The 72,089-nt window shown below is 38.6% G+C and overlaps 1 protein-coding gene across 2 annotated transcripts; it reads right to left on the reverse strand.

Moving 5' to 3' along the window:
• Positions 1-20,736: 20,736 nt before the first annotated feature.
• On the reverse strand, positions 20,737-51,193 carry wnt7aa (wingless-type MMTV integration site family, member 7Aa). Of its 2 annotated transcripts, none has more exons than XM_048548144.2 (4): positions 50,465-51,193; positions 48,665-48,891; positions 45,610-45,881; positions 20,737-28,079 (listed from the first exon to the last, which is right to left on the reverse strand). In XM_048548144.2, the coding sequence occupies exons 1-4, from the start codon at positions 50,533-50,535 to the stop codon at positions 27,600-27,602; spliced, it is 1,050 nt and encodes a 349-aa protein (XP_048404101.1). In that variant the 5' UTR covers positions 50,536-51,193; the 3' UTR covers positions 20,737-27,599. The 2 variants fall into 2 exon arrangements, with proteins under 2 accessions (XP_048404101.1, XP_048404102.1); XM_048548145.2 differs by lacking the exon at positions 50,465-51,193 and adding an exon at positions 49,513-49,624.
• Positions 51,194-72,089: the final 20,896 nt, after the last annotated feature.

The raw sequence follows: 72,089 nt of genomic DNA on the forward strand, positions 1-72,089 counted from the left end.
CAGTCTTCTGGCACCTCACCTATGACTATCGATGATAAAAATATCTCAGCAAGGGGCCAAGCAATCTCTTCCCTTGCTTCCCACAAAGTTCTGGGATACAACAATTTATTTTCACAAGTTCTCTATCATTCATATCTTTCTCCACAGTAAATACCAAATCAAAATAGTGATTTATGTATCTCACCTATCTCCTGTGGTTCCCCATATAGATGGCCTTGTTGGTCTTTAAAGGGTCCTATTCTCTTCCAAGTTACTCTCTTTCCATTTATGTATTTGTAGAATCTCTTTGGATTTTCCTTAAATTTATTTGCCAAAGCTATCTCATGTCCCCTTTGTGCCCTCCTGATTTCCCTCTTAAATATACACCTCCTGCCCTTATACTGCTCTAGAGATTCACTCAATCTCAGCTGTCCATACCTGACATATGTCACATGGTGGGCAATGGAGGGCTTCGCATTTTAGCCAATTTGGAAAGACAGTAGTGTATCTATTCTGGAACAGACCCTGAACTATATCTAAAAGCTGCTTTTGAGCAGAAGAGTACAGAGAGAACAATGAATTTCTGAAAACAAGAACTGGAACTTCATGTTGGTTTCTCTCATTACTGTGGAAAACAACACTGGTATAAAAGTATCCTGAGACAATAACAATTCACCAGGAATTCAAAAGGCATCTACAGATTTTGCTGCTGCATATAAGGATTAACAAATAACCAGCTGTGGACTGACATTTAATATTAAACACTTTAAAAATTCTAAGGACATTCATTTGAACCTTAGCCTTACTTTTCCTTGTCTGTGCCAATCTCTTTTTCTAAACTTATTGCCTGTTTTTGTTGTGTGCTTGGTGATGTATTTTTATTTTTCTTCTCAAGCTCAGTCCATAGTAGAATTCCTGTTTCTTTCACTCAAGAAAACTTTGGTAATTGCCTTCCTCATTTTCCAGAGAAGCACATTTTAATTAGAGTCTGAAAAGCTGCACGATAAAAAGAATTAAAACTATTTGTTGTGACAAACTGAGAGGGGTTGACAAAGAGGGCAGCCAATTCACCTTCCTCACGTACACATAACTAAGTGTAAAAAAGACAATTGATTTGTTCCCACTAGATGGGAACATTTGAAATTGACTTTTTGAAGTCTTATAATTTTGTGTATTGATATGACAAGAGCTATATCCTAAATCAACATCATTGCACAGTTTACGCAACATAAAATTGACCCTTGCAACTAAAAGAGCACTGAGATCTGACCAGTTGTCATTTTTATTCGCCTCTCCATTTCAGTCAATAGAATGTATTTTGTTCAGATTTGACTTCCAGTTTTGAATGTACCCAATTAGAGAGGCTATGTATTTTTATCGATAGGAGGTTGCAGCTTTGTTGAGCTGTGAAAGACAACTTTAATATTCACTGTTCAGTTTCAGTCAACCACAACTGAAATTAGTTGACAGCATCATTTATGTTTTCAGGGAATGAGAAAGTGATCAAGTCCCATTATGTCTTGGGTAATAAGGTGTGGAGCTGGTTGAACACAGCAGGCCAAGCAGCATCAGAGGAGCAGGAAAGTTTCGGGTCAAGACCCTTCTTCAGAAAGGAGGGGAAGGGGATTCTGAAATAAATAGGGAGAGGGGGAGGTGGATAGAAGATGGATAAAGGAGGAGATAGATGGAGAGGAGACAGACAGGTCAAAAAGGCAGGCTTGGAGCCAGTAAAGTTGAGTGTAGGTGGGGAGTCAAGGAGGATGGGCAGGTCAAGGAGGCGGGATGAGTCTAGTAGGTAGGAGATGGGGGTGGGGCTTGAGGTGGGAGGAATGGATAGGTGGGAGGATAGGTTAGGAAGGCAGGGACATGCTGGGCTGACTTCGGGATGCGGTTGGGGGAGGGAGGATTTTGAAACTTGTGAAATCCACATTGATACCATTGGGCTGCAGGGTTCCCAAGCGAAATATGGGATGCTGTTCCTGCAACCTTCGGGTAGCATCGTGGTGCCATAATGTCTTAGTTTATTTATCCAATAAGCAACTCAAAAATATGTTGTAGAAAGACTTGTGATTCCGTGCTAAATTATATAATCTCAGTCAGGCCAGCGAATAGTTTGCTACAAATGGCTACATTGACACACAAATACAAATGTACACATTCACACACACACACACACACACACACACACACACACACACACACACACACACACACACACACACACACACACACACACACAAACACACACACACATTTTTTTCTTCAGACAATAGCTGATGTACTTATAAGTCTATTTTGGGGTTTGCTGAATCTTCCACATGGGAGTAAGTTGGTAGGTGAAGGATTGGGTAAATGAGATTTTTGGAGGTTTGTGGGGTTTTTGGACCCCAAATCTTCACAATGTGAATTCCTAATAAACTCTCATAATCCATTTGGTCCCTTCCTGATGATCCTTCTCCATTTTATTCAGTCACAGATCAGGGGACTCCAAGGAGTCAGCAAGGACATTTTGCCACTTCAGGGATGTTTTGAGGAAACCCCTAAAACATTTCCAATGTTTTCCTAGGAATATCCTGCCTTGGTTGAGTACAGCAGTTGCTTCAGGAGTTTGATGTCAGGCAAATGAACAATATCTGAAGAAATGTCACATCAGATTCAAAACACGAACTTGGTTTTTTTCTCCGAAGATGCGGCCAGACCTGTCAAATTTCTCAAGCACTTTTTGATTTTAGTTCAGATTCCGAGCATCCACGTTATTTTTCTTGTGTACAAACCATGTAGCCTGCTCTGCAGAGGTGATTTTCAGTTATGAGCATGTTGACGGTTGGGTCAGGACTTTGCTGTTGGTCTGTTTCTTTTGTCGCTGCATTTGGCAAATGCTGAATAGCCACCAATGATGTTCCTTTGAAATTACAGCTGTAAGTTTGTCCAAGTGTCCAAAACATATACAAGCACGAGGATCCCTGTTGTTTGGTGAATCGTGGCCGTAGCCTTGATGCTTGAGACTATTGTCTCAAAAATTATTCCCTTCAGTTATTCAACGGCTATGCCTGTCTTCAGCTGGACGAGGCACCCAAGTTAAGGAAAATTTCCAGAATTTTATTGCTGATCTTGGTGATGGAAGCTGGGTTAGCATTATGTCATCAAAGTCAGCTGGAAATGGACCTTAACTTTCTCGATGTTTAACAAAAGGCCTGAATGCCTCAGAGAAGGAGTCAGTTATTCGCTCCACACCTGTAGATGCTCTTTACCACTCAGCCAAGATTCACCCCGCTTAAGATCACTTGAGAGAAATGCCGAGAGCTCCCAGTACTTTTTAACTGTACCTCAAAAAATCAGTCAATATGTTCAAGATGGTAGGAAGACATTTCAGGGAAAAATGTTTCATGCTGAGGTAGTTTAGCCTTTCCTCTGAATTGGTGTCTGCTTTTTGTCTCCTTTGACAGGCACACTGCTGGGATCATAGAAGGCTCTGAGCAACATGGGTTACAGTGAGATACGTGGCAGAATGAAATGAGAAGGCCAAAAATGCACAGCCCTCCTGAGCAGCTACACAATTTATGGGCATGTAGCTTTGCACAAGCCTTACTTATCATGGCAGTCAACAGGCTGCAGTTAAATCAAGGGGATTGTCCTTGCTCAGGGGGCCCTGGCACACTACGTCAAAGTCAGTCAGCCACTCACAGCAGTCAGAGTCAGGATACTTTACGCAAACGTCCACTCCCTCCATTGCCATTGCTCAGTAGCAGCAGTGTGTACTATCTACAAGATGCACTGCAAATATTCACCAAAGATCCTTAAACAGCATCTTCCAAACCCACCACCACATCTATTTGGAAGGGCAACACAGTAGATACATGGGAACATCACCATCTGCAAATTGCCCTCCAAGCCACTCTTTATCTTGAGTTGAAAATATGTAATTGTTCCTTCACCGTCATTAGGTTAAAATCCCGGAATACCCTCCCTAATGGTACTGTGGATCAACCTACAGCAGGTGGACTGCAGCAGCTGAAGAAGGCAGCTCACCACCACCTTCTCAAGGGCAACTAGGGATGGACACGAAATGCTGGCCACCCAGCGCCGCCCACATCCCACAAATGAGTAAAAAAAGTGAAGGGTCAAGAATCAATGTCAGGCAGCCCACCACCCAGCTTGAATCTTTCTGCCCTATATGAGTTTGTTTTGCTCCTGAAATGTGCAAGGCGGGTGTTAAGGGAGATTAACATGGGTTTTATTTACTTTTACTTTTGGTGCAAGTAGGGAAGTGTTCCAAGCAAGTGAATGGCAGCACAGTCGGCAGGCCGAGCTGCAGGTGGCAGGGGGTGGGGTGTGTGAGAGCAAGTGACAGAAGATGATAACAGTGAGAGTGGTAGAGCGCCGGCCCTAGCAGGTATGTCAGCAGAGATAGATTGAGTGTGAGGTATCAGAAAGAATATTGTGACACTTATGCTGTGGGACTAGGGAAGGACACAGAATTTCCTTTTACAGAATTGTCCATTCATTCAGACGGCTGAGGCTGCCCTGACCCTGGTGGTAACCATGGGCCAGGCTGGCAAGGTCTGTGCTGAGCCAAGGCTAAGCCTTGCTTCTAAGCAAGAAGCTTGCCTCTGCATCCCAAGTTCATGCCTACAAAGCAGGGCATTGATTTCTCCCTATCTGCTTTGCCCAGGGCAAAAGTCAGGGACATACAGGGTAGGTCCAGACTGACAGCATTTGTACACGCACAAGAAGCTTTTAAAGATAGCACGGCACAAGGGATGCCTGTGAGTTCCGGGATATCTGCTAAGTGACAGGTTGTCTCAGGAACAGTGCATGTTCAGATAAGGGTGGAATTGGAGATGAGGGACACCAGAGGAATGTGGAGGTTGTTAATGAGGTTTGTTTGGAAAACAAACCTCGCTAGACCTTATGGCAGAAATCTTGCTAAAAATGTGATACAACTGAAACTTTGCCAGAATATTACAAGATTCAGGCCAATTTTCTTATGGAAATTACCAGGTTATTTTCTTACGCCAAATTACACAACTTACCTTTGAGCATTTTGAGTCACACAGGCAAAGTAAGAATTTATTGAAGCAATAGGCTTGAATGACACTTGTGTTTTCACGTTACAGCAAAGTAGCAGTCATTGGTAAGCATGTGGGAGAAAACTTCTAAATGCCTATGACAAAGTATAAAGCATGGACTTATTCTAGATCTACCCAGTTGTTGAACAGTAAAATGTGAAATTGTAAAATCATGTTTATAAACATGGACCCATCAAACAAATCTGAACAGGAATGCTAGATTCAAACATGAGTTGCATTAACAACTTCTGTTGCAAGAGCAGTGAAGAAAATTTAATAATGTAACTGTAATTAGTGGGTTGGTTTTGATCTTTAATTTGCTTATACAGTGTAATTTTCTCTTCAACCACACAATTGAGCATTGTGTTTTACTCACCGTTTCAGGGAAAATGTTAATTCAGCAATTTCATTTAATTAAAAAAACATGCTACCTTCACTCTTTCTTTGAGGAACTTTGTTGTAAAGAGTGCTTTCTAAATAATTATAGAAATTGTCCTTTGGGGTGAATTAAACACAACATAGTAACTGGGTTTTTATTGCATTGAGCAATTTTAGTGCCCCCCACCAAAAGATCCCAACTGAACACCAGTCATTGTAAAACATAAGCAACTTGATCTCTTTACACAAAGGTAATGAAAAATATAAATATGGGCTTATTGACTACCTATTTTACAAGCCTAGCAGGTTAATCAATGGTAGTTGCTTTGGCCTGAAACATCATCGTATCTAAAAATACCTAGGCAAAATTCACAAAATTTTTCTGCCTTTTCTCCTCAAAGGGAAGTACAAATATGATTAACTTGTATCTTCTACTAATGTTCATATGATAGCATGGATCCATTCCTGATTGAGGACAATCAATCTACTAAATGTGACGGCCTGGGCTTCCTGGACAATTGTGCCTGACTTCAGGTAGTATAGGGGTGATATGAGAAAAGGAACTGACTTAGCAAAAAACACACATCAAAATAAAAATTACCATCAGAATTTCACTCTAACTGCAGCAGCCAATTTTCCAGCACACCGTGATATTCCTGCAGAAAGGCAAGCAAGTTATAGCAAACCATTGTTAAACTTTAATTCAACCTCAACTGGAGTAATGTGTCTAATTGTGTGTAATCTAAGTTTGGGACGGATGCCTTTAACAGGTCCCTGTCCCAATGATTTCCTTTAGATTCCACCCAGTTCCACCTTCATAAAACACATATAAAATGGTTCCAATGGGATCCAGAGATGGAAATACTTCTCATTTGCATGATAGGCTGAAAAGCCTGGAAGCAATTGCCAACATCCATTGAACAATAAGATTTTCATTTTTGTTACAGGGTAAGCTGCACAGAAACAGAAGAAAATATTGCCCAATCTTCCCGTTCTTGGTTTAGGCATTGTAGGGGAGTGGCAAGTTGGGGATTCTAGGAAGACAGTGCCTTTTGTGGAGGTCAATGGGTGGAAAGCCAACCTCAGGACTCTTGCAAGGTGTAGAAAGTTTAAAAATAAAAATTAATAGATAAAGCTTCTCTCCAGCCTTCACCCACTTCGTCACCACACAATCCCAATAATCCCATCCATGCTAATCCATGCCTAACTAAGCCCCTATACCTACCCACATTGTATCCCACACCTTCACACCTTTCATACCAGCCCCTGGTCCCCCCTTACTGCCCATAACAGCCAATGCCCTATTCCCATCCCCCAGATCCTTATAGCTATAATGCCAAATATGTGCCAATACAAGCCAACTCATGTTGTCCCACTTATCATTTTTTGCCCTTTCACTTACTATGCTAGCTCACTTTATTACTCACCACTTGCTGGCCTTTGGACAAATACTCAGATGAAAATTAAATAAATTGCATCGTGGAGTTCACTATATTACTGAAAACAAAGCATATAATGCGTGGCGCAGTGACTCAGTAGTTAACACTGTTGCCTCACAGTGCCAGGGACCCAGGTTTGATTCCAGGCTTGGGCGACTGTCTGTGTGGAGCTTGTATGTTCTCCTCATGTCTGCGTGGGTTTCCTCTGGGTGCTCCGGCTTCGTCCCGCAGTCCGAAGATATGCAGATTAGGTGAATGGCCATTGTGGGTTGTCTGCAATGCCCAGGGATGGGCAGGCTAGGTGGCTCGCCATGGTATATGCAAGGTTGCAAGGACAAGGATGGGTGACTGTGTCTGGATCTCAGTGGGATGCTCTTTGAATCATTTGTGCTGACTCTATAGACTGAAAGGTCTCTTTCCATACTGTACAGGTTCTATGGTACTCATAGAATACATGTAAATATAAATTCCTTCACCTCAACAAAACCTAAGAAAGCAAGCTTTTCAATCAAATGTAACAAACATTGGAATTTGAAGTCTCAACTCAAAGAGTCTAAAGCCACGTAGCTGCAGGGTCCAGAATCACTTGTAGCTGTCAATAAAACAGTAAAATGGAAAGCACCCCTTTGTGAACATGGATCTCTGTACAATCAGTCATGCAGCATTAATCTAAAGATGGAAATCCTCAGGCTTATGTCAACAGATAGAGTAAAATAGAAAGCAATTTTAAAATATTGTCCAAATCTCTTTTACAACAATTAAAAGGGACAGAGTTTTAAATGTCTTATCAACCTTGACTAGTCATCCTGACAATCAAGATAAGTCTCTTTAACAGTATACCATGATCTTTTTGACAGCTTTGAAAGATCTTTGACAGCTTAACTATACATTATGTTTATGCACAAGCTTGTCTACTTGTGCCAATGCCAAAGGAATAACTTTCTTCTCTCAATGGACAGATTCTCTTTCCGAAGGTGGCCTGGCACCAGATGCAAAGTATTTCTCCAAAAGGGTACTCAGACTACCTAAATGAATATCAAGGTTCAGGCCTACTTTCACTTACCTAATCTATTCACTTCATATTGACACCAAAATCACACAGGAGTAAAGGGAGTTAGTGTTTTCAATAGTCAGCTGCATAAACACACATGTACTAATCTCGAGGTGGCTTCTTCCTGCCCTTGTTAAAAATAGGAAGTTTCGTACACAAGGGCAGTAGGTATGAATTCCAGCCACTTTTACCATATTTTCCATGATACACAGGCTCTCTGTCTGGGTAAAAATCTGAGCCTAAGATTAGTTGTTGATTATTACGAAGAACCGAAAAAGCATAGTTAAATGGGACAGTCTTGTATATACTTTGTGGAATGAAGAAGAAAAACATGAAGAGTATATTTTAATTCTGCAGTGCCAATGGGAATGGACCTTCAAAGCCCACTAGGTTAAGAAGTATAAAGGAAGAGAACATCAAACCAAAGGTTCCAAGGAAATGGAAGAGGATACACTGGAACACTACAGTAGCCAACAACTGTTTCAATTAGTAAGGCTGTACTCCACATACAGAGTCTATACTGTTTTTGAAAAATCTTTTGTAATGTTCACACCGAAACATAGTTCAAATCAACAATATTATTTCACATCTTTTCAGGGAAAGACGTTTACAAACCTCAGACAGGTCCCTCCCAAAAACCTTTTAATCAGATAATTAGTACTTTAATTTCATACCAGACTGCCTTTTTTGTAACTAATGCCTTCATGGAAGAAACTGGATACCTTAGGTACAGTATGTTGTCTTTCACTTAGTCAAACACATGATAAATCTGTTCAGTTTGAATATAAATGCTGAATGAAGAAACATGATTTGCCAAAATTTCACTGTTCCAAATGAACTTGTCCCACTGTACAAAATTGACCTCAGTTTGATACACTTGTAAAAGGGCAGTAATTTCAGCTGGTGTAGTTGGTGACAATGTTCACATCTGAAGTCACTGGCCATGGTCAGAACATGGGTAAACAGTAATCTTCAAATGCTGTATTCCCACTGAAACTGTGGGTTTACAGCTCAAGCCAGAGACTTGAGCTGATGTTTCTAGACCAACATTTTCAATTGCATATTCATAGCAATGTCCTTCATTGAAAACAAGAAGACAAAAGCTGATGTATTTAAAATCCATATTTTGTCACATTCATAATTGCCACCAGTTGTACAGAAAAGGCAAGTGATTAAAATGTCTTCTTATGTCATTCATTTCCTTGGGAATAATTCAGCTACTATAACTATATCAACTGCATCACATTTTTCAAGTACATTCAACTTCCTATTTCCTTCTAATATAATCTTGTAGTGCATTGCATTCTATTACTTCTTTTCCTTTACACATTAATTTTACCCCAACATCTTGATTATCAAGCACAAAATGGTATTATTGACTAATAATATTGACAAATCTATGGATGTTTATGTATTACCAATTAGTTATCTTACCTATTTAATACACTATACCTCCTTCAGTTCAAGTACTGGTGATAATTACAGTTTGTAAACTAATGATCAAAATGCTTGGGTTAAACCTACCTTTTTTTTCTTTATTGATTAATTGGATGTAGACATCGCTGGCTAGGCAGCAATAATGGTACATCCCTAATTGCCCAGAGGGCAGTTAAAAGTCAATCACATTGCTGTGGATCTTAAGTCACATGTAGTCCAGATCAGGTAAGGGTGGCAGTTTCCTTCTCTAAAGGATATTAATGAATCAGATGGGTTTTTCCGAAAATCAACGATGCATTCACGGTCATCATTAGATTCTTAATTCCAGATTTTTTTTTAATTGAAATCAAATTCCACCATCTGCCATGGTGGGATTCAAACCCGAGTCCCCAGAACATTTTCTGGGTTTCTGGATTCACAGTGCAGCGATAATACCATTAGGCAACTGCCTCCCTCTGTCCATAGGAGGAGTCTCTTGAAATGATGAAATTAATTATTTGAGGATACATATCAATTTAGTAATAATTAGCACAAAGTTTAAATGTTCTTCTTTGAAGAATATAAAAAGGAAGATGGCTTTATATATTTTGTATTAGCAAATGTTTATTTATCTTACTACTGATATTCAGTTCAATGGCACCTGCAGTCTGACATAATTACAAATAATTAAATTCTCCTCTGTGTCCAAGTGCACATTTGGACAGCGTCAGAGAGCTAATCGGCAGGAGTTGTTTATGCAGCTAAGTAGAAACTATTGAATTATTCAGTTATTGAAACCTTGGAAACCACTCTAAATATTTTATGAGATCTTCCTCTGTTTTAATTAATATGCAAAGACATTAGCAAGAGATTTGAGTAACTTCTTACCGTTAATGAAGTAACCTTTTCACCCTAGTGTTCTGCATTATTATGCTGTTACATCCATTTTATAAAATTGGCTTATTTGATGTATTTATGGTTTGTGTAATGAATAAAAGCAAGAACTTTAGGATCTTTGAAGCAGTTAAATACTATATAATTCACCTCTTAATTTTCCTGCAGCTAATTTTTCTTCATTGATATAATTCACATTTGGAAACATTAGGTTATATAGCTTAGCAGCAAACAGCTGGCTGTGTCAGTTAAGGAGAAGATAATAAGAGTAGACAAAAACGAGAATAAATGTATGAGATTTAAGACAGAGCTCAGGAAAACACTGTACAGAAATAATTTTGAGGTTACAGAATAAAGTGAGTGAAGTAAGTGAATGAGTGAAACAGATTGCATGAGGGAAAAAAATTGGTCCCCATTGTATACATTTTCGGGTTGTAGAGCATCAATTTCCAGGCATGATATTGTACATCCAATAGTAGACATGAATGACAAGGACCCCCTTTCTGTGGCAATTGTTGAATGATGCATTGTAATGGACAGATTTGCTACCAGCACAGTGGAGGTGGAGATAGTGTTGTGGGAGGGAGTGTAGATGGGTCCGATAATGTAAAGGAACTGTGACAGTATGTTAAATACGCCTGTCAGCAGTTTTTAAAAATATATAAATAACCACTATTTTAACATATAATTTCCGGGCTGTTACAACCAGTCAAGGATTGGCTCCTTCCTCACAAATCTCCCCAGATGGTCATAACAAAGATTTAGGTTCTATTTAGCAAGCGGCGACACATCTCTCCAACTAAAATAGTTAATTAAATTCTACTTCAGCAGTAAGGATTTTTCTTTAGAGTAAAAAAGCAAATGCATTACCTGCTAAGCTCAAGAGAAATAATAAAGATGCAACATTGAGTATATAACCTTTGGACCGCCACAGACACAGTCACACATGCAGACAAAAACACTACTCAGTGGGAAATGGGATAATATTCAGTATGAAAAACTGTTTTGAGTATTTTGGGTGTCATCGAGGCCGTCGCAGAGAGATTTGTCCCGCCTACTTCAGATAGGTTGATTGGTTTCTTTGCCTTTGGAATAAAATACTCAATTTAGCTCAGACCATCAGTTGTTTATTCCATGATAATAAAATGTGAGGCTGGATGAACACAGCAGGCCAAGCAGCATCTCAGGAGCACAAATGCTGACGTTTCGGGCCTAGACCCTTCATCAGAGAGGGGGATGGGGAGAGGGAACTGGAATAAATAGGGAGAGAGGGGGAGGTGGACCGAAGATGGAGAGTAAAGAAGATAGGTGGAGAGAGTATAGGTGGGGAGGTAGGGAGGGGATAGGTCAGTCCAGGGAAGACGGACAGGTCAAGGAGGTGGGATGAGGTTAGTAGGTAGCTGGGGGTGCGGCTTGGGGTGGGAGGAAGGGATGAGTGAGAGGAAGAACCGGTTAGGGAGGCAGAGACAGGTTGGACTGGTTTTGGGATGCAGTGGGTGGAGGAGAAGAGCTGGGCTGGTTGTGTAGTGCAGTGGGGGGAGGGGACGAACCAGGCTGGTTTAGGGATGCAGTAGGGGAAGGGGAGATTTTGAAACTGGTGAAGTCCACATTGATACCATATGGCTGCATGGTTCCCAGGCGGAATATGAGTTGCTGTTCCTGCAACCTTCGGGTGGCATCATTGTGGCAGTGCAGGAGGCACTGTTTATGCAGGTTTATTCCATCTTGGTTTCATGAAACTTAACTAACCTGTCAGGTCATTTTTAAGTCAACATTTTGGTTCATTTTTAATACCCATCTCAGTTCTTGAAAATCCCAGGTATTAAATCAGGTAAGTTAATTTAACAAATCAATCGTTCTATTTTGTGACATCATTACAGCCTTCCCAAAAAAAAGTCAGCAAACATGACAATAACACATGGTTCAACTCCATTGTTAAAGGCCCACATCAAACAGGAAAGTTGACTTAGTTGAAGGAGGATAGGGCAGAGAAAGAAATATTACCACGCAGGAGGGAAAAGGCTACACTTTGCTGCAGAGAAGCTTTCTTTGATGTGCTGTTGGGGACTAAAAAGGGCCATAGAGAGATATGGTTCCCAAGGAGGAGTGGAAGTGACAGAATGTGGTCATGGCAAGCTGCATCAAGTATCTGATGCAATTCAGGAATGAGTTTTGTTCTTTAGCAGAGAGGAGACATCTGATGGTCATACATCATCCATTTCTCCTGAGCCTTATTGTTTCAAATTCCAAGAAGTAGCATCAGTTACGGAATGATGGTAGGAGCCATGAGGAAGCCCTTGTCTTTGAGCAGCCAATCAGTGACTATGTTTTCAGACACAAGGAGATCCTGCAAGGTCGATGTTTGCAGGAATATTGTGCATGCCTGCATGAAGTTGTTTTTGCACTTTTCCACCAGCATCTCCTGGCTTCCCCAAAGTAGGGGAGTCATCAATAATCATATTGTCATTCAGCCCTTTATGACTATATGAACCAAAAGAAAATTTATTCCTTTAGTGTCCAGCTCAAATGTGATCACCAAAAAAAGAACTGTTCCAGGAAACTCTTCAGTACTTCCATGTTAAACCATTGTATACACTATCCTTGCTTAAAGGGAGATCAGGGTTAATCTCTGTAGCTTATCACAACACACTTCCACACAAAAAGCAAACTGAAGTAAACAGCAGGTTGAATGATTGAATGGCTTTCAAACATAAATGTGGGATCTTTAAACTGAGTTTCAAATGTTCTGGAGTGTTTGATTAAGCTTGTCTGATCACACATCCTTGTATAGTGTTTGATTGCTTCAGCCTGTGGGTAGAACTAATGGTTTAAGTAATTGTCCCATGGCTTGGAGAGAAAATTCGAGAGAGATGTGCTGGCCAAAACAATATATATATTGAATGTTTTATAAAGTTCTAAGGTGTTTTGGGCTATGTATGTAAATAAACTGTTTAAATTTGGATCTTAAAGTGAAAGCCCACACCCATGTGAGAGCTAAGCAGACTTTTCAGAATCCCCAGAATGAAAGAAATTGTTATGGCCAAGCATTGCTTATTTCTCTTAAGCAATCAACTCCTTGACTCAGGTGTCATGGATCATTGAACCAATGTTTGATGTAGATAACTCTGAGGCTAGACATAGTGCCCAAGGCTTGTGCTAGGGCCTGACCTGCACACATCATTCCATACTTATGCCCATCTTGTAAACAACAGTGCAGAATCAACGATGATTCCACTCATCTCTGGAGAGAAATGCTCATTCTAGGTTTATGGATGACTAGACATCTTTTCAGCATTAGAAAATGTCAGTGGCCACCAAAATAGTAACAAAAAATAAAGTCCATGTCTTTTAGACTAAGCAAGACTGATTGCCATGTTACCAACAGAGACTCAACAACTAAATAAAGTCCAAACTCAGCTCATTCATCTTGCAAGAAGGTTTCAACGGGGTTCTATCTGGCCCAATGCATTCACTAAGCATTGCTCTGTCATGCTGCCCTGCTTGAGAATCCTCATATATGATCTCATCTTCATTCCCAGAAAATCGCTGTTTATCCCTGATTTCTCTGTGTCCAGGACATTGCCCCATGTCACCTCTAGTTGTGAAGAGAACAGCATGCCACAGTTACGCAGGAGATCCTCCCTGACCTATACACACACTGGAGCATTCAGGCATAAAAGTTACATCTTTAAGGAGGTTTATGATCTTCACCAGTCCAGGAATTGCAAAAAGGAATCAGTAGTCATGCTTGGAAGAAGCAGATCTTCCCATCCAGCAGCCAATGTGATTTGATGACCTTGGAAGGAAGCAAGAACCTCTGACATGTCTAGTATGAAAGATCTTGACAGGTGCCATGGTACTTTGCACGGACCATCAAGATTTGGCATTAATAGTCATAAGTAAGTTCAACATCAATGAAGCAGAAGACCTTTCTGTTGATGAACTCTACAGGATGGTGATAGGGTGCTCTCAAAGCAATGTGAGTGCAATTGATAGCACTCTGTACCTGGAGGTAGCTGGTGAACCCTACTCTCAGAGCTGCTTGCTGCTCCTCATCCCTGAGACAGGATACAGTTCTGAGGAAGGGTCACCAGACCTGAAACATTAACTCTGATCTTTTCCTTCACGAATGCTGCCAGACCTGCTGGGTTTTTACCGCAACTTCTGTTTTTGTTGCTGATTTGCAGCATCCATAGTTCTTTCAGATTTTATAATGTGCTGAAAATGGAATCAGTAATGTCCAGATGCTTTTATCTGTGGAGGCTTTGGAGAGGCCACAAAGGGCCTCAATTGTGCCTTGAAACAAGCTACTGACTATCTTATACAGTTTATTCTTGATCCAAGTTGGCAAAATGTCAATTTTATATTCTTGTGCGTCAGTTCTGGATTGTATCTCAGATGCAGGATGGTCCCCCAAACTTCATGCTCCCTTTTATATTACTGTCCACTTCTTTCCAATGATCTTTCAGTTTCCTCCCATTTCTGTTGAGCCACATAATGTCACCACTTTAACCCTACAGCCCCACAGCTTTGTTGGCCAAATGTTATTCCCATGGAGAGTCTAGAGTGGCCAGGACACATGGCAAACCATCATCCCTCACCCTCCCAACTCCCTCTGCCTCCTGCCACCAGAACTCACAATCCCCTCCTACGTTCTATGAAATTCCATTCTTTTTCTCTTGAATTGCCCCATAACTGTAATTATTCCCTCACAAACCCAGTCCAATGTCCCTAACCCTAACCCAGACTTGAGTTTCCCACCTTGTGCAGAACTCCCAGGACTGCTTTCAACAAGATTATTAGTATCCAATTCTCCAGGACTGCCTGTGACCCTCATCCCAGACTGACATAGCAGGACAGCCCTAACTTAGCATGATCCAAATCTGCACTGATGTCTCTACATGCCTGATTGACCAACACTAATCCCTGAATTTCTTGCACGTGACTTGCAGGACTGACCGTGATCTAAAAGCCAGTTGCAGGAACACAGATCCCTGGACGGTGATGGCACTGGGGCCAACGCCATGAACTGGAATCAAGCCAGCCCTTTGACTGAGTACAAGTGTGCCCCTGACTGCCCATTGCTCCCCGTGACCCTGTAAAGGACTGATCCCTTTTGATTTTCGGAAATGTTGATTTGCTTGAAGTACGTGAGGTATGTTTTCCAAATTACCTACTGGCACAATCTGCAGGTATAACAATAGCGATAGCAGTACGGCGATATTTCCAACTCCTTGACTCTCTACTACCATGTGCAACTCTATATGCAAGAAAAACTAATGCAAGCCATTGAGACAGGTAACTTCCAAGTTAGCGCAAAGTGAATGATTGATTGATTTTTTTATTGTCACATGTATTTAAATGCAGTGAAAAGCTTTGTTTGCAAGTGGTTCAAGCAGATCACAGCAAAGGATGTTTAGATCAAAAAGACTTAAAAGCATACAGGTTACATTGCAGGTTACATTACTTGAGGCTAGAGTGCATTCAACAGTCTGAAAATGGCCAGAAAGATGCTGTTCCTGAACCTGCTTGTGCGTGTGTTCAGGCTTCTGTATCTTCTGCTGACAGAAGAGGTTGTAGGAGATCATTCTCAGGGTGCAATGGATCTTTGATGATGTTGGCAGCCTTTCCACCCTTGAGAGTTGTGTAAATAGAGTTAAATAGATGGAAGGTTGGCTTCCGTGATGGTCTGGGCTGGGCACACCACCTTCTGTAGTTTCTTACAGTCATAATTAGTGCAGTTGCCATACTAGGTTGTTATGCACCTGGGCAGTATGCTTTCAATGGTGAAACTGTAGAAGTTGGTGACAGACCTTACGGCCGTGTGAAATTTTCTGAGCTGCCTGAGGAAGAAGAACACACTACAGCCAGAGAAGTCCCTGTCCAAAGTGAATTGGCAGAAACAGATGTCCTTGAGCTTCAAAGTCAAGAGTTGACATGCTGAAGGAGTGTGAGAGTTGGTCTGGGAGCAACCATGATTACGAAGTGAGGCTGATGGTTTGCTGATAGTGACTTACGTGAACAACAGATCTGCAGAGGGTGGTGCCCATGGAGCACAGAGGGCTATTACACTGTAGACACAGTAGGATGGTAATGGTACAAGTATTCAGCCACCAATTAATCTCTCTAACTTTCATCTTCATAATTTATATTGGCTAATTCCTTGTGGAATGAGAAAAAAAATTGGCAGTGGTGTAGGAATAAGGTAATTTGCGTCAATAAGATGCAAATTCATGTATCTCACTGATATTCTGAAATCGCTATTGAAAACTTAAGGGGGAAATCACAAAACATTTTCTCGATGTCAAGATTTTGATCTTTTCATGCTCAGTGTATTTTCCCAACTTTCTTATCATTGGCCACAAGAAACTAGGAAGAGGAAAATTTTGGCCTTTATTTTCACCTTCTCTTGAGGAATACCAATAAAAGAATCAGGAGAAAAGAGGAGAGGGCAAACTAAAACAATTAATGAGAATAACATGAATGACAAGTAATTGAATGCAATTGTAGAATACAATGTAAAATAACTACAAAAAGCAACAAAAGAAGATAAACAAATAAAATCTCTTGAAGCAAAGTCCCAAGTATTCAAAGCAAAATAGGTGACCTGCAGAAAGTGATTTGTAATGAGGACACAGATACAGTAAAAAGAGTAGCTAACTGAAATATAGATGTATAGAGAACAGAATTCAAAATTCAATGTCACCAGATATAACACATTTAGGATAGGAAGAGAAGGATGGAGGGAAGTGAAGCATCTGTTCTTGTTAAAGTTAACACAAATGCAATTAGAAGAACAGTAATCCATATGGGCTAAGTTTAAAGATTAGAAAGGGTCCATCACCATAATGGTAAAAGTAAGCAGGAGTAGTGCTAACCACTGAGCCACTGTACAGCCACCGAGGTGTATATGGATCAATCATTTTAACGGTAGTGACAGGAAAAGATTCAAAGCTATATTAAAAGAATAACAGTGTTTCTGTGGGCAGAAAATATATGCACCAATAGTCAGCATGGATTGCAAAAGCTTAAATTATGCTTAAATTAACCTGATAGAATGGTTTGACAAGGTAATAGAAAGACCAGGTTATGTAAGAGATATCATATATCAGGCTGAGTCTCTTTTCTCTAGAAAAGATTAAGCTCGGGGATGACTTAATGGAGGTCTTTAAAATTATGAAAGGTTTGATAGAGCAGACAAAGCTGAAACTTAATGCTCTTCCCTGTGGCAAGTTTACTAACAATGGAACATTTAATTGGTCTGAAGGGTTGCAACTGGGGACTCCACCTCCTTTTTGCCTCTTCCCCAAGTAATTCCCACTTAAGGGGCTTATTCCCCAGTTAGTGTTTACTCAGTGGTAAGTGGTGACATCATGATGTGAGAAGCCTAGGAGGCAAACTGTGTTGGGGTTGCTTGTAGGGTTCGCCAGTACAATGCATAAAGCAAGCCTGATTGAGGGATCCAGCTTGTGTAAGGGGGCCCATTGGGAACTACACTCTTGACCTTGCTGCGCTAATACCTGATTGGCACTTTATAAAATGAGTCTTCCTGAAAAAAGGTGACATGGTGCTCTCAACAGCTCTCCAGCCAGTAGGGGAGATCCCTATGACCTACACTCAATTCAAACACAAAGGGTGAGTTTGCATTTGTGGGAAGAATCAAATCTTGAGGCCACCAACATCTAATAGTGACCAAGAAATCAAATAGATCGTTCAAGAGAAACATCTTTAAACAGAGAACAGTGAGTTTCATAAGAAGTAATTGAGACAAGTAGAGTGATGTAGTTAAGCAGAGGCTAGTCAAACATATGAAAGAAAGAAGGGGGTTGTGTTAAGAGAATGCAAGAAGTAGGAACAATGTAACATCTTCAGTCAGTTCTGCCACTCAGTATGACCATGGCTAATATTTTTCTCTTAAAATCCATTTTCCAACCCATCTCCATATCTTTTTCATTTTCCAGGAGACAAAATTCTGCCCTGAATGTATCTTTAACAAGAGAGGCTTCACAATTCTCGGAGTGGAGAATTCCAAAGATATCAGCCTCTGAGTGAAGCACTTTCACCTTATCTCTGTTCTAAATGGTTGACCTTGCATCCTCAGACTGTGCCTTCTGCGTGTTTTACATCCCTAAACAGAAGTAGCAACTTCTCAGCATTTACCACGTCAAGCCCCTTCAGAATCCTGTACATTTCAATGTCACATTTTTCTAAACTCCAGAGAATATACGCGCAATAGACTCAGCCTTTCATTGTAGGCCAAACTTGTTATTGGTGAATTTTTGGTGAATTTCATCAGGAAAGGTGGCAGAGGTGGGTTGAAGGGTTTTTTTTAAGCTTTTTATTCTACCTAATTACATGTATGGAGAGTTTTTTTTTCAAGCAAGTAGCATTACATTTCTGAAGGTCTGACTCTTTTCTGTTATGTTTCCAATTCCTGTAGGACATACACATTACTCCATGTATTGCTTGGTCTCTCCTCAGATACTTTATGGTTGTGATCAGCAGGCGAAAGCATGCCTAATACTCCCAGAAAATGTACATTCCATTCCTTGCATCTTTCTATTCGAAGTTTTGTAGTGTTGTCAATAAAATTGCTAATTCCTCACTATGTAATGTTCATTCTTCAACCACATTGCTCAATGGACAACTGTTCTCTCCATCATCTCCATCATCCTGCTCTTTAAACAGCTGATAATTTCATGTTGTGACTGATTGTTGGAATTCTTACTTATGATACTAAATTAGATTGCCAACAGAATGGGAATAAAGCACACTTTTTATTACAGACATTTCTCAAAAGATGAAATATATTCCACATCTGCAGAACCTAGTAATGTCCTTAAAAAAAACTGTCATGCTCAGTTAACTTTACAATAAACTATAATCTTAAATTGGCATGCTGTTTTGTACAAACTAATGCAATCTCCTCTTTTCAGGTTGTGGCTTACAGAATTTAAGTTTCTCCACACATGTGGCCAGCTATATCAATTAAAGTTTAATATTGAATTCCACAAGATATTATTAAATATGGTCTTTATTAAATTAAAAATTGATGCATAACTTCCTCACATTGTACAACAAAAGAATCTTTGGACAACAATAGAATTTTTAGATCAAGACTGCACTCAATTTTACTTTAAAGCTTTGCCCCAAAATTTCTGTGATTAAGCTTTTGCAAATTGTTATGTAAAAATATGTGCAGATAATTGTTGATTTTTTTGAAACGTAAGTCACACTGAAAGTTTCACAAAGTTTCATCAGTTATGATATTCTAATTTTAATAGGGCATAACTATTTAAACAAAATTCATGATGAGATCTTTAAATAGTATCAAATTGTATATAAAGACTTCCACATCAAGAGTTCTTATCAGACCAGCCAAACCTTTATGAGACTGCTAGGATCCTGTATGGGATTTCATTAGCTAGATCATATCATTGTTCTTGTTCTCTTAAAACAAAATACCGATTAAGCAATAAGGTGTTGAAAGTAAAAATTGGGCCTCACTGTACCCAATTTTACAGGTAATAGAAGACAGACATAGACACAAATGTCCTGTTCTCCAAAATCAATCGAACAATACTTGACCCAGTGCTAGGGTAGGCCATTTTCAGCACTCATTTGTAGATATTAAAAAAGCTGTTGGACTCCTTACATTTGTAACCGAAGGACCACAGATCTATTTTAGGTCTCTTTGAAGAAATTGCATTCCAATAAGTTTTCTTCAATAGCCGATGAAATGTGAGTAGCAGCTACCAACAAAAAGGTTTTTTTCTAGGAAAATATTAAAATAAGATGTTGCCGTGAAAGCAGAAGGAATAGGAATTCTCCATTTTCCTTGTTTCACAATCAAACCTTACCAACTGCCAAGGCTTCACGTTGTATTATTATTAGTGATGCTAATCTGTGTAAAGTGGATGAGCTGCTTGTGTAGTCATCACTTGCACTGGCAAGTCACCCAAATAACATAAAAGAGGCCCAAGGCCTAATGCCAGCTTGAAGCATGGCATGTGCTAATACTCGGCCATAGGTTACACACCTTAATGCAGGATATAATCAATTCTTAGACCCAAGTGTTTTGGATAACAGGAGCTGAAATATCAATCATGAGAAAATGGCAATTTTGGTCTGAAAGAGATTAAGATATTTGTACTGTCAACCAGAGATTAGTTAGGGGCCTGATTTATTCAGGATGAGGGTGATCTTATTGTTGAACTACAAATAAATGCAAAAATGCAAATCTTTGAAAGCATCAATAGGAAAAGGAATTTCTTCCAAGAGAAGAAATGTGGCATACCTTAGGGTGCAATGACAGACAAAGAGGTTGAAGAGCTAATTGAGTTGATGAGTTGGGTTTATTCAATTTATAGTAAGTTTTTGATAATGGATATCCTGGTTATAATGGATATTCAATTGTATTTCTATACTTACAATGCTTTTGCAGTTTTTTGTATTAAAAGAATTGAGAAATAATAATTGCATGTAGGATTTGATGAAAAGAAGTTATATGGAATATTAATATTATATAGTTAATAGAGTAAATTGAAAATCATTAAAGAATTTCAGCTTGATTCTGTGGTAAATTGGATCGATTGTTCTGAAGCAGAATTATAACAGACACTGGGATATGGCATACCTCCAGCAAAGCAGTACCTGAGCGTTCACCATAAATCACATATACTGCCTCAGTCCAGGTGTACGCAGGTGCTATAAGAAGTGTGATAAAATTTATGTTTGTAACTACAACTCCATCAAAAAACTAACTGCTTCAGGTTATTTTACAGGAGTCCGAAAATCAGATTTGATTCAGATGTTTTGTTCGATCAAACTAAAAATCTGGGGGTAGAAATTCTAATTCTGTACTCACCTGCCTATGATTTTCCATCTATTACCCTTTAAGACAATACCCAAATTTGAAAATAACTTTATTTAGAAATTAATGAAATACACATTTAGCACTTACACAAAGCACATTTGTTTTTTGTTGTTCCACTGTGAGTCAAAAGTTTATGAGTTCAAGTCCTGCCTGGGAGACTTGAGCACATAATCTAGGCTGATGTTATGATGCAACACTAAGACCCTGTTGCTTTCCAAAAGATGTAGGCTTTTGGGTGAAGTATTAAACTGAAGGCCCCATTTGTCTCCTGAATTGGAAGTAAAGATCCCATAATAACATTGTACAGAAGGACAGAGAGAGTACTTGTCAACATTTATTCTTCATCTAATGTCTAAAGGCAGATGCATAGCAACTATTTTGATGTTTTTCGTGATTTTGCAGCATGCAGAATTGGCTGCTGTGGATCTGCTATCACAATAGTGACTACACTCCAAACGTACCTGAAATGTTTTAGATTACCTTGTTATCAAGAAAGCCACTAAATGAATTCAGATCATTATTTTCTTTTTCCTTTGCTTTTACTATATCCCATTTTCATTGTGCATTTTTGATAGTCTTCGGTTTTATCAAATCAATATTCTATTTGCTACTTCCTGCTCTTGTAATGCATTAATAGCACTACTGTTCTAGAAGCAAAGGCAATTGTATGGGAGCTAGGACAATGCAATTCCCCATTTTTTCAGAATAATCCATTAAGCCAAGTCTGCATAGCCACATCTTCCAATAATCAGATTGGCGCCAAAAGTTAAGAGATAATATACGGCTACCTGGTTGTAATAAAGTCAGATTATTCAATTATGCTCAGAGAATTGAGCAAAGCAGCCTTTGTTTACAACCACACTGGTGGATTCAACCTAGTGGGATAGGATGAGAGATCTTGCTAAATCAGAAAGAGCTTAGGATTTTCAAGTTCAGGATTGCATTTTTTGCTGAAAGCGTGGTTTAATATATAGGCATGGCGTAGTGTTTTTGGTTCTGATAAGAGGTTAAAATGGAATACCTTTTCTGTAGTTTAATGTATTTGTTACCTAGTAACATTTAGTCATTGTTGATTTTTGTGAGATTGCTATAGTAAAAGTTTTAAAAGAGAAAATCTTGGCCTGGACTCCTTTCTGAGGGTCACAGAGAAATTCATGACTTTTAAAGCAATAAGTTATCAGTGGCTAAGGAGATTGTAATGTGCATATTCTGGTGTACCAGCCCTTAAAATGAGTGAAAGGTACGGCTGGTGCATTTCACTTGCGTAATCTGATCAAATAATCACAAGAGGAGTAGCATCTAACAGGGATCTCTGTTACAACAAGTAAATGGACATGGGAATTTTTGGGAATATTAAGGATAATATAATTCATTATCACACAAGAGCCTGTGCTGCATATGCTGATGTTGTAGTTTATTCACCATCATTTTTTACCTCCTGTTCAATATGGTTTTTAGTCTAAGTGAATAAAGTAATAACAACGTTTAAAATGATATAAGAGGAAATGAAAGGTATGGGGGCTTGTAGAATTCATCATGGCCATCAGTCAGGCATTCAAATTTGAAGTTATCTCGCTATCGACAACTGGCAAATTGGGTTACATGTTTTATTTATTCAGGGGATGTGAGCATCACTGGCCTGGCCCACAATTGCCCTGTGGGAAGTTAAGATATTGTTGTGGGCATAGAGTGATTTGAAGACCAGACCAGGTAAGAAAAGCAGACTTCCTTCCCTAATGGATTTGAGTGAATTTGATGAAAGATAGTAAAACAGTTATTATTGAATGTTAGATAACAAAGTGTGAAGCTGGATGAACACAGCAGGCCAAGCAGTGTCTCAGGAGGACAAAAGCTGACGTTTCGGGCCTAGACCCTTCATCAGAGAGATTGAATGTTAATTGTAGATTCATACAGGAATAAAAAATGGATAATGTTTTTGAACCATTACTCATAAACAGAGAGAGAGAGATAGTGTTTCAAAAAATTAAACTTTTATCTTTAGGGTGTAGGCAAGAAGTCAAATTTCAATAATTCTCCATGTGATTATACACCAGTCTTTATCAAAATACATGTCCTAAAGTGACCGTGTTACTTTCAATTTTAAAAATTTATATGAATTTTCATATATCCACTTACTCATTTTTAAGTTTGTTACAAAATGAATTTGATTTTAATTAGACCTTAAATCATAAATATAATTATTGGGGTGTTTACAAGTTGATCCATTGATAGAAATGATGCTACAGCACTACATGTTTTTTTGAGTTTCTAGTGCCACATAGTAAAGAAAATCCTTGGTAGTTTTCTTCACTTTTAACAATAATGTTTAATATGATTTGTGATAGCATTTTTAAATGTAAACATTTGCTGTATGGCTTGTATGATTTTTTTTCCCACCGATCATAAGTACAGGTCTCTGGAATAAAACTGATATTCACACTCTTTCTAGAGATGTACTTGTCAGAATAGGATGAACATCTGCATAGGCTGGGATTAAACTCTTTCCGCATCAATTATATCCTCCTGAACTAAAGTAGGGATAGAAATTAATATGTCATCTGTGTATTATACCATTCAAACCCTTGGATTCAGGAGTCTCATTTAAATGTTGCAATTACAGAGAAGAAAACATAACCAAAATTCTCTTTTTTCCTCCATCAATTGCATGATTTTGAAATATTAGTAATTGATGAACCAGAATTTTTTGTGTGACTTGAATGATTTTGATATGTGACAAGTCGTGGTGAAATGTTGAAAACTACTGTCAGTCCATACACATAGAAATCTGATCATGTGTTCAGTTTGATATTCAGCACATTTTTATTTCAGAATATGTGTTTGTTAGCTACTGTTGGCTGCACTTGGGAATTGTAAAATTAAAAATGACTTTGGTTTTGGATTCAACAATTTTCAGTAATTTGTGGAACATGTGACTCTGAGAAGTTTGGGAATGTGGTCTGTGAAATTTCAATTGAAGTGCTAATGTTTTCTTGGAAGATAAACGAAGTGACAAATTTGAGGAAATAATGTTACTATTGTGCAGTACTAAAAGCATCCTGCAATACATTAAACCAAATTTACAACAAAAATGTGCATTGCAGAGATGATCTGGTTAGGGGAGGTTGTACTTCAGATACAGAAGCTCTGCTTTTTGTCTGTTTATGATTTATACAGTTTGATTTTAAGAACAAGATAATTGTGAATCAAATAGTTTCACTACTTCTTTGCTTTTGTTTTCTTTTGAAGACAGCAAAAGCCTAGAGCAGGGATGTAACAATCATTTGCTATATCTTCTTTCCGTCAACCCCATACCAATCGTTACATTACTTTTGGATAAAGGGCTACCAAATGCTACTTGGTTTTGCATAGCTAACATTTCAGTAATGGGTAGTCAAGATTCTCTCAGCAACAATTCAGCATTTTCTAAAGCAATTTGGCGTTGTTGTAGCAACTTGTGGTAGAGCTCTGAATAAAACAGATGTCACTGTGGCAGACTAATGCAAGAACAATCTATCACTACTTTGTTACCACTCCTCCTGTCCAAGCAAGTCATCAGAATGGCAGTTTTAGCTGCATAATTATTAACATAAGATGTTGTCTATGTCTTCATTCATCCTGTTATTAAAAGGTGAAATGTTACATTAGTCTTCATGGCTGCTTGGTTGAGGAGCTAATGAATGAATGAGGCATTGACCATTTACTACCTATTGTTCAGATTTTTCCTCCTTAAATTGAGGCCAAAATACCTCTCCTTCTTAAACACATTGTGTATCTTGTCTATTCTTAGGTTATCAGTTAGAGATTATATCTTTGTGGGATATAGATTTCATCAATTGACTCTGAGTATTTTATTTGTAAATTATTAAGAAACTATGTCAATAAGCTTAGATTGTTGAGAAGTTAAAAATGTGCAGATGGCTATGCTTTGATATGGTCATGAAGATAACAATTCTTGCATGAATAAATTAAAGATAAAATGGACATAAAATAAGTTACAACCTTTTTTTACATGCAGTTTATGCTAATTATTTAATTTGGGGTTCTGCAAAGTACTGCAGTTTATGATACATGGACATGTATACCATGTGTGGAGGCCTTTAAAACTATTTAATGCTGCAGTATGCATTTTATGAAACAATCTTTTTCATATCAATTATGTCTAAGATGTACATGTAAGCCTAGACAAGAACTTTTAGCAATTATCATGGTCCAATCCACGAGATAGATTATACTTGTTGCAGGACACTGGTGTGTATTTTTTACACATGTCTAAACAAATGGACTATAGATTTGAGAAGTTTGTTTTTAATTATTAATGTTTTCAATGACATCTGGCATAGGATTTTTCTTCCTTGGCAGGAAAACAACTCTCAGAAGTGGATGTTCAGCTTTAGTGAGATGATTACATATCATATATGCCAAAAGCAAACACTCTGGGAAACAGCGTCAAAATTAAGTATCAAGAATATTTTCAGAGGATCGAAAAATCAGAATGGGCATGCAGTTTGAACTACATTTTAGACCATGAATATTAATTATTTTAACTAAGTGCCATTATCTTAACCAGATAAGACCTTCAAAATCTGATATTTTCATTTGTATGTCTTGGAACCAGCTTAAAAAATTGCATTCTCTTGATCGTATATAATCTGGTAGAAGCTTAAAGTTCCATGTTTGTGGAACTTGAAAATTAAAAAATATGCAAGATGTACCTGCACTGTAAATGCTAAACAGTGAATGTGTTCTTGAATTCTCAGCATTCTTTATGAAAGAAATAGACCACTTTTCATTGTTATTATAGATAACAGCTCTGTCTGTTATCTGTGTGAATCAGACAGTGTGTATAGTGCTAGTTTGTACAGTCACAGTCTAAAGCATAGCAATGACGAAATCAATCTGACACATTCACAATATGGAGCTTTATCTCAAAGCACACACAGCAGATTTGCTAGTCATAACCCCACATTTTAATGACTGATGCATGCGGGAAGCAATTTCATTTTTTTTCTGAAAGGGATAAGTGAGTATCCAGTTAATACCAATCATGAATTCAAGCCAACTAACAAAATTGATGCTACATACCCTGTTCTTGTTTTGCATATTCTGCAGTTTGAAATGCAATAATGAGCCAGTTTGAACACACACATCCAGATACAGCTAATCTAAGAAAGTTCACTGTGCATTTTTGACGCATCTACTAGATGAATCTGAATTTATCCAGCTTGCCTCTGTTCTGTCCTTAAACTAATCAGTCTTAAGTCTGTTAAATTCCCTCAGATCTATTACAAATAATCACAGCTTTTATGCATGTTTTAAGAAAAGTACTAGTTAAAGAGTTATACAAGCAGAAACAGTATAAATAAAATATTCATATAAAAATAGTCTCTTACAAAATATATTCTCTCAACCTATGGTTCCTTTTTCCACATGATGGAATTTGTCTGGAGTATCAAATTTGATAATCTTTAGCTCAAATGACTTATAATTAGTTGACATTTCAAAGTGAAAAATAATCAAGTTTTTTTTAACAGTAGTTTAAAGGATCACAACCAGTTTGATTTTCCAGACAACTAGCAGCAAAACAGCAGAAGATTTACAAAAGATGCCTGCTTTTGTCAGTAAAAAGCCTGATGCTGCAGGATATAGAATATTCCTGCAAATACAGCCGTTAGAAATATCTGAGCAAAACCTAATATATACAGCCAAACAAATTCAATTTTTGCTGTATCTAAAGAAATTTTCCACAAAGAATATAAAACTCTTTCTTTGTAGAAGTATCCCAAGTTCTTTTTAAATAAATTAATATTAGTTTCTTTTTCTCTAAATATATTGTTAAATATTGTCGTTACTATTTACTTAATGTTGCTGGTATAGTCAGTCATTATGTCCAAGTGCCCCAGTCCACCATGGTTTTCTTAATGGCCGTGAAAAAATGTGGCAGAAAAGAAAAAGCTGATAAGTCAGTGTCTATGGGAAACTGAAAACAGTAATACTTGCTGTAGCCAATCCTGTGAGATCCAGACAGGCAAGACAAGCAGAAGCTTTTCACAAATGCAGAAACCTAAATCTGCATAATCCACACTCAAAGCAGAAATTCTCACAAGGGCATTATCAACCCTGTCCTGTTTATAGTCCATATTTAAAGGGTATTATTTTCAAGCCAAGTTACTGCTGATTTCACTATGGCTTTTTCAACCTTGTGCCATTTTCTGTTCAGACCTGGATTTATTTCAATGCACTAATTGAAAAAGGCTTTATGAATTTAAAATCTGTGTGGTTATATTTATGGAGATGGCAACAGGTGCTATATTCTCTTTGCAATCCAGCTGGGCTCATCAATCTGGCAACATTATCAGACAGGGATCCTCAAGCTTTTGCACTCTATAGGAAAGCGAGACATTATTTGCAAACTCACAGCCACTAGATTGAGATCATGTGCAAATTTAGGAGTATTTTCTTTGGAGGATTTGACTGTCCTCCCTATAAAGGATTTAATTTCATTTACATGTATAAACTTCTGTTCTTTCACTGCAGGTGTTGCATTTGACATAGCAACACCAGTGGAATTTGCAGTTGCACTGCCAGACCCTGGAATACTGGTGAGTGTTGTATCCTCGTCCACAACACATCAAATCACAACTGTTATTTTGCGAGGATGTCTTGTTACACATTCTTCCTTGTGTCCCAACGCTCCCTGTGATTGGGTCTTCCTCGCAGTAGTTAGGGGATTTCTCAATGTAGACTAAGTCTGTAACCATAGGTTTACGATATGAAAGTGGCTTTTTAATCTTCAAGAAGACTGGTCGCTTGTTTCGATGCGTCCTTACTGGTTCAACTTGAACTGCTTCATTGTATTTTTCTTTCAGAATGTAGCCCAGTTCTCTGAATTTGGGAAGCATTGTCCAACATGTTTTAGTGGTACATGATCCTGACACTCCATGACATTTGCATTCCAGTTTCATATTTTCTCCAAGGATCTAGATTAAAGTAAATGAAATACATGTAAGCAAACCCACAATAACACTACTGATCTTCTCTTTATTTACAGCAGATTATGAGATCCTTAAACACATCAAACTACAGTCTGACTGCCTACCAACAAGTTAAAAAAGTAGTAAAGGTTAATGAGGTTCAGCAAACCAGACATTAGAATCTGTGAAGTGGTGTTAAAACTGTATCAGAGATAATAGGAACTGCAGATGCTGGAGAATCCAAGATAACAAGGTGTAGAGCTGGATGAACACAGCAGGCCGAGCAGTATCTTAGGAGTAAGAAGGCTGACGTTTCGAGCCTAGACCTTCCTGCTCCTATGATGCTGCTTGGCCTGCTGCGTTCATCCAGCTCTAAACCTTGTTATCTCAGAGTCTGTGAAGTGCCAGTTTTACAATTAACATTCTTTAATACTGTTTCAATAGACTGCATCATTTCAGATGTTTTCTAGAATTCCTTTTTACTTAATGGCCATTGCAGATAAGCTGAAATTTCAAAACAAGTAGCAGCTGACACACAGTCCAAGGTGAAGCTTATTCATTTTAGGTAACTTTCATCTTTGGGATCTGAGTTTAAACACTGCCCAGAGAAGATGGAAGTTTCTTCCTTCTGCATTACACAAAAAATGGACAGTTTCATTTGAAAGAAGCTAAATGTGGTAAATGGAGCAGTTTTTGGCATAGTTGTAAATGCCGCTGGACAAGGTATGGACTAATTTTCTGGTAATATGGGTTTGAATCACACCATAGGAAATACAAATTGAGTATAAATTTAAAATTCAAAAATGATGGTGACTATGTAACCTTCTGCCAACCTTCCCTCTATTATAGAGTCAGAAGTGGGAATGTTTGCCAATGATTGAATAATGTTCATCACCATTCGCAACTCCTCAGATATTAACGCAGTCCATACTTAAATACAACCAGATCTGGACAATATCCAAGCATGGGCTGATGAGTGTAAAGTAACATTTGTGCCACACAAATGCTAGGCAATGGCCATCTCTAAAAGAGACATTCTGAACACCACCCTTTGACATTCAATGGTGCTGCCAGCACTGAATCCCCTACTATCACGTCCTGGGGGTTACTACTGACCAGACACTCAACTGGACTTGCCACATAAACACAGTGGATACAAGAGCAGGTTAGAGGCAAGGGAAATTGCAGCGAGGAAGTCACCTTCTGACTCTCCAAAGCCTGAGTACCGTCTACAAGGCACAAGTCAGGACTGTGATGGTATACTCCCCACTTACTTAGCCGGGTGTAGTTCAAACAACTCTCAAGCAGTCTGGCACTGTCCATGACAAAGCAGCCCACTTGATTGGCGCCATATTCACAAACATCCACTCCCTCCACCACCAATGCTCAGTATAGCGGTATGTACTATCTACAGGATGCAATGTCGAAACTCACCAAAGATCCTCAGACGGCATGTTATAAACCCACAAACATTTCCATCTAGAAGGACAAGGACTGCAGATACTTGGGTGTATCACTACCTGAAAATTCCCCTCCAAGCCACTCACCATACTGACTTGGAAATATATTGCTGTTCCTTCATTGTTGCTGGATCAAAATCCTGAAATTCCCTCCCTAAGGACATTGTGGGTCAATTTATAGTGTGTGGGCTGCAGTGGTTCAAGAAGGCAGCTCACCACCACCTTCTCAAGCACTACAGACAGGCTATAACTGCTGGCCAGAATCAACACCCAGACTCCATGAATGAATTTTTAAAAATTGTCTGAAATTTGCCAGCCTTACCCCATCTGGCATACATGTGATTCCACATGTCCAATCTCATTGATTCTTAACTACCCTCTGAAATGGGCTATGAAGACACTCAGTTCAAGAGCACTTAGGAACGGACAATAAGTGCTGGCCTAGTGATGGATAAATCACTAGGATAAATAATCCCATGGATGAATAATTCAAAAATATGCCTTAGTAGAGGTTTGAGATGGGTCTGTTATGTTACAGGAATAAAATACAGGGTGTTTTGCTCTGGATCGTATTAGATTAGATTCCCTACAGTGTGGAAACAGACCCTTTGGCCCAACAAGTCCACACCGCCGCTTGGAGCATCCCACCCAGGCCCATACCCATCCCCCTATATCCCACACACCCCTGAACACTATGGGCAATTTAGCATGGCCGATCCACCTAGCCTGCACATCTTTGGACTTTGGGAAGAAACCAGAGCACCTGGAGGAAACCTACGAAAACACAGGGAGAACGTGCAAACTCCACACAGACAGTTACCCGAGGCTTGAATTGAACTGGGGTCCCTGGCGCTGAGAGGCTGCAGTGCTAACCACTGAGCCACCATGTTGACCGTGGTCTAAGAATGGTCAATACTAATTATGATTGCACAAAATGAATAATGTGTCCATCACTAATGGCTCGCTGAACCGAAAATCACAATATCTGTATTTGTACATTTTCCCCACTGTTTTCAAGACGTCTGTAGGTAATTCCCGCCATTCTTTACACTTCCTTAAAACTACTCACATATTACCCGTTTACCCTCATGAAGCCTTTTCTCTCCACTTGAGCAATGTTGTTATCCCTTTCCGAATTTCCCTCTTCTTTCTGAAGATCTCATAGGAATCTTTAGTTCTCAGGTATGCCCAGCTTGTAACCAGGTTTCTGTATTAACCTTCAAAATGAATTTGTGTTCATGGCTGTCTATTTTTAGTTTAGTGCTACATACATTTGTGTACCAAAACGCAGGAGATAACTACCCCAATGCTGTCCATAAGTCGTAATGGTGTATTTCTCACATTTGTTGATGTGTGGCACATTGCTAGAAAAGCAATTCAAAGTATATTTCAGCACTTATGCCTTACTTATACGTTATTTTACTCTCACTTACTGCAAAATGTCTTCGTTCCCTAGTTATTTCAATGATCTGTATTCCCTTTTGTACTTTTTATCATCTCTGTATTTTGTCTATGTGCTGTCATTCTTGCCATCCAGAACTTCTTTACTGGAATAAATTTTCTTCACAGTCCATTTAGCTTTCTACTATGACTCTAAACTCAGTCTGACTCATACCAGCAGTCTAATGCACTCCTGGTCAAGTACTAATGCAAGTGTCCCATTAAAAGGAAGCCCTCGTTTACACACAAGTGTTTTAGTAACACATTATTTACCACTGATCGGTTTATCACTGTGCTAATCAGCATGTAGTTCAGACAATATTCTGAAGATACCATCTTGAGACCTTGCTTTTAATTTTGTACCTACTTAATTTCTTTAACTTTTTAAAAGCTTTGTTCTCAAGAGTGCCAGCATTTATTGTGCATCCCCAGTTACCGTACATGCCAAAGAACTTCAAAGGCAAAAACGTTGGTTTGAGACATATATTACATATATTCCAAATTTGGTAAGAACAACATGTTGTCATTCCCTAAAGAACATAGGGCTTTTATGACTTCATGGTCACGTTTACTGGTAGCAGTTTTCCATTTCCAGACTTGTTTTGCATTTGAACTCAAATATTCAAGCTCCCATGGTGCGATTTGAACTCGCATTCCCAGGACTATGAGTCGAGATGTTTGGATTGTAAAACCACAAACATAACTACAATGCCATTGTCTCTGACCCCCTTAGCTATCTCAGCATGGTCCCCTCCCTGTTCTTTCCTATAGGCTGCTTCCAATATGGATTACAACAGCTGGAGTTCCTCCTCCATTGCCAAGTTTCCTTCGGGCTAGTTAGAGATGTTCCTCAGTAGGCAATGCAAACTTTTGACTGAAAGGAAGAGAGCTTTGATTTGAGTCAAGTCAATCCTTAAAACAATCATTCTACTGGGCTTTAGTGGAGCATTTTTTGTCTTATATTCATTTTATATAGACCACAATAGCTTCTCATCTTAAAATCAATATTTGAGAACCTCGTAAATATCAGTGAATCATTGACCAGAAACTCAGTTGGACCAGCACATAAATACTATGGATAAAAGAGCAGGCGAAACTTTTGGGTATTATGCAGTGAGTGAGAGCTAACAGCCTCATAGTGTTACCACTAGACTATTAATCCAGAGACCTAGGTAATGTTCTGAGAACCTGGGTTTGAATCCCTCCATGATAGTTTAAATTCAATAAAAATCTGGAATTAAGAGTCCAATGATGACAATGAATCCATTGTTGATTGTTGGAAAAAAAACTCATCTTTTTCACTAATGCCATTTAGGGAAGAAAACTGCCATCCTTACCTGGTCTGGCCTACATGTGACTTCAGACCCACAGCAATGTGGTTGACTCTTAACTGCCCTCTGGGCAATTAGGGATGGGCAATAAATGCTGATCTAGCCAGCAATGCCCAGCAAACAAATAAATGCTGGTCTGGCCAGCAAACAAAAACCTCTTGACTTTCTCCAAAAGCCTCTCCATCATACACATGGTACAATGAGGAATGTTGTGAAATACTGTCCACTTGCAAGATCCCTAGTTTTGTGTTCATTTGTGTGACAGATTCACAAGAGCTCTGGATCATAAAAGAATGTAGTAACAAATTGAATCTGCACTTTCCATTGCTATGTCATTAAAAAAACACTAGTAAATATTACGCTTTATCATCATACCTATTGATCACTTGCATACTGTGGTACATAAATGAAAACAATTTTAAGTTATGGCAATATAATTTCTTCTTTGGGACTGGCAGTTCAGAGACTAATTAAAAATACATTGTTACAGAGGAATGGAGAGAACATTACTCTGTGACTAGCCCACTAGCCCTTCTATAAAAGGCTAGACTCAGAAACAGGAAACTTTAGTTTCAATTTCATTTATATTCAAATTCCCACAAAGATCAAAGAGAATATTCTTCAGTTAGTACACATGAACATATTGAATTGCTTGATCAAAGTATGAAAGAATGCATGACTAATAAGACCACACTTCGATTTTTTAAATGCATTTCACTTTGTGGACAGTTGATCAATGGGGATATGTTAAGAATGAAACAGTGACTGATCATTCTTGCTCATTCTCCCTCTCTGTTCTATGTCTTATCAGAGCAACAGAAAACCATTCGCACAATCCCTTACTGCATTACTGAAGAAAGAATTTGCAATACTTTGAATGTATTCATGTATTGTTTCACATCATGGTCTACTCATGATTAAAGTTAAATGCATATGTATATAAGAAATTGGAGCATGTGTATTTTTGTTAGTTGTTCATGAGATATGGGTGCCATTAGCTAGACTGTCATTTATTGCCTATCCTTCATTACCCCAGCAAAGGTAGTGGTGGGCTCTCTTCTTCAACATTATAGTCCTTAGGGTGTAGGGGCACCCAAAATGCTGTCAGGAATGATTTTGACCCGGTGACAGGCGAGGAATAGTGATAACTCCAAATCAGGGTGGTATGTGAATTTGTGTTGGTGTTGTTGCCCATCATCTGCTACCTTTGTCCTTCTATGTTGTAGTATTCATAGGTTTGTAGATGGTTCAGACTGCTGACACTGTGCACCAGGAATGGTTAGGAATGAATGTTAACAATGTTAGATGGAGTGCCAGTCAAGAAGGCTGCTTTGTCCTAATGGTGTCGAACGTTGTGAACCTTATGGGTGCCTCAAATCTGCTCCACCTTTGAAAAAAATCACTGTCGATCCTTCATCTTGACTCCAATTCCTTCTTAATATTAATTGCATCAATTTGAAGTGCAGGTGACAGCAAATGAAAAATATTCCATTTCATCACTTAAATATTACTCTTCAAAAAGTTGATTCATGCTCTTTCATATTATGAAAAGTAGATTGTCAGCCAATAAATTTTTGATTGATATTCTAGCAGCTACTAATACTTGGCCAACAAAATCATGTCAGATGAATTACACAAATTCAAAATGTTCTTACATCTGTATCACCTTCCAGGTGAAAGAAACACAACAATTATGTAATAACACAACCTTCAGGAACTTAGCAGTGTGCACGTATAAAATATATTTTAAAATTTCATGTAAGCACACTTTCTGTGATTACTTTTTCCAACAAAATATTAAGGAAGTAGTAGCTGGACATTTAGAATATTATAAAACAGTAAGACAGAATCAACATGATTTTTTAAATGGGAAATCTTGCTTAACAAATTTTTTAGAGTTCTTTGAGGATGTTACAAGAAGGGAGGATATCGGCCTGCCAAATGTGGTGTCTTTTGCATTAAGTACCACATAAAAGATTACTGAACAAGGTGAGACCTTGTGATGTTAGGGGTGATATATTTGCAACAAAAAACGACTGGTTAACCAATAGAAAATAGGGACTCAAGATAAATGGATGATCTTCAAAATGGCAACTGTAACTAAAAGATCCATAACTATTTCTGATCTACGTTAACGACTTGAATGAAGAGACGAACTGAATTGTGGCCAAGTGCACTGGCAATATGAAGTAGGTAGCAAAACAAATTGTGAGGAAGACATAAACAGTCTGCAAATGGAAATTAGATAGGTTAAGTGAGTGGGCAACAATCTGACAGCTATGATATAATGTTGGAAAATATGAAATTGTCCACTTTGACAAGAAGAATAGAAACTCAGGATAATATTTAAGCGGGCACAAACTGTGGAATTCTATATTACAAGGCACCTGTGCATCCTTGAACATGAATCACTCAAAATTAGCATGGAGGTAGAGGAAGTAACTAGGAACACAAATGGAACATTGGCTTTAATTGCAAGAGGTAGATGTAGGGAAGTCTTGCTACAGTTGTACAGACCATTGGAAACACCAGGTCTGTGTACAGTTTGGCCACCTTCCTTAAGAATAGACATACCTAGGATGCTGTTCAGAGAATGTTCACCAGACTGATTCCTCGGATGAGGGCGTTTGTCTAATGAGGAAAGGTTGATGGACTAGGTCCATCGGAGTTTAGTCAATTGAGAGATTCTTCTTAAAACATTTAATATTCTGAAAGGTTTCACATGGTTTCATAGGGTTAATGCTGAAAGCATGTTTTAACTTGTGAAGCAATCTAGAACTAGGAACAGAGTTTAAAAATGAGAGATCTCCCACTTAAGATGCACATGAGGAGGACATGCATTGCTCAAATTGCAGTTAGGGTTTGGAATTGTTTTCACCTGTCTGCAATGAAAATATATACAATGTGAAGTTTGACATATTTTTGATCGACAAGGGAGTCAACGATTACGTGGTACAGGGAAGAAAAACAGATTTAAAACCACAATCAGACCTTATTGAATGGTAAAACTGGTCTGATGAGCAGAATGGTCTACTCTATTCCTCCTTCTCAAGTTTTTATGTTCTTAAATAAAACAGAAAATGCCAGAGAAACTCAGCAGGTCCGGCAATTTTTGTACAGAAGGGAGCAGTTAATGATTCAAATCCAAAATGACTTTTCTTTGGGGTTTCTTTGGCACTTGCTGTTTTTATTTAAGATCTCAGTAACAGAATTTTGTTTATTTTTATGTTCTTTCACTGTTTTACATGTTTTTTTCCGTCATATCTACATGCCATTCTTAACCATCTTAACTGATTGAGATTCTGCCATCATTTACTTCTGTGATTATAATTCACTAAAATTTTCTGTTATTTGTAGTATTCTATCATTGATGGCTTTCATTATTATTCATGCAAAGACCCACAGAACCCATGACCAATGACATGGAATTTCCTACGTGGCTAATTATACTCATTAATGAGTGATTGCTGACAAGTATCATTCACTGTTCCTTTACCATTTTTGCCTTTTATTGTATATATACAATTCTACAATTGTTTATTCTGTCTTTGCATTTTATTGTTTTATTATCATTTTAACAGTGTTGTATTTACTAAGAACATGGATTTTGATTCATTCATTATCAAAATCAGTTTCGGCAGAATCTTTTATTTAAAATACACTTTGCCATTAGAAAATCAAGAGCTCAGTAAATTTAAATGTCTGTCTTTTCCAGCTTTTAATGTTCCTTCAGTTCCCGATTATTCCATCTTTAGCAGCGGGGCAGATTTCAAATTCACAACTTTTTCCTGTCACCTTTTGCCATCTTGTCATCATCAACTAATTCATGCATTATTTCTTTTCTGGCCACCACACCCATCTGCACCTGAACATCACTCACACTCCCTGTGTCAAGAATGGCGTCACTCCACCTAACATTGCTAACGCTACATTCCCTGTCCCAATGCTACTTCACGGTCGCTATTTCCCTCTGCTAAACTGTCTCTACTACTGCAGTTCACCTTAAACACTTTCTCTCTCTCCTGCTTGTACCTGTCATTTTTGCTACAATGTCCACGTTAACATCATAAAAAATGCCGTGACAAATTTAAAGCCATTGTTGCGACAAGCCATGCATTCAGCTCCACCACATATCCCAATAGAACCTCACATGGCCTCTCCCATTAATTTATTATCCAGACATCCAACCGAATGCTTTACCAATGTAAGATATTCCACCATTGTCATCCTAGTACTCACACATCCCAAGACACTTCTTCATTTGATGCCAACATGGCACTTCTAATATATTATTCTCAGCCCCCAGAGTTCACGAAGATTCCAGAATGCAAGGATTATCGTACCACTCCCTCCACAAGCCAATACTCCCACGTTCATTTGTTCTTCCCATACTTTGCCGCCTACTCTCATTCTCCTTAGACCTCCCTCCTTATATGTCTAAAACTATATCATCTGTCCCAATCCACCTCCTACCTTTAACTGGAGGATCTTCTTCTACATATTTATCTTGCTGTCTCATGCTTTTTACAATATGTAGAGAGAATAATATATAAATAATCAATGTTTTTGATGTAAAATCTGATTGAAAATTGGACAGAATTATATCATACAGACACAAAACTATTGTTAATATTCCTGTAATACATTATGGTGAAAGTTTACTTTATTCAATCACCATAAGACAGTCACCCTGATATTGTGTTGTATGTTATACAACAAAGATGTAGCATGTTAAATAAGTGCACATGATGTAGGAGTAAGAGCAGACTATTTGGCCATTGAGCCTTTTTCCATCTGTCAATGAGATAATGACTGACCTAACATGCCCTCAACTCTGTCAATCCCCCGCACCCTTCATTCATTTGACTCCTTGTCTTAACCGCTCCCCCCCACCCCACCATGGGTGATCTGCTTAAATGTGTAGAAATTAAGAGAAACTGTTGGTGCGTTCTAACCAAAAAAACTGAAATTAATGAACAACTCCACCCATCCCTCTCAACCTACTAAACTCCCTGAGGGGTATAGTCAGGAGGAACAGGAAGTCATTCACCTGCGCCTTTCCACTCCACGGATAATAATATTGTACAGAAAATAAAATCTTTTCTGTTTATCACCTGAGGAAACTCTGAATGGGAAAAAAAATTACCCATCTCTGTTTAAATACATAGATATGGATATAAGGTATAATTTAATCAGACCAGCGTGAGTAAGTTAAATATAACAAAGATGTATCTATTTCCCATCTCTTCTGTTTTTCTTCCTGATGCTCTCCACAAACAGATGTAGACACAAAACTTCAGGTGTTCAATATTTTAAAATTACTATGCATGCACAAAAATCCATTGACAATGTCTAAAGACTGTAACTGCAATTTCTCAATAAGAACGTCAACATTCTAATCACAGAGCAATTAAGATTAGATTAGATTCGCTACAGTGTGAAAACAGGACCTTTAGCCCAACAAGTCCACCCTGCCCCTTGAAGCATCCCACCCAGGCCCATCCCCCTATAACCCACACACCCCTGAACACTACAGGCAATTTAGCCAGGCCAATCCACCTAGCCTGCATATCTTTGGGCTGCAAAAGGAAACTGGAGCACCTGGAGGGAACCCACACAGACACGGGGAGAATGTGCAAACTCCACACTGAGGCTGGAATTGAACCTGGGTCCCAGCTGCTGTGAGGCTGCAGCGCGAGCCACTGAGCCACTGTGCCACCCCAATTATCCCCAAAACTCTTCTATCATCTAACTTCTCCACGCTTCACCCTGTTATAGACTTTGCTTTTTGTTCTTTTCTTACTTCTCCTTTTCGAACTTCTTTCCTTGTGAAAACCCTGACATATTTCTACCTTTTTCTCATTCTGATGAAAGATAATTGACCTGATATATTAAATTGGTTTTTCTCTCCACAGATGGTGCCTGACCAGCACTTTCTGTTTTTATTTCAGATTTCTAGAATCTGCAACATTTTGCTTTTACATATCCATATCACCTTCAGAGTAGGAATAAAAAGGTGCTTGAGAGATGGGAAAAAGACTAAACACAGAGCCAAAGATACAGGAATTTGAAGAGATGCTCAAGTCAGACAGGAGCTTTAAAAAGGAGACAGTGTGGCAGGTGCTGAACTATGTGAAGGGTGTGGATGGGTGATGATGGGTTTCAAGAGGGAATTCTAGAATCTGAGTTTCTGAATGCATGACTACCAACAGGATTGGGCACATTTAACAAGTAGGATTCAGAAAAGTGGAGACCTCAGGAATGCTACAATGCCGCACAGGTTTATAAATAGGGAAGGACCAAGAAGGTCAAAGATTTTAAGAACAACAATTTAGCACTTTTAATTTGAGATCCTGGGGAGAGAGAGAAAACCAAAGTAGGTCAACAGCACAGGGTGATCAGTAAGTGGGAGGCAGTAAAACTTTGAAAAAGGTCATAATTACAAACATTGGAGAATGGGAGGCCAGCCATAAGAATGCTGGATCAGTTGAGTCTAGAGGAATTGGGTGTTTCAGTCGATGGTGAAATAAGGTAGGAATCAAAGCAGGTACAATAATTGCAAAAAGATAGAAAATGTGGTCAGAATATTAGTTCAGACATCAAAGTGATTGAAAAATCTAGTTCCGTCTGAGACAGTGGGTTTGAAGGAAGTTAGAATCTATGGCGTAGGTTGAGTCTTTCCAATGTGTCACTGGAGAAAATGCAGGAATGGATTGATAGATGGGCAGTCTGATAATGCCAAGGCAGCAGAGGCATAACTATGTTGTATCTGCTGTATGTCTATGCATGTAGTCAAGAATAAGCATGTAAATGAAGAAAAGTTCTGAGGAAGGATCTGTTGACCCAAAATGTTAACTCTGATTTCTCTCCACAGATGCTGCCAGACCTGTTGAGCTTTTCCAATTTCTGTTTTTGTTGTTGAAAAGAAAGAAGGAGTTTGAGAGGAAATGTCTGGAGGATTCACAAGCTGAAAGTGCAGAGTTGGAATTGAAGTCATTGCGACAGATGCTTTGGCAGCTATTGGACAGGTGGGAGGAACCATGAAAGATTGGACTGATCATGCACAACAACTGAGAAACATGTTTAAGGAGGAAGTTGCAACGAACAATGTGAATGGTTTTAAATGAGTGGAAACTCATATCGAAGGGCAATTAATCATGGTCACGGTCACTGAGCATATCATTCATAACTTCAATTAGGACTCCTTCAGTTTTGTGGAGGAGAGGAAACCTGATGGGAAGAATTCAAAGTAATCCCAGGGGCACTGGAAATGGATCTGTGAGGCTGTAACATGTTTAAGGATAATAAACAGGAAAGAGAGATTGGTGATGGGCCAATTTTTGCAAAACGAAGGACTCAATGTCTATGAGAATAAAAACTTCAGAATCACAAAGGGACTAAATAGAATGCCTAGGGAGAAGCTGTTGTCTTTGATAGAAGGGTCAAGAACCAGAGGACACTCAGTTAAGGTGATTGGCAAAAGAACCAATGGTAACATGGGAATTTCATGCAGCGAATAATTAGGATTTGGAATGCATTGCCTTACTCTAAGCTGGAGGCAGATTCAATTGTAGCTTCAATAGGAAATTGGATAAACATGTGAACAGCAGTAATTTTCAGAGTTATGTGAAAGGGTGGGGAATGGGACAGGAGAGTTGTTCTTGCAGAAACCTGGCATGGACACAATGAGCCAAATGGCTTTTTTTTCTGTGTTTTTGCAATGTAACTGTGCTGATCTAATGACAGTTTCAGCAAGAGTTGGATAGTCCCCAAGGGGAAGAAACCATGTGCAGTGTCAGCAAGTGAGAAACTTAGGAAGGGGAGTTAATTTGTCTTTGCATGAGAGGGAATTACTTAGTCACCCAAACTGTGCACATTGTCACTTGAAAACATTCTGGGAAAATATTGCCTCAGACATCAAATAGGAACACACAATTTTTGTCAACAACTTAACTATCATAGATATTCAGGGATGATGATCTGGGTTCAAAATGACCTCATTGTCCTGAAACAAACAAACAGAAATTGCAGGAGAAACTCAGCAGGTCTGGCAGCATCTGTGGAGAGAAAAGCAGAGTTAACATTTTCAGTCCAGTAGTCAGAAGAATGTCACTGAATTCAAAAGGTTAACTGTCATCTCTCCACAGATGCTGCCAGACCTGCTGAGTATTTCCAACAATTTCTGTTTCTGTTTGATTCAGATTTCCAGCATCCACAGTTCTTTGTTTTGTGATGTCCTAATCTTTCTTGGCTCTCACCATCTCACTGAAGTTATCTCTTGCTTATAGCTGCTCAATTTGCAGTTTGGTTATTAGTTAACTCTCAACTAGCTACAACATGTACTATGAAAAGGACAATCCCGAAATAAGCCTGGTATCTCAAAAAGCTTCAGGTCATCATGGTTCTGCAGCTGTTTTGTAAATTCCACATCACTCAATATCACATATTCAACTGTTTTCAAATTCACTGCTACCTCTAAGACACAAAGGTATGCCTGAAGCTCCTTACAACTATGTCTAAGAAGTCTAAAAATCCCTGTCAGACAGATCTTCTCCTTCTGTTTAATATCCATCTTCAAATCAACCATGAACACAAAAACCTGAATTGCCAGAGGCTACCACATAATGACACAGGAATAGATAAGTTATTAAAGCAGCTCCTCAATAATCAAATGCAGCAGAATATAAGCATAGTAAACCAAAATCATACATGGAACACCACGCAGTCACAATAAGCACAGTACAATCCCAATAGTACCTGTAAAATGGGTCCTACAATGATAATTACTATAGGTACCCCTTATTATGGACCTTCTGATGTTTATAAAGCACAAGGACCAGAATCGGTGACTATCTCATGAACTGTATTGTATTTAGTTACAAAGATAAAATCCCTGCTAGGTATTTTGCAATTTAAGCAACCAACATATAATTGGAACTAAAAAAGCATAAGTATATCTGAGGATTTATTCATTAGCTTATCTCACAGTTCTCAGCTCCACCATATAAGCAAATATGCTAATGTGTAGGGACTTTTAGAGAATTATGTAGATTTTATACTATTAGTTTCTTGACCCAAAGAAGTATCTGATAACGTCTAATAATGCAGCAACCTGGTATATGATGCATCAGTGAAATAAACGGTGTGAAGAAAAGTACAGTACCTCCCTGTCACAGTAACACAGCATATTGTTTTCCCATATGGACATCTTTGTAGTCTCTGAGGAAAGTTTATGTACATATTTGTCAAGTTTGACAGGGAATATTTTGCTACAAGTAAAATTGGATTGAACTTTAATTCAGTTGTATTTTCTATAATGTACAACATTATAAAGGATGTTGCAGATTGATTACTCCAAAATTATTACGTATTCTCAAATGTAAATGATAACTGGGGGATTTCACTCAGTTCAATTCACATTCTTGGGGGTCTGTAACATAGATGTACTAAAGTGACGGGTTAAGTTATGAGGTTAAATTAAACTAAAGCTTGGGACAACTGCCACCATTGCATAGTGGAGGAAAACCACTGTCTGAAATCTTTCTGCCGAAGTTAAACGGAGGCCCATTCAGTTATCAGAGCTTATCGGTGCCTCAAATGCATGTAAATATAGCCTTGTTCAGGTGGGAGATGCCTTTGGTTTGTTTAGGTGGAATCAAACTCCAATGTTTGTTTGTTTCCTTTGATATGCTACCATACAGCACCAAACTGTGTTTGTGACTATTTTATATATACTGACATTTTTATGAATAAATGGCATTTTTGAAAAAAAGCAAACATTAAACTAACCAGGGTTGTACTTCCTTAACGGGCAAAGTTAAGTGATGATTTAATCAAAGTTTTCAAGATACGGCAAATAGATATGGTAAATAAGGAGAACCTACTTCTGCTAGTTGGGGAGTCAAGGGCGAGTGGTCATACGCTAAAATTAAAGAAAGATTTTTCAGGAGTGAATGTGAGAAACACATATCAATTAATTAACATGAATGGTAACTGATGCCAAAACAACTGTCAGTCTTAAAATTGAAATTGATTTAAGGGATCTGGAGAAAATGAGTTAGACCATAGATCAGCTGTGAACTCATTACATGGTGAAACAGACTTAAGTTCCTTAATTGCCTAGTCCTATTGTTATGTTCCTATGCTCTTTTCACTAAAGGTTATCTCTTCATGGCTACAGCATGTTAGTTGGGTTTTAAATTATTCCTGAGATTTTGCTTTTTAATCTTTTCTGGAAGATTATTCCAAGTATTGATTACCCTTTTCTTGGTATGTGCTTCATTATGTCAACCCAGAATCTACCTATTATTAATATCCCAAAGCCTAAGTCTTAGTTTAATTTGAAGTAATGCCGAGTTAACTATCTCCATTATGGTTAGCATACGCATATATTTCTACAAATTTGCCTCTCATTTAATTTCCTTATAGGCTACAATTTTTCTTATCTTTCATCATTACTCAACCCTTTGCTCTACCCTACACTTTCTTCAGGCTTAATGATTCATAAGCCAAAATGAACACACTATTCAAGGTGAAGTTGTTTCTATAGCATCTTACAGTTCAATGTGACATCTTCAGAATTTTATGCTGAAAAAATGGAGCTATAACTCAAACTCCTGACTGTGTTAACAAAGTTTAGAGCTAGCTGAACACAGCAGGCCAAAGAGCATCAGAGGAGCAGGAAGGCTGATGTTTTGGGCTAGACCCTTCTTCCTGCTCCTCTGATGCTGCTTGGCCTACTGTGTTCATCCAGCTCTACACCTTGTTATCTCAGACTCTCCAGCATCTGCTGTTCCTACTATCTCCTGACTGTGCTGCTGACAGCTACAATTTGAGTCTACTATCACTCTGAGATCTTTATTCTCTCTGGTAACGAGTTCAACATTCATCATTCATATATTTCTCCAATTTTTCTTTGACTTTGCCAGACCTTGCACCTATTTAATTATATCTGCCAAAGTTCAATTGAATTGTTTATTTTATCTAGATCCTCTTGCTTCATCAGCCTCAACCAATCCCACTGACCCTATTTTACTGTTGTCATGGAAATGGACTAGCTAGCATTGCATTTTTGTATCGAGGCTGTTTGTATACAACAACAATAGCAGCAACAATAATATCAAAGACACTCCACTCAATACACCTGCTCAACCCATATCACTCCACAAATTAAACCCACGAGTCCGTCTCTTTCAATCAACTCCCTAGCTTTGTCTTCTGGTGAAGGGGGTTCTGACAAAAGGTTACAAGATGTGAAATGTTAACTCTACTTTCTGTCCACAGATGCTCCCGGACCTGCTGAGTTTCTCCAACAATTTCTGTTTTTATTTAAGATTTCCAGCACTTTTTCTCCCTAGATTTGCCTTATGCATGTGAAAAAAAAATCATGTTGTGTGTTATTGCAGGCTCTCTGGTAAGTCCCAGGCTACACCACATGCATTTCAATGAACATTTGAGCTACCACTTCCTTGATAAAGTCAAGAAGGCATGGGAAACAAAAATATCATGCTGCTGTTATGTGATGTTGAAAATTATAATGCTATGTAGAAAGTATTATGGTAGCAAATCATGGGGTGGGAGACAGATGAAAATATAAGAGCCTAAAAGTATTGAAATTTTATGATGATGCTTTTAAGGCAAGGTGATGATTTTTAGAAATTACAGAATGGAAAGTTTTGCCTTGCTTTTCCAATTTCAGCCAAAGGGAAAATCATCAGATTCCATGTGATAATATTACTCATTAAATTCTAACAACCTTAAGATATGTTTAAGTGACATATTTAATGATAAATGCAAAACTTATCCTGAAAGATCTTAAATATTAGGCAATGTCTTTTAATATTCAACAGACAAAAGTGTAAATATCTTGAATTTTGAATCAGTTGTTTCCATCTGATAAAGTTATCACGTTTGCAATTGTTTCATATGTCTGTTATATGCTCAATTCATTTACATTCCAATTCATTATCGTGTTAGTGTCAATAAACACAGAACTTGAAAAGCAGAGCATGTCAGACTGCATCGGAGGAGCAGTCCTGATGAAGGGTTTCAGGCTGAAACGCACACTTTCATGCTCCTTGACGCTGTCTGACTGCTCTATATTTACTGACTCTAGCCTTCAGCATCTGCAGTCCTTACTGCCTCATTATCATATTACTTAGATTAGATCTTATTGAGACAAAAATGAGTAGCATTGTAACTCCTCTCACTCCTGAAAATAAAAGGACAGTTAAATTCCTCTCCATGATTATGGTATCCTATATATCTGCAGAGAAGCAACCAGTTTTTCTTTCTTTGGCTTTAGAAACTAATAACTGCTTTTCTCAAAGCCTATACAAAATCTGCTTTAGTCTTAAACATGAACAAATCATTAAAAATCAGTGAGTTGCCAATCCGGTTAAAATGGAGCATCTTCAAAAGCTTGGACATGAAAGTTCACAGGTCCAACTTAGGCTAAAATATGCGCCAATATTTTGAGTGTATTTATTGGTGATTAATAGGTAATTCAAATTGATTGTGCAAAATTTAAAGAAGAGATTTAAAAGCAATCGGTGCCAGTGAAAAGCAGGCAATGCAACAGCATTGCAGTGCTGTACATTCTCAGCTCGGTAGTCAGCTCATTGTCAACTTGAAAAATGATGTTAATGCGTAAGCTATGGCTGAAGACAAGAGCCATTGTATATGTAATCGAAGTAGATAGATAGAGAGAGAGAGAGAGAGGGAGAGATGAATAGATAGATAGATTCACAAACTTCCAAAGATCAAAAACTACATTGGACTTTAATATATTCAAAATGAAAGTATTGTGAAAAATGCATTTTACTTAACGCACTTTTTTGTAATTTTAATCTATTAACAGCACCACTCCAGTATATTTTACTTGTAAGTCATTTTCACTCAGTATTTTACACACAATAACACAGAAATGTAATACTGACTGTTTTAAAAAAAATGCAACAAGATTATTTCTAATGATTTTAGTAATAATTCACATCTTTCTTTTGCCACATGTAACTAATTGTAATTAATACAGCTCTTCAAAACCAAAATCCAACATGATCTATAAATCCAGTGTAAAGTGAAAAGTAACATTTTAAAACTGTTTTGCGTGTATCATTTCAGTGAAGTATTTACTTTGGTCAATGAAGTTGCACAGACATTATGTGTTGGTCATGGAAATATGTTGATAACAGTGACTAATCGTTTAATTTGTCTCCTAGTTCTCCAAATACAGGTGAGAAATCAGAAAATGAAATATTTATCTTTGTTATTTCTTCATTTAAGACAAGTAGCCATTGTTCTTACCTTGCGCCCTGCCTCATTATTGTGCAGGTTCATGAGTGTCCTGGCATTCTGTTTGATTTCTCTTGCATCTACAAATACTTTGGAGAATCCAATTCCATATCTGATGTCTGCAGAACAGCCTCCCCATTTCCAGCCTTCCTCCTGATTGTAGTGACCCTGTTTTTCTTTGTCACAGCCACAGTCACTCAGGTTTCCCTGGGTGCATGCAGCAGTAATGGCATGAGCTACTCCAGCAGCAATAATAGCATAAGTGAAGGCTGCTTCTCTGCTTCCTGCAATCAAGATATTGGGATACCTTATTAGTTTGTTTGATAATCATGATCGTCATAATAGTTCATATTTTACCTTTGTGTCACATAATAATATTTTACACTAAATTTTCAGTCTTGAAATAAGCTTTTAAAGCATTTGGTTGAAGTATACTTGAATAGACATCACTACAAAGTACATCAGTTTACTTCCCATAAAGTTCTTGTTTACGAACACTTGGCAAATCCAAAGTGATGAGAAGAATATTGCGTTTTAATTATAAGGAGCATCGTTTTTAATCAAATAAATTAAACTTTATGGAAATTTGCAAGTAATGAAAGGTTGCAAGATGTTGAGATCCACTTCGAAATGTGGAAAACAAAATTGGCGTTGGTTTTACACAATATGCCTTGTGTTCACTGCATATTATGAGCCAAACTGTAAATTCAACCCAGAATATAGAATACCTCGGGCAGGCGGTTATGCTTAACCGTTTAGCATTCGAAGATAATTAAGTATTTCAGATGAGGCTGTTTATTAAGTTGCTGTTGATGTGAACTAATGCGCACTTCGAGCTGGTGACATGGGCGACAAATGGCCATTCCTGATTTTTGCTTTCAGTTACAGTTGAAACATTGGGCTGTTGTTACGCGACTTACCAAAACGGCACGCCTTCCTCTCGCATTTTTGTGACACATTTGCACGCCTGTGTGTGAGTATTAGCAGCCGGGCGTGTTTACACCCTTTAAGTGTGACTGAAATGGAAATGTGGCACCTTTTGACAGTGGGAAAGTCGGGGACGAGAGTAAGACACACAGGCCAGCAAGAAGGGATCTGGCTGGTAGAGAACCTGAAAGGGTTCTCCCCGGAACGATATAACCAGAGGAAATACTCCCCGCTGATGGGAGTCGCGAATTATCGAAATGTGCCTCTGCAATCTGTTGTTGGCTTCCTCAATGTCGTGTATTATGAATGAAATTCCCCTCTAGGCTGGTATCTTCTGGAACCTGCTGTTCTCTAATTTGCTGCCATCTCCTTTGAGTGCGTGCCAAAGATTAGATACTTTTACACAAGTGTATAAACCGGAGGAGACGGAATAGACAAGGAACTCTTACAGAAACAGCACAGGCGAGCCAATACCCATCCTTTATTCAATGGAAACAAAAAGAAAGATAACCATGAGGACTGATTCAGAGTGACCACATGATTTATATCTGCTAATTCGCTTTGAGAAACAAGTTAAGACACTGCTTTTATTTATGGCAAAAATTAGGCCTTGGGCTGCTACCGCAGTTATCCGTTTAAAAGTCAATCACCACTAGGGTTTTCAAAAGGTAGCCAGGGATCCTCTTGCTTTGGCGGATTTTCAAGTTTGGCAGAAGTTTTAATACATTGCTCACACTCCAAGAACTGCGGCTACCTGTGTGTTGTCATTAAGAAACAACATGATGTTGCTGGTTCAGCTCCAAAGGTAATGGAGGAGCACTGCTGTCTGAGGGAATCTGACTGGTCAATGGAGATCTCTAGATATGGGCCCTCACAGCAACTAACCTCACGGGGGTTGGGGGGGGGGGGGGCGGTGGTTGTTTAAGACGGATCCGGCCCTTGGCAGAGAATCTCTTTGATTTTTTTCATGTTAGAACATTCAAAATATACACATCATAAAAAGATTTGAGCTACTTTCCAAAACACACGTTAAAGACGCGCTTAGGTTTATCCTTAAACAAATCAAGCATTTCAATTGACCTGAAAATTCTGCAGGTGAATCATATGTCCAGATACTGACTCTCCAGGGGATGACTCACAAACAGTAAATGCCTCATTAATACACAAGATAGTTTACTCAAACTTTCAGCTAGTGGCTATTTTGATAACTCACAAGGACTGATTCACCATTGGAACTACTTATGGATGTATATGTGTTGGGGATAGTTCAAAGAATCTTTACCATGCTGATACCTTGAATTGTGTTGTGTTGTGTGGTGTGGGGGAGGGAGTTGAATGTTGTCTAAGGAGGAAAAGTTGAGCAAGCTAGGCTTCTATCCGCTGGAGTTTAGTAGAGTGAGAAATGGGTCATTTGAAACATACAGGAACCAGATGGGTCTTGACAGGGTAGGTATGGAAAGGGTGCTTCCTCTTGGGGGATAATCTACATCAGTTTAAAAATCCGGAGTGATCCGTTTAAAACAGAATGACGAGATTTTCTCCATCTCTCTGGGAGGGTCGTGAGTCTTTGAAACTTTCTTCCTGAGTAGGTGGGGAGCAGAGTCCTTGGATTAAGACGGAGGTACATTCCAGTTCAACATAGGAAATGAAAGGTCATCTGGGGTAAGCCGGCATGTGGGTGTGAGTTTACAAACAGAACAGCTAAGCAGGCTTAAAGGGCTGAATCGCCTTTTCCTCCTCCTAATTGGTGTGTGTTCGGATGGTCACACTCTGTGAAATTGATTTGAAATCGACGAAAACGTTGCAAGTAGAATAGGAACTGCCGATGCTGGAGAATCTGAGATAACAAGGTGTAGAGCTGGATGAACACAGCAGGCCAGGCAGCATCTTAGGAACAGAAAAGCTGGTCGGGACCTTCAGAAGTGTCCGGACCTGAAACGTCAGCTTTCCTGCTCCTCTGATGCTGCCCGGCCTGCTGTGTTCACCCAGCTCTACAGCAAGTTGAACTTAGGTAGTGTGGGAAGAGGGGGATTCCTGCCTATATATTTCGTAACAAATTCCCTGTTGTGTGGTGGTTATATTGACAACTTACGTTGTGAAAGATTAGAATAGACAGGTCAGTTTGCATTTTCTTACATACCAACTCTGAGCTCTTTGCCAAAAACAGTCCTTTCACCGAGTGCAGAGCAGTTCCACCGCCCATATCGGAACTGGAATTGACACTCATTGATTCCCATTTGAGCCCCTTCTCCGATGACGATAATGGCATCGGGACGACTCTGACAGATCGCCCGCTGACGAGGCGCCAGGCCCGGTATCTTGCTGCAGATAATGTTCGCTCCCAGGGCCACCACCGAAGAAAATCCCCTGTGGAAAGAACAGGCAGATATTAGGAGAAACAGAGGGAGCAAGCACCGTCGCTAATTATTAACACCAAACACACAATTTGCTGCTTGAATCATTCTAAAGTCATATCTAGCTGTTTTCCGAGAAGGCTGCACAGTTTCTTCTCGTAATTATCTCATTTGCGTGGGTTTCAGCCACATCGAGTGAAGCGCTCAGCTAACTGGGCCTCTTCTTTTCATAAGTTGGACTCTGAGCGACCTGAACTCTCCAGCACAAGGATCAGGACTTTCGGAATTCCCCTTCTCTCTACAGATCTTCAGTTTTAATGTCTAGATTCAAACACATCAGCTAAAAGACAAACAAACGATGAACACTTGGAGCTAAAGGTGTGCCCACAGTTCGCGCCGAGACCTCCAGAAATAGCCCCACAATTGTCCAAGAATTATGGGAGGTATTAATTGACCAAACACAAAGTAAGCTTTCCCAGTGTACTACAGATAACAACAGGTAAAGTATTTAGCTCACTGACTGCTAAACAGTCCCACATCAACTAAACATGGAAATGTGGTCGAAAATAAATGGAGTTCATTTTAATATTCAAACTGCATCCTGATACAAAGCGGTTAAATTAGTCATATCCACCTATCAACGTGGAAGCTGATGTACAATCAAACTTGTTAAAATATTCAAGTGAATGATAACACCGGGCTGTTACTGGAGCAAAAGCGACTATTTCACAAATTAGAACAGTTCTAACATTTGGTTTCATACATTAACATCCCTAAGAAAGCACCCTTTAATCTCCGGATCTTCATTACTTTGATACCCGATCTCTCCGTGCACGTTGTAAAGAGAGCAGCTCGGAGTGATCTGACCAGCCAGGTACTACATGCAAAAGGGAGAAGCAGCTAGGGTTAATGCGGCAAGGTAGCTCTATCCCATTTGTACGCGGTGATCGATCTACCATACGGACCGTAGAGCGCGAGCGTGCAAAGCCCCAGCTCTCCCATTGTGCTGGCTGTTAGCTCCGGTCTCCATATCAAAGCATGGAGAATCGAAGCAGCCCTCAATGTCAAAAAGGAACCGCGTTTCCTGCTCCACTTTGTGCATTGCATTTTTTGTTTCAGAACTGCTCTCCTCAGCAACGCTTCCAATTGCATTGTGATCCGGCTTCAATCACAATAAAAACTGTTTATGAGCTAGAGAATGGGGAAGTTTGGATAAGTCCGGTGGCATCGGGTGCATTTGAGTCCAAATTGACAACTTTGGTAAACGCAAAATGCCATGATCGATTGATTTTCCAGCCCCAGACCGGATAATGAAATAGCTTTTCGCTGCCTCTTCCAAACGCTTAATGTATGCGTGGATTTACACCGTTCTGTTTCTATCCATTCAAATATGCGATAAACTTTTCTTTCCCCCAATGGATCGGATCTGGCGTGCACTGGGGCAGACGCAACTTGTGCTCGTCAGTTTTCAGGATCTAGGCAGCACGGCAGACTTTGTTATTACAGACACTAAAACATAATCATATCGTCAGCGCTTGAACTGCGAAATATTGGCACATGCAGACACGACAATCTTTGTCACTTACCCTATTTTAAGATACACAATTCCCACGCAGAGGAAAATGTGAAAGAGCCAGCGCCGCGTTTTTCGGTTCATGCTTCAGATTGTGTGGTGAATGCAATTCTTCTCGTCTGCTTGTTGATCAGAGTTCCAGGCAGAAACAAGTCCAAGTTACTGAGAAACCAACTGACCCTTGTGATCTCAGCTACCGTGGACCCACATTCAAACCAGCGTGTATTGTAAATCCCAGTGGGAGAATCGATATCCTGCACTTTTTTTTTACAGATTATCCATCATCTGTATGCGTGTCACACGTATGGAGATTGCAATGGGAGGCTAGGTTGGAGATCGCACAGGGTCTAGGCATTCCCACAATGAGAGCTGGATCTTCTCCCAGGTTCTATATATCTACCGAATCTATTTGGGCGTGTTCGTTTGGGAAAACGCAGCAGACCCACTAAATACCTTTGCAGTGCACACACACACACAGACACACACACATACACACCTTTTATTCTGGGGAGGGGGAGGGGGGTGCTAACGAACAGCGTGCAGAATTCTCTATGAATGATCTAACAACTTCCCATTTTAGACAATGAATGCGGACCCGATTGTATTTTCCCGCGATCACTTGGTGCCAGGGACTGCGATATGATTTAGGCACCTTAATCTGCGCAGTGTTTTGAGACTCTCGGCGCTGCAAGCAAATTTGCTCCGCGATGAAGATATTCCCCAACCTCCGCCCCACCACCGATTCTCTCTCTATCCGTTTCTCCTATAGCTTCGTATTGAGCAAGCAATGTCCGTGTTGCATTGTGAGGCAGTTATCTCGATAGTTTTTTTTATACTTAAACACACATTGTCCACTTGGCACATGAGATTGTGAGGTGTCTGCCGCAAGGAAGTGAAGATCCTGCCAATGAGAGTTTATCGAGCGGACGCGCTCATACTGTGCCATAGAAAGGGAATTGATTCACTTTTGTGATTGAACCGCCCGAACGCGCCGCCCTCTGACTACTAGTGAGGTCCTTTTCCACTTGTTAAATGTTTCCAGTCTTCTGACACCCCTCCCCCTTCACCTCAGTTCACAGTCTGAACTGGACTGAAGAAATAGCCCCTCTATATCTGCCCCGTCCCTATCCGAAACTGCTGGGCAAATTTGCTCGCTCAGTTCTCCGGTCTCGAAGCTCCCACTCCAGCAACAAGTTAGGTGGTGTCACATTGTAGATTCAGAATCATTCACTGTCCTGAATAGGAAAAGATAGGATTGCTGGCCAGTCATTCAACTGAAAATGAGAGAATGTGTTGTTAAAAGAACATCCTCACACTCAGCCTGTTTTGAAGTTGGGAAATTCGGGAATCGAACTGTAAGGGTTTAAAAAGAGAAGTTGATCAAGATCAATATTTGCAGAAGTGAAATGTGAATGCTTGTTTAAGGAGAATGGTTTAAAATCAACAAAGCCACATCATTAAAGATATTTAGGAGTGCACCATACTTTTAAAAAATTCCCTTCCTTCCTTTACGTGATGCCACACTTCATGTTAGTCGCATGGGCGTGTTTCTATATTCCAGTTCTGAAGAAGTGATACCAGATTCGAAATGTTAATTCTGCTTCTCTCTTCACAGATGGGGCCAAACCTGCTGTGCTCCTCCAGCACTGTCTGGGTCTAATTCAGATTTCCAGCACCAGCAGTATTTTGCCTTCATGCTACATTTCAGACAATGGTCAAGCGACAAAATAGAATAGGTGCAGATGATATCTGACAGGCATTAGCACAGTGTTTGGAACGAGTGACGTTCGTTTTAGGCATGAATTATTGTGCCTGTCTATGTTACAAAGTAAGAATTCGAAGGTCTGCTTTAAAAATGAAAATCCGGAAAAAATTCAGCCCAAAATAAAATGGTATCCCAAGGGATATAACAGTGATAAAATCAGAACCGGAAGCTGCTTACGCTGGTTTTCGTTTGCTAAAATAGTCATTTAACTAAATTCATTAAAACTTACTGTAATATTATAACCCGAAAAGGTCACGACTAGAATATGTTTGATACTTCCACTAGCTAAATAACCTTAAATCAGGAACGGTGAAATAACGTTAGGATGAGTGAACTATCTAACTCTACTTCTATCGTGCCATTACAATGGCGCCCATCATTTTCCAAAATTTGGTTCGGCTAATTAAGTTTGAGGAACATAGCTGGAAACAGGAGTTTTGCCCAATTATGGCCATATCCTTTTAAATTAGGATCTTGCCTGTTAATACTGCCTGTGCTAATTAATGATGGTGTTCAGTTTGGTCATTGCTACCGGTTGCCTGGTGCTAGCTACCTATTAACAAACAGACTTGTTCATCATTCTTTGGTGAAAGTATTCATCTCATTGACATTTCCTTCTCTGAGCTTTTGAGGGTAGAGTAGGAATTATTCCATTTGACTTAGTGGAAAATAAGAATTCAAGCCAATTTAAAAGCAAACTTTGTGCAACAAATTAATTTCTGGTGAAAGCAATATTTCTTAACCAAATGCATTAATACGTGCGTAAAATAAGTTGGAGTGAACATTCTGAAAACTTGTGTATAATTTCAAGCGCTGATTCAAGCAGCAAGTACAGTTTAGAAAACTCGTACAACCAGAATTTGATACTGGTATACAATGCAACACTGTTGGTAGAATGTAGGATTAGTGGATGAAGTTAGTAGACTAAGCTTTAATAGCCTGGAAACGGTGTTGCATAATACAATATGTGGTTAATGCAAAATAAGTAAAATACAGAAAGGGATAAAGTAGGATTTGTAAAGAGCCACTTTAAAATATAGTAGATACAAAAGTCTGTTGTTTCACTTTATGGTTCTAATTCTCCTGCAGAGTTGGTTTGAGAAATTATCTCCAATGTATCTAAACTCCTGCCTTCATGACATCCTCAGTATAAACTCTTGTGGCCACAAAAAAATGCTCCTATAGATTTGTTTACATCTTCCTAGTGCCAACAGGTCTTCATCTACAAATTTAGATTAATCCACCAATGAAGCAGCCATTGCATTGAAAATAAGGAAATGTGCAGGAGTACAAAATTCAACCAAGGCAGCGAATAAATAAATGCACAGGTAGAAATGAGTTACCACTGACTCTTGAAGCCAATTTACAGAGCACAGGGGCTGCCTATATATTGAATTTCCATATTGTAGAATACGAAGCACTTTGGAAAATAACAAAATTAAACTGCTGGGTGGGAATCATTGTTTGTCTGCCTCAAGTGAAACCACTCCACGTTCATTGTACGAATCTTGGTTTCTGAATAACCAAAGTCTTATTGTTAGATTGCAGGTTGGAGATTTTCATTCCCGAAGCATTAAGAAAATCCAAGATTAAACTTATAAAGAATCAAGATCCTCTTAGTACCTTTTAAACTTGGATTTCATACCACGCTAAAGTTCTATGTCACACTGTGCAAAGATCAAGTGATATGAGAGCGATTGTACCTCATCCTTGAGTCAGTTTAGCACCTGACTGAAGATTACCCTGCCAAATTTGCACAATGTCCATCTTAAGTCACATTGCATTATTCAAAGTTGATAACAATCTGGTATTTCAGTAAAGGATGAGTATAATATAGAAGAGGCAGTTCGGTACAATTTCAGATTACTCAAGACATTTTTGTCTAATTATAGTATATGAATGTCTGAACAAAATTGTAAGGCTATATTGGTTTAGTATATAAAGTTAATGAAGCATAAGATTAGCAGAATTGAAGATATGCATTATCATAATACAGAACTGTACAGTAGAGCAAAGACGAGCTAAGGTTTATAACAGAAACCATACTGTTCAGCATAGGATTAGTGTACAGTGCCCTCCTAAGGATTAATTTGAAAAGTCTCATTATTAACAGGATTGACTTCGAGAAATTGATTTAAATATTTATTGAAAAATTGGTTGTTTCCAAATATGTATCACCATATTTCCATTTATACCAATAAATCAGATTAAACATTAAATTCTCTGTTTCAGGATTGATAAGAAATACATGAATAGGTGCTATAGCGACTAAACAATGTGAAATGGAAGAAAATAATCATTTCAAAAAATATTAGGGTAAATAGCTGTTTCACTAGCCCATTGGGACACCTCAGGATGGACACAGCAATGGATGATGGAAGAATAAATTAGTGATTTCATCAATAAAATGATATGAAGAAAATTACATGTAAAATAAGCAAGGAAATGAGTAAAAGGAAAGGAGTTTAGATATTTTAAGTGTTGATTGTTACCACTTAATGGAGAATAAAAGTCAATAAAAATTTTTATTTGCACACTTTCTCATCAGCTACAATTATGCATGTCTCTCTTACACACCAGAAGCAACAACCGCTAGCCACTTTCTCAACCCAATCTAATTTCAATCTAACCACAATTTAATGTGCCTGCATCTTCTTTCAGTCTCAGAAGAGAAAGCCCTTTGCAAAGTTTGGTAAACTCTATCCAATGACTGGCATCTAGTGAGTTCTTCAAGAATGTCACCTGATATTATCTATTTCAGATGACAATACTACTGTGCACTAAAACATTTTACCACATTTAAAGGTGCATTATAAGTACAAGCTGTTGAAAAATTACATAATTTTGAACATTGTCCTGGCTGCCAGTGTTTGAATAACCAATCTTTAGTCTGGCTAGTCTTTGGTTCCTGACTTGTCATCAAAAATATGCATGGTTCAGCCTTCGGATTGGTTAACCACGACTTACCTTTAAATATAACCGTGCTGGCCCTCCTTATTCATTTCACATTTAGCTAAGTTAACTGGTAATTTTGTTTCAAGTTTTCATTCCTAAAAGCCTTACTAGCAGTGAAGTTAAACTGGCTGACACAGATTTGCTGGGTTTAAGAAGGATTGGATGGTTATGGTTAGTCTGTCTGCACTTTCCATTCTGACTGCCTCCATATACTCAGAAACATACTGTGCAGACCTGATGATTTATCAATTTTATGCTTTCATAATCAATAATTCCTTTAACAACTTTTAGCCCATCCAGCATCTCAATTATCCTCATTTTCACCATAATTTCAGTACCTTCTTTTTCTTTAATATGGCCAGATGCAGAATATTAATTTAGTACCTCAGATGACAGATAATGTGGATCATTGAAAGAATCATATTTTCATGGTATTCAAGGTAAGGAAATTTAAGTTTAAAACACATTAGTTTACACCATGCATGGGTATTCATTTTACATGAATTTAGAAAACTCACTTTTCTTATGATCTGAAATGTCGAATGTTTTGTGTCATTATGGGAAACAAAATTATGTTGTGTCAGAAGTAATGGTAAATTTGTACGGGGCAGCTAACTGTATCAATATGGCTTAAGAACTCTATAGTATTATAATTTGGAAAGTTATAGTCAATTAGTCTGTGCAACAGAAATTGAATGAAATATAGAGTAACTGCACATCAAACATGCATCAAAATAGGGAAGTTTTCTTGTTCCATAGATATCACAAAATTGCATATTTCCTGATTATTCCCTTGGACATTTAATTTTATTAGAATTCTACGCATTCTGCACTCTTTTCACCATTCTAGCTCCAGCACCTATACAATTAAAAAAAACATTATTATTCATATTTGATTGTTCCAACTCCTGTTTTCAAAACAGGGAAAAATATAAAGTGAATTACTTCAGTATTAAATAAGTGGAACGGTGCATGAAGTAACTAATGGTGTACATAGCCTTTACAGACCAGAATCAGCCTTAACAAATTTACTCGTGAATATAAAAATATTATTTTGGAGCTTTGCAATGTCTAGTGGGAGTACCATTTGACATGCTTATACAGGTAATCATTTTCTCCATGGGTTAGGCATCACTAAAAGTGTATGTGAGTCAAAGGAAAATTGTTAGATAGTTTAACCTTTGAAGGATGTTGAAACTCCAGAGAGGGTGCAGGGAGAACAACAAAGGGTCACATCTAAGACACTACAGCAGGTCAGATAGCATCCATGGAGAGAGAGCAAGCTAACATTTCAAGCCCAGTTGACCTTCATCAGATTCCAGCATCTGCAGTAATTTGCTCCTACAAGGATCATATCTAAGTTTAGGTCTCCTCAGAATTAACTTAAGTGAATTTATTAATTTTGGTGAGTTGTAAGCTTTGAACGTTGTATAATTGAAGCTTTTAAAATTATAAAAAGAAGGGATATGGAACATTTAGATAAGAATAGATAACAAAAGTTAGACAACTAGGCATCCTCACAGTATATAAGAGCACAAAGTCAAGTTAGGTGGGAGGAAGCAAATTTTCGCAGATGGTTCTGCTTCGAGAATGGGTTACCAACAGATGTGTTAAGTACAGATTGGAAGTAATGGGCTAATTCCTGAAGGAAGTTGTCAATACAACATTTTGGGAAGGGTGAAATGGGTTAGTTAATTTCATTCAATTTAATGTTATTGTTTATTTAGAATTCTTAAACTTGTTTAATTGGCTTTTTTGAATTGGGCAGGGAGTTTCCATCTTTTTTCTTGAAAGCTCTCATAGAAATTCACACCAGAAAGTGAGAAGGGTCCAGTACAAAGTCACATCATCTTGTGGGTGGAGTGAACATTGATGGACATTTTACACAATTTTGTGCATGTTTGTAAGTGATACACCTGTAATGTGAAACCGATATAACATGATTCAAAATTAAATGAATATTGAGATATTGGTTTAAATTTCATACATAACATTATCAAATGGCTGCTATAGTAACATGCTCAATTTGAAACAAAGAAAAATTATATCACATTTGATAGAATAGTACAGAAGAAATCTATGAGAACTTTGAAGTGAATGATTTCTATCATGACAGAAGTAATGTAAGTAATGTACCACTAATGGTAATGTAGTGAAAATAGCAGCTCAACATTTCCCATTGAAGTACAGGCTGGACTATTTCATGGAGATTGTGAAAGGATTGGCGCATTAACTGAAAATAGTCTTATTTTAATGATATAAATCAGGATTCTCGAAGAAGATGGCATAGTGACTCCGTGGCCAGCACTACTGCCTCACAGCACCCGTGACGTGTGTTTAATAGCATCCTTGGGTGACTGTCTATGTTGAGGTTACTTGTTCTCCCTATGTCTGTGTGTGTTCCCTCCAGATGCTGTGGTTTCCTCCCATAGTCCTTAGGTGTACAGATTAGGTGGATTGACCATAGGAAATGTGGGGTTATAGGGATATGGTAGTGTTGGGGGGGGGCAGTGGATCTGGGTGGATGCTGGTTGGAAGGTAAGTGTGGACTCGATGGGTTGAATGGCCTGCTTCCACACTATAAGGATTCTATGATTCCCTGACATTCTATGATAAACACAGTTGACCTTCACTTCCAGATTCTCCATGTAGCATCATTTTGTTTCAACGCATTTTATTTTAAAGGTTTGTTTCCTTGAATTACATTGGCATTTAACAGTTAATGCAGATTTACATTGCTGCCTCCACACTCACCTCAACTTCCAAAAATAGTTCCTCCCTGACCTTGCTTCCGCCCTTTGGCATTGCTTCCTTTTGACATTGCCTCCCTCAAGATTTGTTTTTGTCGACATTCCCCCACCAGCCTGGCCTTGAATTCCTCCCCCATTCTCTTCATCATTGAAGTTAATCCCTTCTCCTGCTTGCTGTTCTGATCTCGTATTGACGGGCTTCATCCAACACCAGGAATTGCTCATTGTCAGGACTCTGCAGTTCTATGCATTGACAAACTTCTGCTACTAGACTGTACCTGTTCAATCCAAAATTCAGGTGATTGTATTTTTTTTGACTGTTAAAAAGGTAGCGTATATTGTTTTAACTTTTGTTATATTTATTGACAAACTTTACTTTGTTAGTTATGTCATCCAGGAATACATATTATCATCAAATTCATGTACGGTATAGAATCTCAGCTTGTATATTGTTTTTCCAGACAAAACATGAACAAAAGAATTGAACATTGCATTTAACACTGATTCCTGTGGTGATCTGTCATTCACTTAAATTCATGGCTACATTCTTGAAAGTTATGATTTCAGTGAAAGGACCTTAAGCGAGGCACAAAAACAGAAATTGCTGGAAAAGTTCTGGAGGTCTGCCAGCATCTATGGAGAGAAATCAGAGTTAACATTTTGAGTCCAGTGACTCTTCCTCAGACTTTAAGTGAGGATTTACCATAAAACATAAATGCTTCAGAGGGGGAGGGTGTAATGGTTGTAATGAGGTAAACCAAGTGGGCCTTGTAGAATATTAGTTCCCTGATTGGGGCTGTTAATCTGGTCCAAACGGGGAGCCCTGGCTGACAGATATAAATGGGAGAGTCAAAGATTCTGTTCACTCTGAGAGCTGACTCTAAGGAAGCTGGATTAGTGTCAAGGGCTCTCCAGGTGTAAATAAAGGGTGACCTGGGGACAGGATATTGGCATCTTGTGGTATTATTTCAAGGCCCATTGCCTGTCAAGTGGGGGAGACATTAAAAAAAAATCAATTGCCAAGAATACAGAAAGAAAGCAATACATGAGGGTGACTGAGAACAGGGATGAAAGAAGACTAGCAAAAGAAACAGAGAAAGTCTTCAAAAAGAATGAGAGGAAGAAAAATAAAAACAATGTGTTACTGAAGTAGCAGTGAGGTTTGCAGGTATTTTGCCTTATTTGTTACAAAAGAAGTGCAATTTAAAGATATGTAATAACTTGAGAAGGATGTGGAAATTTGGAGTAAAATAAATGTGGGATTGGGAACACACCAGTCAACCTTCACTGATCTGTAGCAGAGCTCCATCTATCTGTCTTTCAATCCATTTTGTAAAGGGGATTCCAGATTTTCACCACCAGTTTGTGGAAGAGTGCACCTTAATTTCCCTTTCATAAGTCTTATGAAATGATGCCCCTGATCAAAATGTCTTCACCATAGAGAATAGGTTTTTAGCATCTACCCATTTCATTGATGCCAAATTCAAGATCTCATTTAGATCACCTATCTATCTTCTAAACTAAAACAAGTACAAGCTGGTTGTATACAACTTGTCCTCATAATGTAATCCTTTAATCCCTGGTATTCGTTCTGGTGAATCTGTGCTGCACCCTCTCAAAGGCTAATATATTCACTCCGAGGTAGGTTGCCCAAAGTGGAATGCAGTACACTGAAATAGTTTTAGTCAAAGCTCTACATAATGGAAGCCTAATTTCCCCTTTATTCCTGTGGCCTTGACTGGGGGTCTGTTCAGTTACCAAACCATCCTGGTACCTCAAATATATGTAAATTTAATTTTGCGCATATAAGTGATGCTTTTGATTTTGTTTGTTGGGGATAGTCAAACTTGAATGTTTGTTTGTTTTCTTCGTATGCTACTGTACAGAATTGAATTGCTTTCGTGACTGTACATGTGTATATTTTTATGAATAAAGCATATTTTGAAATTTTAAAAGATCCAGCATCCTTGAAATGAAAATGCAAATTCCATTAGTAAGTCTCCATTTCCCCCGCTTTGTACCCTGTAAAACCTAGGATCAGTGACAATCATATCGTTAAAGAGCTGACAGGCTATTTGAACCTTAAAATGTTGCTTGGGGATTTTCTGAGAATCTATTGAGTGAGCCCTATATATTTGTGTGGACAGGTACCATTGAAGATTCAATGGGAAGACAGTTGTAATTATGAAGGAAGGTTTGGAACATGGGACTCTTTCATCTGAACAGAGAGAAAAAGTTTTAAAACATCTTTAAAATGTTGATTTTTATTCATTCACATGATGTCAGCATCACTGTGTAGGCCAGCAATTGTTAATCGTCCCTAATTAAGTGTTAACCACATTGCTGTGGATCTGGAATCAAATGCAAAGTTAATGATTGTTATGATTGTACAAATGTCTGTTTGATTTATTGTAAAATTAAATAATAATAAAGCCATCTAGCCTGTTCTAAATTCTGATGTATAACAAGTATCAGTCACCTGGTTGTTATGTAGATATTGAGGATCAAATTGACACACTGGAGGAAATGTGTAAGTTGTTCTGAAGAGTTGTGCTTAATTTGGATGGATTACTAGTTTCTAAAACTCATAGGAATATCAGATTTTACAGACTGTTATACTTTAAACTGTCTATTTAATTCCAAGATAAAATGTAGATAGGCGTCTGGAGGATAGCTAAATCTAACTGGATATCTGGCCCATAAATATTAGATAGATTTTAAGAAATTTTAAAAGTTAAACCGGGAGTCCTTGCAAGCTAAATTTTTCATTGCTTTGCAAAATTACAGCTTGGTCGATATTATTTTAAGCTTGTTACAGTAAAAGACTTAAACTTAAGACCTTGTTGTTTGAGTTACTCTTCAGAAAGATCTTCACTGGAAATTCAAATACCTTTTAAAATCATCAGTTTCTAAGGAGATCAGTACATAACCTGTTTGCATTTTCTCTTGAAAATGCATGTTGCCAATATCAAGGTGACTGCTAAAGATCACTGCCTGAGTACACAAATGGTGACATCACACAGTCATGACAGAACCTCCTTAGCCAGGATATATCTATGCGAGTGTGTGTCATACCATTTACAAAAAACAAGACCATGTGGTCTATTCGCTCATAGTGCCTCTGGCCACTGGAGACTGTTAGTTCTCAATAGCCCCAGACTCATCTTGTACGGCTTGTGTGCACATTTCTCTAAGCACTGTGCACTCTCCCCTTCCATCTATTCGTTTGTGGTGGATTTCAACATAACACCGTTCTCACTTAGCACAGTTTGTACAGTTTTCCTATCACCATGCTTTAAAGATGCATAATTGGTTCATTTGAGTAACTTTGTCAAGAAACACATGGTGACTGGTTGACAATCTCTTTGATTTTTGAAGTCAATTAGACATAAGCTGCAAATTGAAACAAAATCCTGTCATAACTCCTCTTCTCGTGTAGTTTCATGTAAGAAAAGTCTCAGCTAGCCAAACAATTGAACCACTCTCCTTCTGTTCAAATATGGGATTATTGTCTTCATTTGCTGCTTTAAGAATTTCCTCGAGGTAATGTCGATGATCAGATAATACAGATACCTTGTGCTAGCCTGTTCATGAATTGCTTTAAATTCTTTTCCCTATTCAGCACAAACTTTGCTCAACTCCTCTCTCACAAGAGCAACAGTTTAATTATTGTGAACGTCCAATTTACATTTCAGAACTCAAATTCTTCCACAGTATTAGCATCAGTTACATCCACATCATTTTACTTTAAAGCATGAACATTATAGGGAAGTTTCATCTTGCTGTTGCATTCTGCTTTGATACTTGTGGAAATTTAATCCAGGTGGTTTCAATTCATTTCTACCTAATTGTAATTCTTTGTTGTCAATCTGAGACTTCAATGTTTCATTAATTTCAGTCATCTGTAATTTCAATTTTATAAGCTTCATATTTGTAACAATTAGGATAGAAATTAAAAAAGACTAAAAGGAATGAGGATTAAGTTATCAAGGTGTAGAGATTGAAATAGTAAAATATTTTAGAGAGGCATCCATAAAAAAGGAATGATATGAAGGGAAACGTTGTATAATACCAGAGGAGGGATGGCAAATTAAATAATGATTTCACTTTGGTATTTAATCAAACATCACAGTTTTTTACATGTGGGTTTAATTGTGGATTAAAATGTGAAAAGGACTGTTTTAAAAACTAAGAGTTGCGGAAGGAGTTGCTGCACCTTTTAAAAGCAAATTATTGAAACTCATTCTAAGTGGTGTTTACACTACTGTTTTGTTCAACTAATGGGGGAGGCCATTTGCAGATGGGCTGGCACCAAGGAGTGTGTACAAAGAGAGATTCAGCCAACAACAAGTAACTGATTGGTTTGTGGAGTGGTGACCACTTGTCAATGACAAAAGTCATCAGCCTGCCAACAACTATCTGATTGGCTCCTGGGTAGCTGAACAGTTTGTGAGTGTGAGTGATGCTGGCAGAAGGCATTGGACCTCTAGAAAGGAAGGCGGTATATGTTTCTCTGCATATGAAAATACCTGGAATAATTAACTTAACATCAGTCATAGTGAAACATTTTAGTCAGATTCTAAAGTACAGAATAGCAGAATATCGAGAAATATGATAATGAATTTAAACTGAATTCAAATTAGAATTTGAAATAGCTTTATTATCACATGTTCTCACATGTGTACAGTGAAAAGTTTACAAGTTGCCACTTACAGTGCCACTTTCAGTATAAAAAGATACCAAGGCATAGATACTTAAAGATACTTAAGATATTTCATTGCACATCCTTCAGTGTAAAATAGAAACATTAATAAATAAAAAGTCCAGCATGGGAATAAAATACAAAAATAAATAAATATAAAGTATATAATTTACAGTTCTTCCACCCCAGTCTGCACAACTCCAATCCACGTCAGATCTCACATCAATACAATGCCATGGGCTCACCTCTAGACCATGACGGGGAATTGCCTCCAGTCTGCACTCAGGGACTTTGTCTCCAGTCTGTGTGCCAGTCAGTAGAGGTTAAAAGGGGATATCCTGTTTAACCAAACACATTGAATGTTTTGAGAAGGTAGCACAGAGAGTAGACAATGGTAAAGAAATAGTTGTAACTTATCTGACAAAACTAAGTAGGTGAGATTGGGTGAATTGGTTCCCTCCTTGGTCAGTCACTACAAATGCTTAAGTTTTCTCACAACTCAATACTGCTTCCCAATTAAAAATGTAATTAATTATTTTTGCTGTGAGTAATAGGTAAATAATTAATCAATCAACAAGTCGAGTTAAAAAAAAACACTTTTTTAACTGAGTTATAACCAGGTGAGGAAGGGTCACAGCTCTGCTCATGTAATTAAAACAAAACTTAACCTTTCTGCCTTGTAAGCTTCCTACTCACTCAATGGAAACACCTCACCATCTCTCATGCCTCTATATTGCCAACATCACGTATCCCTTTCACTTCCATCGTATCTAAACCTCCTTTTGTGTCATTACAAGTTAAGAATGCTGCACAACTGGTCAGGGCAGGCCAACACCAGCAGCACAATGTCAGACATGGGGGTCCTCGCACTCTATGAGAATAAAATGCTGGGGTTGGCCAACAAAGGGTGACCACCCATGTGGGAATGCCAAGACTTTCATGTCTAACCAATCAAATGACCTTCTTACTGCTAGGCTCCACTGGTCTCCCATTAATGCCAGCGGCATGTCAGTCTTCTTCTGAAGAAGCTTTTAGCCCTTTTACACAACTATGCAGGCTCTTCTCTTATACTACTGGGACTCAGAGCCTAGAATAACAAGGATGCCAGCAGCAGAAACCTTCAGTTCCAGCTCCATCTTTGAAAAGAAAACAATTCAATTGTCGGAGGATGCACTAACAAGATTTTTTCCTGCACCAGCTCAGAGACTTGCACCTCAGTGTTTTCACATTCTAGATTAGACGTTGGAGCTCATACTAGTGAGCACATCACTGACTGACATGTCTCTACCCATTGGCCTAAGAAGTAAAGTCTGCAGCTACAAAGGACACTCCCCAATCAACCAGTTCCACTTCAGTTCACAAGTTCCACATAATGAAGATAAGGTGCTCTGAAAACTACGTTGGTGCAATCATAGTGGCCTGCACTTGGGAGATTTCAGTGAGTTGGACTCCCTGGATTGGTTGACATTCCTCATCATGGGGGAAGCACATAAACTGGTGTAATCTGAAGGAAATGGCTTCTAATAACACAGTTGCCTTTTGGAACAATCCACTGACATATAAAATCAAGGTAGCTGTGACCTTGATGGGATCAGGATGAGATGGCTACACATTCGTTCTGAGTGCAGGTCATGCTGCAGCAGATAACACAGCTAAGTGATGATGGCCTGGTGCACTCTTATTTTTGCTCCTGCACTGTGTCTCCAATAGCTATAGAAAATAAGGCAATAGATTCTGGAACAGATCCCTCCCTCTGTCTCCTTTTGGGAGGTGGGGTGGTGGTCAGCTGCTCCTTCTCTATCTGGAGACTGTGCAGGAGCTTTTCGGGGTTACTGTTGTTGCTGGATTTAGTAACACTGTTCCGCTTGCTGTCTTCTTCATGGTCAGCAATGCCTCTGAATGCTGGCTTGATTTCAGATGCAAGATTAGATAATCAGTGGGGAATGTCAGAAATAGAACAGTGCATTAGTATCGCTACTCCTGATCTCTCACATCAATCAAAACAGAACACCATGTTATTGCCTCACACATTGTGTCATTAAGGTTTTGACTTTGCAAGCAGGTCAATGTCATGCTTTAATGTGGAGCTCTGAGCTCTGTGTTTTATGTAGATGTATGTTACAGAACCAAAGTGCCAACATGACATTGGTTGAAATAGATGCAAGCATCTCTACTGTGATAGCACCCACTCCCAACTAATGCCATCCTTCAACATCACAGAACACACGTACATTTAGGTGTGGAATGTTGCAGCTCTGAAACATTGTGTTCCAGTGTCAAGTATGAAACACACTCCAGGAATGGTCAAGCCAGGTTAGACTTTAAAGCTTGTGTCTGCATAACTTTGCATTTCAAACGTGACAGGGGGGCAACTGATGCAAAATATCATGATTAGTTATAATTGCTTGAGGCCATAAGTTGTAACAAAAACAGAATTTTCTGGAAAATCTCAGCAGGTCTGACAGCATCTGTGGAGAGAAATCAAAGTTAACAATTCGGGTCTAGTGACCCTTCTCCAGAACACAGCATAATTTGTAATGTTCCTGGTTACCAAAAGAATGATCTTTCGATAGAATTAGATTGATGGGAGATGATTAGCAGTGCATAATTGGTGGATACATGATTAATACAATTGTCCCTGGCATGGCCTCACATGCAAATCATTATACTCCACTCTGATGAGAAAGATACTATCTTACTCCATGCACTGTTCATACAATGGCAGCCTTTTTGACTGTTATTTACCTTTGGTCGGTCAAAGATGGCAATGGTTCAGTTTCATGTCCTTGTGAGTTGGTTTCAGGCTCTTCCTGAGACTAACAACGATACCTACTCCCTTTCTTACATATTCTATTTTGTCCATGTCTCCAGTGATCTTTCAACGTTCCATTCTGTTTTTAGCTAATCCACTTATATATCACTGTTAATGTTCTCCATTTACTCCCTAAGCCTACAGCTATGTGGATCACCACACCACACTGTTTACTTTCCTCATAAATGCTAGATTGATTGTAAATTGTGGGAATGCCCCCCCATCTCCTGCCACCTCCTGTTTTCCTGCCCCTTCCTGTTTGTGTACAATTACACTCTTCTACCTAGAACTCCACACTTTCACCACTACCCTTCACTCAGTAGCCCTGTCGAATGAATGCCACACCCAGACTGGAGCTTCCCACTTTCTCCAGGACTGCCCATGCTGAGGCTCTTGAACATTAATGCGCAAACCCCAGGTTAAATTTGGAGGACAGTCCCAAATGAGCACAGTCTAACCCTAAGAAGATATGAACCAAAGGAGCTGCAGATGCTGTAAATCAGAAACAAAAAACTGAAGTTGCTGGAAAAGCTCAGCAGGTCTGGCAGCATCTGTGAAGAGATATCAGAGTTAACGTTTTGGGTCCAGTGAACCTTCCTTAGGACAACTTCTGTTTTTGTGCCTCGGAAGATATGCTTCCACAGCATCTCCACTGACAGACTTGTCATCCTCAAAGTGGTTGCACTAAACCAGATCTGATCATGGCCCAGTCCCTTGACTACAAGGGCACTGTTCCCCGAACTCTGGTCAGACCAAGCATCTGACTGACTGTGGTCAACTCCCTAGACTGAGATCAGACGAGCCCCTAGATTGATTGTGGTGGCACCTTCTTACTAACTAAAGTCATCCTTCACCCCACTAAAATGGCTCCCTTTGCCTTCTAGACATGGCCTTTAGCTTGTGTGCCTACTGTATAAGCTGCTGGTGTAAGTTGTAGGTGTCTTATTGAGGTAGCATAGTCCTGTACAGTGGCTATCCTGCCCTTTGACTGTTCAGTGACGCAAACAGTGACAAGATACCTGCTTCTTCCACTGCACTAAAAAAAATCAGTGAGAGAAGCTGGCAGCATTTAAGAAACAGCTGAAGATCCCATTTGCTGAAAGGTTTTCCAAGTGACAGAGGCTGTTAGCTTTGAAGTCATCATGTGAATGACCACTAAAAAAACACACATGCTAAGAGGCATGAAAGACATCCTATGTGCATCTCCTGTTCTATATGTAGGTATGTGTGGGTCCCTGCACACAAAGCAACTGGCAGAAGCATGCAACACACGAGTGCTGTTGAGCTCCAAAGTGAAGACCTGAAGGACTAAAGTGATATGTGAGTTGTCCTGATGATGTGATGAGGCTGGTGGTTCTGCAATGCTCAGTTGTGCGAAAGAAGGATGAAAGAGGATAGTGTCCTTAAAATATACAGGGAACTGGTGTTGACTGTGCCACTGGATGAAGGGCTGGAGAAACAAGCAATGAGCTGTGGCACCAGATACTGCCCTGACTACAAGTTCAGCAGTTGGTGCCATCTAGTTTCCAAGGAAAGGAGGGGAGAATGGGGAATTGCACAGAAATGAAGTGAGACTGGCTATTAACAAGATATCAGTGCATGGAATTAAGGTGGTCACCACTCACCAGTGAGATTCTGAACTCGCCATTAAATTTCAGGGGAAAATCAGAACATTTTCTCGATCTGATTTTTTAAATTCTTGCTGTACTTTCCCAACTTTCTCTTTGATTTCTACATTGCTGAAGCTGGGAAAATTCTGCCCCATAGTAACCAATTGAATCGAAAGAAAAGTAATCAAAAGAAACTTCTTTACCTAAAGTGTGATGAAAACATAAAACTAGCTAATTTTCAGAGTGGTTGATGTGAATAGCACAGCTGCATTTATAGAGAATCCAGACAAGCATCAAAGGGTAAAGGCGATAGAATCATAAGTTCTTTTAAAATATAGGAGGAAGTTTGGGTGAAGTAAAAACAATGATGGGGACTGTTTAAGTTGAATGATGTGTTTATACCCCATGTGATCCAATATATTTACAAGGTGCTAGTGGCTCTCCTAACATTCTGTCAGTGGATATGGTCATGGCCATTAATACCTGATATCAAGTTCCCCAAGCACCTGCATGCCATACTACAATGAGCTCACATGAGAATCCAAGCACAATTAATATCTCTTCAAATACTATTTTCCACCAACTACACCCCAACCTCTGACAATGCTCAATTCAACACACACCACTGTCATTCAGTAAGGACTTTCACCTGATATTCAAATGTTCCATTGAAACATCATAAAAGTAAAATTACTATAAGCCTCACATTCACATGTCCCAGTTTGTACAGGCTCTCTCCAGCCTGTTTCACAGTGTTCAATTACTTGCTGCTGTAAATCGTAGATACAGGTTGGTATTGACTTCTCCTGTTGTCTTACATTATATGGATTTTAAAAAGTTCCAACGCTTCCTCATGAGATTGTTACTCTCAAATCACAGTCTGAATGACTGACCTCCTCCACTAAGGCATCCCATATAAACTGAAGAACGGAGGACTTGCGTCACGGTGGCTGCACGTTGCCACATTAGCCACTCCTGCCAGTTGCTCAATATGTCCCTTCCGAATGTTTGTCACAACACTGAATAAATCTCCCTCTCAGCGATCTTTAAGAATCTGTATCACCAAACTACTCCACTTTGCTACCTAGTTGACACATTAGTCCATTGGATCAAAGTTGTGGTGTTGAATTTTACATTGAATAAGCTCACCATTGATCAGACAGGAGTCAGGAATATTAGGTTATTGCGGCACAAGCCACAGAAGCAGTGAGGTACAGTCTCAGGTTGTTGTCACAAACATTGCACCATCTTCGTAATCTTTATTCATGGCCATCTGGAAGAAGATTTCAAGCTTGCTCCTCTTTCTTCAAATGTTGATTAAACAAAGCCCTCAATCGGAGAAACAAATGATGCTCTCCTTCCCCAGCTTCTTGCACTTCAATCATTGCAAAATTTTTGCTCCCCTAAACCATCTTGGACTTGGCATTGTTCATAGCGCAGTAGAGTAAAAGCTAATTCAGTGCTAAGAAATTGACACAGAGAACATTCTTTTCAAGAGGAAAACACAACTAAAGTATTGGCTGATGCATGTCTAATGATCTTGATTATTTTAATACCTTCTATGTAGAGTGTACTTTCTTGAAATTGAAAATGTTTCCAATTATTTGTCATTCTTTGCATTAAAATATCCAGACAAATTAAATGGTTTAAAAATAATTTTAGTTATTAATATTTTTATGATAATGCTTATTGGCTGATTGCAGTTCATTTCTAGCTGACATTGTGCATTATTCCCCTTTCAGGGTCATTATTGAGACAAAGAACCCAGTAACTTGTTAAAATTCCCCTCTCTATTCGAATGTGACACTTTTTTTGTATTTAATTTTTGAAATTATTTTTCTTTCAGATATTTATTGAACTCTCAGCTCTCAAAGAGCTATTTCAGTGTTCTGCAGCTATCACCTCTTCTGCTGCATTATTAACCTTATTTTTGAATACTTGCACATTACTTCAGACTGTTTCACAAAATTCCTTTTCTCTAATTCATTATTGACAATTCCTTATCCTTCAATGGCACAGAAAGGCTAAATCTGTCATCCAAATCTCATTTTGTGCTTCTGCCATTTGGAATGTTATTGTCAACATTTGTGGTGAATTAAATATCTACTTAAAAAATAGAAAATACCCACAACACAGAAACATATCCCCTGTTATGTATCTCATGAAGAATTCTCAACTTGGTTCAACTAACTTCAATGAGCACAACTCAAGTTTCTGACTTACAAAATTATATGTTCAAGCCCCATGCCTGGGCTTGAATACATATGGTCACAATACACTGAGGGAGAATTGTTGGAGATGTTGTTCTTTTGATGATATCTTAAACTGTGACCCTGTTGTAGTGTCCCAGCCAAAATCGTTCCCTTAATCAATACTATTAAGAGCAATCAATTGGCCATTGCTATTCTTGGGATATTGCTGTGTGCTGCAACATTTGCCAACATCAGAACATCATCTGTTGTATGTGAAATAATGCAGAACATTTGAGATTGTGATATAAATGCATTTTCTTATTTCTTAATATCTTTGGTATAATAAAAAGCATGCATCTGAGGCTCTAAGGGTTCCAAATCATTGTCATCATCCTTATCTTGTACCAGGATTTCCAGGGCTTCTCCAGCAGACAGGGAGAAATTGTGTCTACAATAGGTACAGGCTAACAGAAACAGTAAATATAGAAATTAGGTGGGTTGTTTGGTCCTTCCTTTTTTCTCTAGTCTTACTGTAAAATTATCCACTCTAAGCATCATCAGTAATGTGTGGAGCTGGATCTTGGGCCTCTGGTCCACCCACTCGAAACTCAGAGAGCCTGAAGCAGCAGGCAAAAAAATGGGGAATTGCAAAATTAGGTGTTAATTTCCCCTACCAGCCTCCTGTTGAAGTTTCAGGCACAGTAGCCTCCCAACAATTTTCTTGTCAGCTGTGCATGTATTCTCTCCACATTTCTCCAGATGCACCACACTGCCAGAAAATGAGCTTATAGCAGATTGTGGCAAATTTAATAATACAGGTGTCATCAAAACACGACCAGCGCAGTCAACTTGGAGATGATTATGTCTGATTGGTGTCTGGACACAGTGAGGATGGAAATTCACCTTTTCTGTAGAAAAATGTAAACGTGAAGTGCAGAAAATCTTACTTCCTGGTTCTTAAATATCGATAAATAAGATGTGCATTTTAGTTAACTCTGACATTATTCAACATGCTGCACTACTCATGCTTCAGGTATATTAATACACTTTTTAAAAGCATCTTTTCTCTTTTACTTTATTTCTCTAACATACAGATCATGAGTTCAGACCTGAGTCTGAACAAACACAATGATCCATCTGGCAAATGAACTTTATTTCCATAGATGCTACAACTACATTTTAAAATATTACTCTACAGCTCAGTTATGCACAAAGTCCCTTCTTTAGTTTATCAGTGAGGGGTGAGATTCACATCAAATTCTCACATTGATGTTATAAGTGTTACAACCAGGCCAATATATCTGAGGTTATTTCAATTCCAGACAGGATACTCCAAACTTTTATATCTTAGGTGAGGAGGGAAGAACTGGCTCCTCCTTTGTTATTCACCCACCCTTCTGTGGTCACAATAAGGTTAATTTACAAAGGATCCTCACCTATGTGTCATCATTTCTTCCAACCCAAATGAATTTATGCTTTAAAGGATTCAATTTAACCAAGCGCTCTTAAGTTAAAAAAAAATTATCAGTCGCTGAATGCAAAAAGAAGTAACATTACATACATACATACACTTAGAAATGAGAAGTAAGTCCGGGAAAAACAAAAGTGAAAAGATATACTGTTTGTTACTAAGTATCCTTGAAGAGTAGATGGAAGAACATTACAGCCATTATATTGTTTGTAACCAGTGGTGTTGATTAGTTGGTTGATGTTGAGATTCTTGGCTTTGCAGGTTGATTGAAATTCTTCTTTCTTTGTTCGTTTAACAGTGGTTGATTGGCTGACAGCACTCACCATGAGAGAAGTTTTCTCCCTTTCTTTACCTGCTATGCAAGGATGTTTAATGGCAATCCTCAAAGTTGTGATTGTCATAGTAGACTGGTCCACACACTAGCACGTCAGGCTATTTACACACTTGGACTAGGGTTGAAGGTTACTTTAAACTTCTTTCTTTTTTGTATTTTTATAAGGGGAAAGGCAAATACATCTAACATACAGACTGCCAGCATTTTTTAACAATCACGTTCAGTCGGACATACTCCAAAAGGATTATAATTCAGTTTGTAGGGCGTATCTTAGTTTTTAAACCAACCCCTGTAAAGACTTTCTGACATCTCAGAGACATTTTCTGATGTGACATTTTAGAGCAATTCTAAATTTAGAGCATCCCTTTCCCTCTCTCTTTAGTCAGCTAATGTCAATTTCTAGATCAATGTCCTTTAAAAGTACTACATACTGTAATTAAAGTTTGGTATGTCCATAGGTGATCCAGGGTTATGATCAGTGGTCATGACGCAAGTTATAAGTCAATATAATGCCTCACTATTAGAGACTACCTCACTATTAGGACTAAATGAAAGATAAATGTAATTACAGATCGCAATGTGTCCCACCAGTTTTATTATGGAAACACCTTTTTGTTAACAAAGCAAAACTCCTACAATATTCACAAAAGGTATAATCTAGTCACAGTATCAGGCACCCATCAAACTATGAATATGTTTTTATGAACTAGACAAGGTTTTGAGCAATTGCAGGAAACTCAATGCCTCAAATTTAGACACTAGGCTTATGTTAAACAATACTTGACAGACATGGCTATGCATAGTTTTAAAGGGGTCCAGCTCAAATGCTCATTTTATGTTTTAAGTTGCTTTGTCTCTGAATTTTAAACTGTCAAAATGGTCACTTTTGTACTTTACAGATTAATGATTCTTGTAAAAGGTAACTGATACTTATGAGTGTGTTTGTAGAGAATAACACATCAAAGAGTTTCTATGATATGAAAAACCATGAAAGTTGATTCCTGGGCAATGGATCAGAATCATAGTATTGAGAGATATAGCAGGCTG

The sequence above is a fragment of the Stegostoma tigrinum genome, chromosome 11, assembly GCF_030684315.1.
Source record: "Stegostoma tigrinum isolate sSteTig4 chromosome 11, sSteTig4.hap1, whole genome shotgun sequence".
Classification (NCBI taxonomy): domain Eukaryota; kingdom Metazoa; phylum Chordata; class Chondrichthyes; order Orectolobiformes; family Stegostomatidae; genus Stegostoma; species Stegostoma tigrinum.

Excerpts from the sequence above, each read along its gene's own strand:
- wnt7aa (XM_048548144.2), bottom strand. The coding sequence starts at position 50,535 with ATGAACCGAAAAACGCGGCGCTGGCTCTTTCACATTTTCCTCTGCGTG. Across the intron at positions 45,882-48,664 it reads TGGCAAAGAGCTCAGAGTTG|GAAGCAGAGAAGCAGCCTTC; the intron begins GTATGTAAGAAA and ends TCTTGATTGCAG. Across the intron at positions 28,080-45,609 it reads ATAATGAGGCAGGGCGCAAG|ATCCTTGGAGAAAATATGAA; the intron begins GTAAGAACAATG and ends ACTTTAATCTAG.